We start from the raw sequence: 72,089 nt of genomic DNA, 5'->3' as shown, positions 1-72,089 counted from the left end.
TCCTGAACCCTTCATTTCAAGCCTGTTTCAGAGCTGCCTATGGTAAAAATAAAGCTCTGTAATAGATAGCTTATGAATAACAAGGTCCTCGGCACAAGCCTTTCCAAGGATTTTCACCCACACTGCATCGGGGAGAGTGGCTCCTCTGGAATCAATTAAATTACACCAAACTGCACCAGCTCAAGACCTACTCAGGTTATTCTTGTTCCTTCCTCTCACCACAGCTCTGCAGCAAGAGGAGTTCATACCTCCACAAATGCCCTTCATCTCACTCTCCACAAAGGACATCTCTCTGACTGTTTTGCCCTGCTTTGTCTATACAACACGCTGGCTCTTGTAATATTGAGGTATTTGTATTACCAGGAAAAGTCTTGGGTGTGAAAGGAAATTTTAATTTCCTCTTTAGCTAAGCACTTTACAATATGTGTTTTAATAAAACAGAGAGAGTCAAATTATTTGCTTGTAAATGCCAATGCGCAAGAGAATTAATTAGGGCAACAGCAGCCTGGCTGTAGAGCCTCTCTTGAGGGGTTTCACATGCTCAGGACAGCCGAAGCATGGATTCCCTGAATAAATATCTTCTAAAATTGCAAGCTTATACATTTTATCTCTATGCTAAAATTGCTGCTTTTGAAATCAGACTCATGATACACCAAGGGCCAAGTTTATCTCTGTTCCTACGGTGTCATCCATCAGCCCTGAAGTCAATGAGGATCCTGATATCAAGGAGAGGTGACTGCCAATGTGTCCAGTGTATTCTGTAACCTGGAGGAGATTAAATGTTATTTTTTTATAGCTCCCTGTGGGGATAAATCTTGAGGGGTATTAGGCAAAATGGCATAACAGTCCTGCTAATCTGCTCCTACTGCGTAGGCCAGTAAGTAACGGTTTAGTGAAAAAAAAACCACTAAAAAAGACAATCAGCTGCTATAAGCTTAGACCAAATAAATACCCTCAGTGTTTAATTGTGCATCGTTTTACATGCTGTAATTCCTCCACCAACACCTCTGCGCAGCTCAAAATGCTGTCAGCCACCTTAAGCTTTCACAAATCCTTCAGCCGACTGTAGGAGTGAGACATATTTTCTTTGACTCTCAGAGCTCAGTATAACCTCTGGCACAAACTCCAAAATTAAAAAGTCAGGATACAAACTTAGGAGAGAGTGTGGGACAGTGTGATAAGCAGGATGAGTTTGGCTCCAGAGAAGGGAATGGGAGCAAGCAGGATCTCATGCTCAGAGGTGGCTGGAGTGGGTCAGAGCATGGAGGATGGTACTCCCGGAGTCAGCCTGTGTGCATGAGAAGAACCTATGGGGTTCCTACAGGCTGAGTTTGCTCATAAGAAAAAGCAACACCACTACAAAACCTGCCACATCCATCACACCAGGGCAGCAAAAAACTGAGCAAATGAGGCAGTACCTTCACCCCATGCAAACCCCGTCTGAGATCAGGAAGGCCTGAGTGTTTCTCTTGCAGCAGTCTCCTACACAGTGAGTGCAAGAGTCTTGGCAACATCTTGATTTTTGCCAATATTAATTCCCTGCAAAGTCGTTAGAAGAAATCGCATACTCAGTGTTACTGGTGACTGTGGGGCAGTCTAGTTTCTATAACGGAGAAGACCAGTACAAATTCTCACAAGTGAATGTAATTACCCCACTGAATACCTACCAAATAATACCTCATTTTTCACGGGCTGCAATGTAGGGAGTGCGGTTAAACCAGCAGCACAACTGGATAGATGTTTAAAAGCCTGTTGATGAAAGAACAATATCAGCCCTCAGTAGACTGATGGGAATGCAGAAACAGACACACTGGTTAGAAATATAAAGCGAAAGGAGAAAAAAACTCCTGATTCATGCAAGTGAGAAAACAATTGCTGTCCCTACCTGCCTGCTGGCAATGGATTTTTCCACGAGACTGCTATTCTAGGTTCTGCCAACAACACAAGTCTGTGAAGCTCTTCCAATATGATTCACTCCAGTTTTTTTTCAAAAGACACATATACACAAACACATGTACATGAGGCATGTATACTGCAGTTTGTGTTAGAAGAAGAATTGCCGTTTTTATACAGCTCTGTCAGAAAGAAAGGAATTTTTGTTGAAAGTTGTTCTGTCTGTTACTCTGTGTGTAAACTTTACATATTTATTTGGATTCTACATCCACAGCAACTAATCAGAGTGCATGGAGAAAAAAAGCATTTGCCACATAATAGAGTTTCCATTTCTCTTTTGCTGTTGCACATTATTATTAGCACATTGAACATAACTGCTAGCGCTCACTTAATAAAGACTATGAACAAATCACTTTGATCTCTTTCAAAAATCAAAAGAAAGAAGAGATAAGGTAGGATAAGGATTGTGTTAAATACAATTATGTTTAGAATTTCTTCAGCTCTAATGGTCTTTTTTCAGGGACTGACTTTAAGCTAAAAATTTAAATTATTCCAATTAAAATGTGGTTCCCTAGTACAGCTGTCAAGAATAAATAGAATGTAACTAGGACATTAGCTGTGTGGCCAAAAGTCACCAAAACTTCCAAGAATTTAAAGGACAGTGTCAGAATACAAAATGACCTTGACATCACCTCTGAAATCAATAATGTGAAATCTGATGGAGACAAGTGGAGATTGCCCAGCGATAAAGGGAGCTTATGTGGTTCAGCAGCAGAATGCTAGAAAAGAATTAAGGGATAAGAAAAACTTCAAATTATAAAAAAATCAGTGAAATGCTGTTGCCAAAAATTAAAGTTCTCATTTTGGGCTGTAGGAATGGAGAAAAACAGTAGAATAGTGTAGGCAAGACCTGGAGGATTATTCCTATGCTCTACCTGATCAGCGGTGATGCTGCTCCTGTTTTTCTGGTGCTCCAACCTTTCAACAAGTTGGCTAGGGACAAAGAATCTAGAAGGAGCAGTAAGAAAGCTATAAAAGGTGTTCAGACATGAACTATGAACTGCGTTTTACCTGGGGAAGGAAGGGAGGAAGGAAAAGAGAGAAAAAGAGAGAGAGAGAGAAAGAAAGGGAGAAAGAGAGAGAAAGAAAAGAACAAAGGGGAAGAAGGGGAAGGGGAAGGGGAAGGGGAAGGGGAAGGGGAAGGGGAAAGGGAAGGGGAAGGGGAAGGGGAAGGGGAAGGGGAGGGGGAGGGGGAGGGGAGGGGAGGGAAGGGAAGGGAAGGGAAGGGAAGGGAAGGGAAGGGAAGGGAAGGGAAGGGAAGGGAAGGGAAGGGAAGGGAAGGGAAGGGAAGGGAAGGGAAGGGAAGGGAAGGGAAGGGAAGGGAAGGGAAGGGAAGGGAAGGGAAGGGAAGGGAAGGGAAGGGAAGGGAAGGGAAGGGAAGGGAAGGGAAGGGAAGGGAAGGGAAGGGAAGGGAAGGGAAGGGAAGGGAAGGGAAGGGAAGGGAAGGGAAGGGAAGGGAAGGGAAGGGAAGGGAAGGGAAGGGAAGGGAAGGGAAGGGAAGGGAAGGGAAGGGAAGGGAAGGGAAGGGAAGGGAAGGGAAGGGAAGAAAGAATCACCAAGACAGTGCCATAAAGCATGGACACAGACATGTTTAAGAAAAGTCTTCTGGGGAACATCAACAAGGAGAATTTACTATAGTTTTCAGCTGTGGTGGTTTAAGAAAACGTTTCTGGAACTAGGAAAGTGCAGCCCTGAGAAGGGTTATTGAAGCAATTTCCTTCACAGGAGGATCTAGAGTCAAGGTCAGGCCAACATCTGATGGAATAGTCTACACCTCTGGCATATTCAAGCCCAGGATTAAAGCATACGATCTTTTGAGTCCTGTAACCTTACTTTCCAATGATTACAACTGCTCACAGTAAAAAAGTTTATGTCCAATTCCTCTCTGCAGTCAAAATGATTAATAGATGAAGTCTTGAGCTTCTTAGAACTGATGGAGTTCTGCCATGGACTTGAAAGTAGCCCAGATCTCGAAACTTTGAATGCTAACATCTTCAATATGAAGTTGAAGGACAGCCACCAGTGGAATTCGTAGACTTAAGTTTTCTCTGCTACAGCTTTGCAAAGTACTTAGGTTCTTCACATTGCAGGTCAGTTGTACTTCTCAGATGTGGTTCACCAATATACACGGCTGGTATGAAATATAAGCTGTGACTCTTTTCCACCTATACATGCCTGTGTTTCACCAGTGAAGCCCAGCATATGTTTAACTGGATTCAAATGACAGTTCTTGAAACATAGTATATTTTTTTGGGAAATGCAGTCAGTTATTTTGAAGATTCAATTCATCTTCTGTGTTTGTTCTTGGGTTAAGTTTTTTATAAATCTAAATACACTAGAGACAGTGAATGTTCTTTATCTTCTATACAGTGATACCTTCAAAAGAAACTGGCATGCATTCGCACACACACAGATACATTAGCAGACTAAGTGGTTGACATTAGGATCTGCAGACTGGAGATCTCCATCTTTTCTTTAGTTTACTGTACCTTATGTCATTTCCACTTACAACATCCAAATCAGACAGTTTTATGGCCCTTTAATATACTTTGCAGGAACAATCTTTGCATTAACATCTTTTCTTCCTGAATTCCCTCACTCTTGTTTTTCAAGTCAGTATCCGGATAACTAGAACCTTTCATGGACATCAAACTGGTTTATTCTTTAATTTATTATTAGAATTTGCCATGACAGTTAAGTTGAAACATTTCTCTGACTTTTTTCTTTACATAAGTGATGCCTTTAGTTTGTTCAACATACAGACTTTTTTCCCTACAAAGATGAACCTGAAAACTGATTTTCTCCCTATAAACTTTCAGTTTTTCAAAGGAAAGGGTTCCCAAAGTTTTCTGACTTGAAAAGAATTTGAGAATAAAAAAAGAGCAAAGTTCGCATCATGTTACTCCATGTAGCACCTGAGCTGAGGAAACCCTAGGGAAAAGCAGTCAGTGATTATTTGAGATGGGGTTGTTTCAGAAAGGGAAACAAGCTTTCAGAAGCATCTGGCCACATATGAATTCCTTCTGAACATGGGGAGACCAGTTCTTGCAATCAGAATATTTCAGTTCTTTAAAAAAAAAGGAAACATATTGCTTTGTATTGCAGCTGCACTGGGGACAATCTGTGAATACCAGATATGTAGTTAAGGGAGGATTCCCTGTATTTGTGCACAAGGATGGCTGACAATACAAAATACACAAGGAGTCAAGGTATTTTACTGTAGTGGTAGTGGAGATGATTTAAGACAGATATGTGCAAGCCAAGGTTTGCACCTAAAGGCCTTTGGTCTTTTAAACAAAATGAAAACAGGCTGTGATACCAGTATAAAAGATGGTTATTACTGTAGTTATAATAGACCCGCTATAAATTCGTTTTTTGTCTAGCTTGGTCCTCTGCCATAATGTGTCACAAACCATCACAATGATGCCTCATAGCCTTCCTTGACAGACCATGCAAAAATGTCTTCCTTTGGAAGTATGCCTCCAAATGTCCATGTGTATACTGTTACTTTAATTCTTCAGGTCATCTTGACACCCTACAGTATTTTTCAGATGTCATGTAGCTGCATATAGGTAAGTATACACTATGTTAGGAGAAATCAGACTTGTTCTCAGGAAATAGTTTTTCCAAGATCTAGCTGTCTACAAATATTAGATACAAGGCATGTTAGAAATTGTCCACCAGAGCACCACAGAGCAATAGTACCACTGTTAGCAGATAAGAATAAACACCTTCTGTCTGTGTTTCACTGTCATAAAATCTACTGCTTCCTGCTCTGAGTTCAGTGCAGCGAAAGGGAACATTTGCTAATAATGTCACAACCTTAATTTTAAAAGAAGTTTTGCAATTCAATATAGCAGCGATTTTACTTTGAGAAGCATCTGGATTTTATTAGATGCGAACACAGTTGGTAGAAGTCTGGAAGAGGAGCGAGATAAAAAATGTTCTCTCTGGAATATTTTAAACCAGAAGCATTCATCATGCTTAGCATACCCTTATAATATAACACGGGGCTTTAGGGCGACTGTGCAGTTCACTGCAAAGCTATTGCTACTGCAGTGAGTTATTGTATTTATACTTTCATTGCCTCTGGCAACTCGCAAATGGTGACAGGTGAAAGCTTCCCTTTCTCCATTGCAGGATTCAGCAGTTGCTTGCAGCCTCACTCAGATTCCCCCGCAGCAGGAAAGACTGAAGACTGATTTCTAGTTATTTCCAGGCAGTTATGGGCATTTGCTGAGCCTTTTCCCTACAAAAAAAACTTTACTTTTGGGAAGTTATTGCCCACATGTGACTCTTGAGATGCTGTCCCTATTCTTGCCTCTTCCAGCACCAGTTTAACAAGGTCATGTCTTCTAGTTCCCACCCAATGAACATTATATAATTCATTAATTTATACAGAATTTATACAAAATTAATATCTAGTAAACATATTAATGTAAATTTGAATATTAATCTAAATTTTAAAGTCCCACATCAAAACACCCTGAAGCTACGCTTGGATTTAAAATCAAAGTCAAGACTTCAGTTTGATAAACAAAGTTTCTTCTTTCAATGAGGCAAAACAAATCAGTGACTGATATCTAGTGTGGCATTGGAATGTCAGAAAGTGTTACCTTCCCTGGAGAAGAATCTCCTCTTTAAATGCATAACTCACCGGAATTATATATGCAAACAAGAACATGCTTGTCTAAGAACTACATAGTCACAGCCCAGAGTCGCACATGCCATGACACAATTTGCACTTGGCAATGACATCAGCCACATAGCAGGAGGCTTAGATGCTGATCAGCTGGTATGGCTCTCTGTGTTCACACGCAGGTGCTAAAAAGGATCCTCAGAGATCTAGTGGATAATTTTTATGGGACAGGAGGCACATGAGGCCGCTTTCTCAGCCCTACTCTTTCTGCCTGTGGTCACTAGTCCAGACAGCATGTCAGATCAAATGGGCAAGAAAGCAACATGCAGAAAGTCATGTCCATTACAGCAGCCTACAGCAGGTCTAAATCTCTCCTTCTTATACTTGGAAACTTTTCTTTTCAGGGAGGTATATGGATTGACAGTTTACAAAGCTCCTCCTTGCCTTAAACCCTACAGCAGAAGAAAGGATAAAAGGACACTAATCAACTAGGAGCATCATGGCAACCAGCGTGTTTGAGATGTATAGCAGTTTCTTTTCCACTTTCTAAACCTTGCATGGCAAGCGATGCAAACTTTAGTAACATGTATTGCAGCACCTATGAGGGAAACCCTGAGCACCTCTCTGGTCCTGGGGACCTTATTCTGCCAGCCAGGCTCCCATTTACCTAACACACTCCCACCACTTCCAAGTGTGAGCACACCATTCTGACACCATCCTGTCCCCAGTGCAGATAATTTATCTGGGGAAGGAGGTAAGCATAGTTCACCATTTTATTTATGTTCTGTCTACCATTTAGGAGGGAATTTGATTTAACGGGACTTAAAGATGTAAGCAGTACCCCTTAGCTGGGGCACGTTTGCAGTGTCCCTGTGCATTCATAAAAAGAAATGGTGTGCAGAGTGCTGGACACACTACGGGACATGTTTTTGAAATTAATTGCATCTGCATATGATTTCTGATTTAAAGTGCTATGACTTGGGAACTTTTTCAAGTGTGTGACCCACTAGCAAGACAGTGAATTGTGCCCGGAATGCCGCTGGCATATTCTTCCATCCCTAAAAAAAATGCAGTAATGTACATAGCAGTAATAAATAAGCAGATTTCTGGAAAATCTCAGTAGTAGTGAAACCTGCTGTGTGGCACTCGAGGACAACTGCAAATTAATCATTTTAAGATTGTCTTGAGGATGAATTAAGCTCAGGCCATTTCCCATTCCCTCCAGCATCTTGGATATAAGCAGCAGTGTTGGAAGGCACACTTTGTATATCTGAGGACCAGATCTAAAAAGCCATTTAGGAACACTCATAAAAACCAGCTAAGAGCATAAGCACACAAATATTAACTCATGAGGTCTCACTGATTCATGATATAAGCCTACGCAGACAACAGCAGCTCTCCGGGCAAGGGACTTAGGCCAATATGCTTAAATCATGGAAGTGATTTCTACAGATGCCAAAAGGATTAGCACGCTCTATTTTCATTATTAATCAGGCATCATGCAAGGACCCACAATGTCTTTGAAAACTGCTCTCCACGTGTTCACTTCAATATGAAATCATCTAATGGGTTGCATCCTCCAGTGGGTGCATATCTGTTTCTTTCTTTTAAAAAAATTCACTGCCTCCAGGAATAAACTTATTAATGGTGTAGGACTTAATCAATATATTCAGATCACAACCAATAGAGTGTTATGGGTTTTTTTACTTCCTGTTTTGTGTTGATTTTTAATCAATGTTGACATATATATAAAAAATAGTTGGTTTTCAAAGGTCCAACTAGCAACACTCTTGTAGATTACCTCATCTAAGCACAGATTTTTTTGTGTGCATATTTGTAATTGTTTGAAGTTTTTGCAAACATGTCTTAAACTCACAGTATAGTTTTCAAACACATTTATGAGAATGTTATAAGGTTATTAAACTTCAAAGAAAACAATTAATTTTACACAGTAATGGTGTTTAGCCTTTGTGGTAGACACTAGACATAGAAAGAATATTTAGGCCCGTATCTCATGAAGGCTGACACACAAATTTAAGAATATAGCTGCAGTCCATGGATTTAGAGACAGGCATGCACAGTATATATGCTTTTGTGGGATTGCTCCAGCCTGCTTAAAAGTCGGTTGCACTTTATGGTTTTGATTTTGGCTTTTCTATAAAGAAGGCAGAATTTCTAATGGTCTTAAAGCATCAATCCTTCCCTGAGAGGTTAGACAAAAAGAAAAACATTAAACAGAAATTAGGAGACCAGGCCTGCTCCCAAAGAAACCAAGGTCAGAAATGGTCTCATTTCAATGTAACAGAGTCTAGCAGTAAAATTTCTGCCTTCCTCTTAAATATTAGTCTTCCTTTACTTTTCTGCTCATGTGTCTGCCATAGCTCTCATCTCTCCAGCAGCTATGATCTGCTGCCAAGATTGTTCTACTCTCCATGTAATTTATGACCCTGTCATGCAGCTTATTCATACACACTTTCCCAGTGGTGAGGCTGAGGATACCGATGTATTTAAATGCTGCTCACAGGAGTGCAGGGAGCTGGCTCTGGAGAGACAAAGCACATGCCTAGCTTTATTCAGGTGACAGACAAGGTTTATCAAATAGTGGAATTACTGCAACAGGTAAAGCTAGACGCTTTAATTAATCATTGCAGGGTCAGGATCTGAGCCTTTCAGATACAAAAAGTCCCTCGCAGATCTCTAAGCTGTGAGCCAAGAACAGCAATGAATTCAGTGCACTGGGTTGCCTCTAGCCTAATGCTGCTTTCCCCAGCTGACCAACCTTCCCCTTGGCAATGATTCTACCAGACACTATGTGCCTATGGGACCCAGGGGCCTAATGACATGTCTATAGACTCAGGTACTAAGAAACCTAAATCATACTGACTTTCGGTGAGACTTAGGCTCGCAAGTCTCTCAGATCTGGCCTGTCAAACAATCTTAGGTGTCAAACACATGGGACGTAGACATCTATATGTTGACCTGAGCCCCAGGCATTTCCAAGGTGCTTAAACACCAGTGTTCCAGAGCCCAAAGCTCTATCTACCACACAGTCATCTTACAACAACAATACTACTGATTTTCCTATGATACTTAGAATTTCATTGTCTTAAATATTTCGTCCCCATGCGCAGATGCTCCACCTTCTATGAAAAAATCCTATTAGTGGTATGTTTCTTTCTTCCTCTTTTTGTTTTCTCCTTCAAGGCTTTCCATATAAGAAATGTTTCAGGCTGTTTTATTTGCCAGAGGAAAAAAGAGTGATTTTTAGAAGGTATGTTTCAGAAGAGATTGTGCAAAATATTCTCTAAAGACAAGAGACTTATACAGGCCCTATACAGCCTCCTGTTTCCACATCCCAGCACATCTCTGAAACAGAACCTGAAAACAGTGAGAAGGAAGTGTCAGGCAGGAGATAAATGCCACGTGTAGCACTTATTTTCAATATTACACATGACAGTTCTCATTATAAATTAATTGAAGAGATATATTGTCAAAAAAAATCATTTAATGTGCACAAAATCTGCATTTTATACTAATGCACTCTATGGAAAATATGAATACTGTTCCTGGAAAGTAAGCTATGACCTCTTTCCATATTGTGCATAAATCTGGAGAGTATAATCAAATGCAGAAGCAATGTATATCTCCAGACTCTGAAGCTTCTACCTGCTCCTATAAATCTTTCAACTATGGAATGGACAGCAATTTGGTTTATACTAATCTAGCCAGTTTAATATCTCGATTTAATGTTATGTATTTAAGTAATGTTTGCTTTAATTTCTGTATGACCCAACTATGCAAAAATGTGCCTCTAATAAATATGGCTGGCTTGGGACATATTCAATGAGTACAAACACCAGATGCATCATCAAGAGCTTTGGGATATTTGTTTTTAGCATATGACCACAAGATATGATGCATCTTTGCAAAACTTCCTACTTCACTTAAGAATTATGCTCAGCTTTTTTGGTGTTATCAGAAGCTATCCTGGACAACATAAAGAGAAGCTTTCCTCTCCAGACTGTGTCAAACTATTTAGGGTTTCCTTTCCTTTGAAACCCCCTTTTTTCCTGTTTTCATATCTATGAAAGGGAAATGCTGATAGCTACCCAGTTTGGAAGGTCCTTAGATCAACCTGCTAACAGGCCCAAATCCCGCTCCTTTTATGAAAAACATGAATTTCATTGCTAAGTTCAATAGGCTGGACTGCAATCACCTCATTGTAATCAGGTAAGGGTTTTAGTTTTCCATCTATTACATGGATTACATGCCTAAGTGCCTGCCTGGCAACTGCTCCTATGCCTTTACAGGAGAGGTGTACACAAGAAAATGTAAGTTAAATTACGACGCTATCCCTTCCCCACACATCAGTGAAAGGTGCTTGCTGGTCTTAAGAGGAGAATTCTGCAAGAAAAGAGATGTGTCTGAATCACCAGCTTTCCTGCAAAACACTTTGAAGCTTTAAATAGGTGTGTAAGCCTTTGGAAGTAGTGAAATGGATTCCTGGAACACGGGCACATCTCCTTGTTCTGGACAAATTGACTTGTTTTCACTTGTGACATCCCAGCAGAAAACCTCTTGCAGCGTATCTAGCTAAGCCAATCATACATACATCAATGTCTAAATACTATCAGTGATAAACCTTTCATTTGCACATAGAAACTCCTTTGGTATGACTGTATCAACATAGACGGCGGAAAGAATTATGTAAAACGGTGTATGAAAACTATGTATATTTATTTTTACTGCAATAATTCATAATCTCAAGAATAAGGAACACTGTAAATTCTGTAAATACTGTTAAAAAGGTAAAAGAAGTAAGTGATGACTGTTGGAAAGCATCAGCTCTAAATCTGTATGATTTCACGGATAGGTAGTTTAGTACAGACTGAAAATAAGAACTCCTAGCCAGTCCAAGCTGCAAAGTAACCTCAAAACCAGAACAAGGACTACAATCAAAAAGCATATGCAGACTATTATCAGTTTTGAGTGTCAGCAAAAAAAAAAAAGTCTAGCCCACTATAATCCACATTTGAAAGTAAGGCATTAATTCAAAGGATTAATGACAGAGCAGAAATTTTCTGAGTCAGTATAGAAAGTCCTCTGCCATGAGGTCCAGCTTTCAACCAAAAAATAATCAAAGCACGTCTAGATTTTAACATAAAGCTACACCAGAAACAGTTAAGCAGTGAGACGTAGGACTGAGGCATCTCCATTTCTCGGATGGACTCTACAGTTAGAGGTTTCCAACGTAAGTGACTTGGGAGGAAAAAAAATCTTATCAATACCTATGCCTATATAGGCCCAAAATTCCCCACTAGCAAAGCTCTCTAGGTAAGAATCATACCTGTAAGAGGCCTTGGCTTCAGACTAATTATGAGTTGACTGATTGACACAGATGAAACTCCAGCCTGCTTTGCTAAAATTTCTTGCTAGAAGCTCATCTTCCACAAAGGGTTTGAATAAGTCAGAAAGAGCCTTACGCCTTTCTCTGGGCCTCTCTCTGGGCTGAATTCCCACCCACAGAAGAGAAATAGTTGGGAAAGTCCCACAGGAGAAGTGACACTATTGCTGAGCCACAGAAACAATCAAGTTAAAATAAATACATCAGAAACCAAGGAACTTCTTGCTGGCCAGGAGACCTGGACTACCAGAAGGAGAGGATGGAAGAGTAAGGGAAAGAAAGTGAGAATGAAGGCAGGAGAAGACCCAAGTTCTTCCCCAGAAGCTGGAAAGTATAAAAGGTGGCCAACAAGAACTTCTGGGCAGGGCTGAAAAACAAGTGAAAGTGAGAGCTTCTCTCATCTCCGAGAGCGCAGCCAAAAAATCAGGTTACCAACAGTAAAAGAAAGAGGAAAAAAAAAAACAAACCCTTCAAAATTGGCAGCAAAGAACTATCCACCCTTCTTGGCTCCATGTAAGGCTGGGTGGAAGGGGTAAGAAGGAAACAGGGAACAAACTGCAGCTTGGAGCCAAAACACTTTCCTTCTGGATGCTCCTGGCTCAGTTCAGCCCTTTGTGACTCTCAATTTCAACCCGTTACGCACTCCTCCATAATCATCATAATAAATAGCTGTTTGGTTTCTCCATGTATTCAACTTCCTCGCAGCAAGCCAAGCTCGACCTAGCACTAACATTTATTTCTGGATTTTGACCAGGCCTGCCTAAAACCAAACAAGACTTGGTGTGATTTGCCATATTCACTGGGAGAGAATAAAAGCAATTGCACTCAAACACCAGGGTTTGTGGCCAAGTTCACCTCATGCTGCTGCTGGTGATATCACCGTTATTTAACTTTGCTTTAGTACTTCTAAGACTGCTGTGGAAAAAGGGAGGGTTTCAATTCTGTTTCTGGGCTTTGAGGGAGACACAAGTTATGTTAACAACATGGACATAACTAACTATTGTCCCTCCATCAAAAGAAAAAAACCCTCTATTACTCAAAAATAAAATTATTGTTAGAAACTCGTAATGACTAAATAAAAACAGCCACTGGAATTAGGAGACTTCCCCCATCACCACTGCTGGGTGGGATTTTGGCCAAAACACAAAAATCAAAAAGAAAATAACAGTCATAAGAAACTGCACTTTTCCAGCTGTCATAACTTTTTCCCCTCCTTTGTCTGTATTAATGTGTACAGGTTTGCACACAATTGCAGGCACTGCTAATTGACCCCTGTAATTGTGGAGGGGGGTTCTGGCTCCTCATGGGTGATCTGTCACCCCTGTGCAGCAATGCAAACCCCCAGGCCCCTCGCAGAAGTCCTCTCTCGAGCACATTTTGTCCCTGTAGCCCTGTTTCAGGGCCTTTTGGAGCTCTCTCATCTTTGCTTTGGGGAGAAGCTGCAGGATACCATCTCCTACCATACAAGGAGTACTGAGCCGTGGGCTGGAGGAGAAGTCTCACCTGGTCTCTGCAGTGGTCCTTGGGGGCTGCTTAACCTCTGAAAGCAGGAAAGTAAGTGGCACAAGCAGCCAGGTTAGAGGGGGATTTCCTTTGAGCAGGGAAGATCTCATCAGCTGAGGAGATGGAAGATCCCCTCATTAAGACATGATAGTTCCAACTCTTCTTAAAATAACATCTTGGTGTCCCAAGCCAAGTCCCAAAGGTGCTCACAAGGCATCCCAAAATGCCAATTCAGATTTCCAGAGCTGACAACTTCCCAAAAGTGCTGCACAACATCCCCAGCAGGACGTCAGGCTGGGATTTCCAAAGGATTTAGGCAACGTGAACAGGATTTGGGCATCTGTGAAAATCTCTGCCAAACATGTCAAAATGTGAAGAACAACATGTTTTCAGCTCTTTCAAGCTGGTATTGCCCTTCCAAAAGCTTCTCCTGTGAGTGAGGGTCTGTCACATGCTACTTGCCTGCCAATTCACATTCATGGGTCTCATGAGAGTTCTCATTTTTCTTGAAGTTCTGGCATCAGGAAGCATGTCAGAATCTCAGTTTCCATTCTTAAAACACTGTATGTGATGTAAACTCCTCCTTAAAGAATCAGGAAAACAAACAAACAACCTGAAACCCCCAAAAGAGCCCCTCTACCTGGAAAAAACATGAAAATCTCTCCCCCGCTGTCCTCCAAAGCTGTTCTCCTGATTTTGCAGGGTGTGACTCACGAGTGTTAGACGCCTGGGGCTGACAGAACTGCAGACCCAACTGCAAAACAAGAGCTGTGGCTATGAACTTCTCATCACTGGCAAACTACAACAGTTTGGGTAGACCAAACTAAATAACATAATCCACGGACAGCTAGGGAAAGGAAATGCATTTTTCTGCATTGATGACACTGAACATTTCATTAGAAAAGACTGGGGAGGTGGGAGAAGAGAAGGGAATTTCCATTGAGAGTGCCAAAGATCTAATTAATGCCCTGTTAGGGACCATTTATACATGATGAAATTCATTCCTGCACTGAGAGCCAGCATAAAGTTACGTACCGCTGAAGTTGCAGTTAACCGGCAGAAGGAATGAATTTCATTTAAAGAGCGATGTTCCAGATTCCTGGATGAGACACTCAGGAGTGAATGAAGCACTGTGCAGTAGAGCCTCAGCAGCCTTGAAATGAATTTTGCTGTGACCTAACAAAAACCACAGACTTGAAATTGTGATGATTCAGAAATTTTCAGCTCGCAACAGGAGTCCTTGCAAAATATTTGGGAACTGCAGGAAGCATTTAATGGTCTCCCTATGGCAAGGAGAGGAATCCTGACCTCTCGTCTTTATGGTTCTTGTTCCTATGAGTGATAATTTTAGGAGATGATTAAGTGTGCGTGGCCTTTCTTCTAAGGTTGCTAAAAGAATAACAAGTGACCTGGCTTGGTCCTCTCTGTACTGATTCATCTTCCCTCTTTGCTAGTGGAATTTGCAGGAGAATGGTTACAGGGACAGACTGTGCTCCCAGTCATATATGTAGCACCCCATGAGTGTGTGCAGTAAAGGAAATCAAGTTGACCTAGTGAAGGGGTTTATCCGCAGAGCAATACAATGGAGCAACAAAAGTCAGGAGAACCTTATAAGGGCATGTGCCTTTTCTAACCAAGACTTGAAAAGTTAGAATTTCAGTAGAAAAAAATTTTGAAAAGACCAAGAACATGAATCAGAATACCCATGGCTAAAGCAGATGTTCAGGACATTCTTAATCCTTATTCAGATGCAAAAACCATGGAAGGGTGGTTATAAATTCAGACTGATCTCATCCTAAGAAAGAAAGACTTCAGGTGAATCTTCCATTCATTTCCTGTTAGCTTGAGGGAAAAACTGACAGAAGGACAGACAAAAGAGTTACATCCATTTCCCAAAATAAGTAAGAGACATCTCAGAAAGTCTAATAGCATGCAATATAATGATTACTACATGTTTGTGTCATAATTACTGTCAGACATTTCTTTAGAAGTGAAACCAGGCTGTTCCGAATTGTGTTGAAATATGACTTGTAAGATTATTCCTGGCTGCTAATAAATGATGGCTGTGCAAGAAACTAATTTGAGCATCATTGAAAATTATAATTTTGTTTTGTGTGCTTCCAGTAATGTTTTCTTAAACAAGCATCTTGCATTTGTCCCTGTATTTGTGTAACTAATGCTGTGGAAAGCATTAGACACAGTCACACACTTGCTAACACTGTATTTCTCATTCAATTTTCAGACTGAATTCCATTTTCAGTTTTGTATAAATACTTACGCTGTTCTTGAAGACCTAAGTGCAATGCAAAATTATATGTACTGGACTTAAAGCAGACATAAATGAGGTCAGTGTCAATCATTTAGCCTTCATTGGGAGGCTAAATACATGAACCATATATGCCATTTTAAAATAGTCGCTAAAAGCAGCATGCTGGAAATGGGGGTCACTAAAAGCAGCATCCTGGAAATGCATCTAAAATTCTTCTTTCTTGGGAGCAGAGACTCTCCCCCTCTAATGCCTGCAGAGAGCTGGTAGGTACTATGTACCTCGACCTACAGAGGTTATAAACTCCCTGGAGCACTCTTTGGCTATGTTTGCACAGCATCTAGCACCCACGGGCTCTTGCTCCACAGTGAGGACTGCTGGTTGCTTCCTCATGTTTGCTTATTCCACCATAGCCTGTTCCTTATGGATTACCTGTACTTAGCTTTTACATTTTAAGCAGGTTCCCCCTAGCAATTTTTATTTATCTTAATCCTCCTATACTTGAAGACTCGTCATTACCTTTTCCTTTTCCATGTCAATTGAGCTTAATTAGCAGCTCATAGCAGCAGCAGGACCTGTTCACATACTTCACTGGAAGGGTATGCAGAAGCAAGCCCTATGCAGAAGCAGCAATACACTGCATACTGCGCAAAAGAAATTCAAAATTTGACTAAGACCTATGCACAGTAACTGGAAAAATTACCTAAAATTGCTGCCTCATTGCACAGATGTTTTCCTAGAAGGAAAACTCTTATTTTCCATTGATTTCCACTCAGTAATGCTTCCTTTGGAGCAGGCTAGTTTAAGTATGTCCCAGTTATAAACGGTCATACAGCATCATTTTCTGACAATGTGCTTTTCACCTTGCTTTTATCAAAAAATTCCAGATATGTTGTAAGCTGGAATTTGAGGGTGACACTTCATAGCTAAGGTCCGAGACAAGCAGGAACACTTTCTGAAAGCAGGTTTTCATTTTAAGGAACCAGATATTTGCTAGTTTATGATGACATGTCCTGCTTCAAAAGTCAATGCTCCCCCTCACTATGGCCACCTTAGTTCTGTGATTATTTTGAGGGATAATGTGTGTCTGGTAACTAAAAAAAAAAAAATGCAGCGCAGTAGATCTAAAAATAAAAATTAGGGAAGATGGGAATTAGCTCACCACAGCTCACCTCAATTGCCAGGTCAGGTTTCCATTTCCAGTAAGTTTTCAGCAGGGAAGAATGTCTGAATGTATCCGTGGGCATTCATTACACAGAGGAATAGAAATTTCTTTGAGAACAGATACCTGACATCACAACTGCATGCTTTCCTGGAACAAAGCACGTGCTGGATGGACACCATAGTAGGTGTCACACAGCCTACTGAAAGAGTCTTCATCCCAAGTGAGATGTTACTGCTTGCATTTCAGTGAAGACAATACAGTTGGTTTGCAGTAAGCAGAACAAGAGTTTGATGCTCAACTTGCTACAGAGACCTGTGGATGTTCAGCTTAAGGTGTCTGGAAACACTTAGTAGACTACTTCACACTCACATTTGTCTAAAGAGTTGCTTTAATAGTTCAGGAACCACATCAGACTTTTAGAATAATAATCCCTTTGCCAAGACAGAGTATGCATGTGAGGCACAAAATGGTTAGCAGCATGACCTTCCTATATGATCTGAACTTGAGTGCTGGCCCAGGCGCTGCACTAGAATGGGGGACACTGTGCTTTGCTTACTAGCAGCTTCCAGCTTGAGCGCCACAATTACAGAGCATGCTCTCTGCTTTGCAGTATTCCTTCAAACTAGGGAAAAAGAGACCTCCCACAAAGCAGCAGAGATGGCTATAGGAAGAAGACAGGGGAAAGATGAAAAAATTTGTATACAGCAGGGTTACATTAGATGATCACGCTAAAGATCTCATATACTTAAAAGGGGTTCAAAGCCCAGCATTTCTCTTTTCACGTTCATTTTGTTCTCAGAATGAATTTTGGACAGCAAGAAATAAAGTCAGAGAAAGAGGCTATTAAATTTATTTTGAACGGAATATAACCCCACCGGTTTTTCTAAGAAGTGAGGTGTGAAAGATTTTAACCTTGAGTCACCAGCAGTAGATAAAACATCACTTAGGGTTTCCTATTTTCCAACCTGTACACGTACGTTACGCCTCACCTTCTCCCCTGTGCAGAATATTACTTCTCCTGAATGGAGTGGTATCAACTTACAGGCCGAGCTGCTCAGAGGAGAAAGAAAAGTTTGTCTCTCCCCAAAACAAAGCCATTTTGTTAAGCCAAATGTTCCACAAAATGGCACGACCGCCTTCCTGCCCGCTCTCCCTGCTGAAACGGCCGGGGTCCCCACGCTGCTCGCCGCCCGCAGCCCCCGCCCCGCCCGGCTCGGCCCTTTGTGGCGGCCGGGCCGGGCCGGCGAACGCTCGGCGGGGCTGTGGCGGTCCCCGCCCGGCCCCCGGCGGCGCCGAGGCCAATGGGCGCCGGGGCGGCGGCGACGGCCCCCTCCCCGCGCCGCCCGCCCTATATAGCGCCCGGGCGGCGCCGCTGTCCCGTTCGTCGGGCTGCCTGGGAGCGGTGCCGCTGTCCGTGCCGTGCCGTGCCGTGCCGTGCCGTGCCGTGCCGTGCCGTGCCGTGCCGTGCCGTGCCGTGCCGTGCCGTGCCGTGATGCCGTGCCGCACTGTGTGGCGGCTGGCGCTGCTCGCCCTCTGCCTGGGGGCTGCAGCTGCCTGGGGGGGCGCCGGACAGCGCCGCGCGGGCGGCGGCAAGAGCCGGCGGCAGGCGCAGACCACCTCGGTACCTCAGGGCACCCCCGCGCAAGGCAAGCGTGAGTACCGGAACGGGACGGAGATCGGGGCGGGGCGGGGGGTCGGACAGGAGGCGAGCGTTGCCCCGAGCCCCCGGAGCCCCGGTACCGCTGGCTGACCCCCGGCTGGGGCTTTCTGCCCCTCGGACTCGGCGGGACCCGCGCACCTGCGAGGCTGCGGCACAGTAGCCGGTGCCCGCTGCAGGCGCGACTTGCCGGTGCCTTGCCCCTGCCCTCCGCCTCCGGTAACGCCAAACTTTTCTTTCTCTTTCCCCCCCTCTGCTTCCCTCCTCCTCTTCCCCCCCAGAGACCTGTTTTGACAACGGAAAATACTACCACATAAACCAGCAGTGGGAGCGCATTTACCTGGGAAACACGCTAGTCTGTACCTGCTACGGTGGAAGCAGAGGGTTTAACTGCGAAAGCAAGCCTGAACGTAAGTCGGTGGTCTTTTTTTGTCTGCATCAAGACGCCAGAATGGCTTCTGAGGTCGGGTAAGCTAAGCCTTGTACCTGGTTATAACTGTCAGACTGGGTTTTCAGCTAAAGTTTGGTACTTAGGGTCAGTAACGGACCTACGCTCAATTACATTGGAGATCTGGCTTGGGATTTTAAGAAATGCTTTTCATTAGCGATGGGCCTGCCACCAGAACCCTGAGCCAAACATCACTCATCTCTCTGGAGGATTGGATCTAAACGCTAATTTTGGAGCCAACCTCTTCTTTATAATGAACTGAACTGACTCCTGGACGCACACGGGAAAGTTCAAATCTGGAGTCACTTTGCAGCTCTGGCTCTGTACTGTTTGATTGCTTCACCCCAACTTTTCATAGCTGTGCAGTGTCGTCAGCTTGTTTAAAAATATTTCAACTTACAACTTTCCACAGCATCCCCCCTACCCTAGCTGTGCTGTGAGCTTTCTATAATTGAGTGTAAAATGAGATTGTTTAGTCTTCTGCAGAAAAGTTTAGGTAACAGAAAGAACTTTAAATGCAAGGTCTGCTGGAAGATGCGTCCCTCTGGGATACAATGTAGTTTAGATTTTCAGATGTGATCTATCTGTATTTATTGGTCTGAAGCCACTGGTTTGCTGTAACTCCTTTATGCTGCTCTGGAGATAAAAAAGAGAAAAACTGGTTCCTAGCTGATAGTGTTCATGTAAAGACAGATGGGAGCGTCCCAGCAATCTGTTTTGCAAGGCTTGTGTGCTGCTTGCCTCACGGCTAGAGTATTTTAAGGAGTACTCAGTCCCCTTACTCCTCCATAAAAGGGGGTTTAATCTAGCTTTCCTTCCCCTGCAGGGATTCCCGAGTTTTACAGTTTCGAAGACCAGTAGCAAGTTTCCCTCATGGCACAGTTAACTTCATCTGTCCAGTAGTGAACAAGGTTGTTCTCTGGCAGATCTCAAGTCTGATGGCAGCCCCGACATAACCATTCTGTAATCACTTACTCATGCACGACTGTGAACAATTCACAAGTAGTGCTGTTGACTTCGGTGGGACTGCTGCAAAATTTGGGATTAATATACTCAATATTTCGCCAAGTCAGAACAAGGAGGATTAGCAAGACAAAGCCCACAGCTTCTAGGGGATGTTTGCTCCCTCCTGTCTTCTGTACTGTTGCATTTCAAACAGCTGGGATTGATCCTTTCAGGGCATGCCTGCCCATATTCTGGCTCAGAGCATCCGTGTGAGGAATGTGTGTTTCTGTTGACTGTACATGTTACTGGCATGCTTACATTAAGTTGATTTTTTTTTCTCCCCTCATAGCTGAAGAGACTTGCTTTGACAAATACACTGGATCCACTTACCGAGTAGGGGAGACATACGAGCGCCCCAAGGACTCCATGATCTGGGACTGTACTTGCATTGGAGCTGGTCGAGGGAGAATCAGCTGCACCATTGCCAGTATGTAACTACGAGCCTATTACTACAGCTATTGTTCCTCAGCGTCATATTTTCCAGAGCAATTTACACAATATTCCCAATGCCCATTAGCTAGAGTTGGAGCGGGGGGGGTAATCCAAAGCCCATTAAAATCTTGGAATTGAAAGTCTTTTCCCTGTGTACATACATTTGCACAACCAAATTGCTCTTTTATTTAAGAGGTAAAGTGCTATGTGTAAAAACGTAGGCCAAAAATTACTGTTAGTGTCCAGCCGTACAGGTTAGTACATTTACTATATACAAAAGTGTGTTATATCTTCACAGGTGCATTTATGAAAGTAGTTTTTTTGACTGGAAAAAAAGAGTGAGGGTCTGCTCTGCAGCTAGTGAGTCAGAATAACACCATCAGCATGGGACTACTCTGAATTAATAATAATAACAACAACAACAACTACTGCCTGAGAGCCAGTTCCCCTGTCCTCCAAAAATGTCATGCCAACACTTGTCCTTGAGGCAGCTGGGACTTGGTATCCAGATACCAGCTCTGTGTTTCTGAAATGCCTTTTTTGCCAGGCCGACCTTTCCTCTTGTTCCTCCCTTTCTTCCCTCGGTCCTTTCTCCCCAGCTCTCCCTTTCACGCCTCTGTCTCTGTCTGGAAATCCTTTCCTTATTGAGTCACAGAATTGTTCACAATTTCCCTTCAGTTCATAATTAGACTTTCTGTGAGCACAGATGAAGATCACCGTGACAGGACTTTCAGACTGAGATTTCAAAGTCCCTGAGGCACTTTTTGAGAAAAGTCTTGTTCTTAAAAGTATCCAGTTTCTTGTTTAAGACACACATGCTGATGCTCGTAGCATTGCCACAGAGAACTCGGAAGCCAGCCATCGTTGTAGCATGGAAAAAAAAAAGTATTGAATCTAACAAGTAGAGCTGAAGCCCTTCTGAATTTAATGGCAGGGATTTTATTGGGCAGGGATGATAAGTCTTGTAAGAAAAGAAAGAGTCAGTAAGGAAATTGCAAACATAAGAGCAGTCTCATTTCCTCATCATCAGCCTGGTTTAGAGCTCACTGGAGAGTCTCACTGCCTGCAACTGGCTTCGAATCAATCTTCATAACTCTTAGATTCCCTGCTTTCGTAAATGAGCCAACCAAACAATTTAGTGGCTCCTAATAAATGACTGGATACATGTTTCTCCCCTTTTTCTTTTTCTTGGAAGAAGACCCTGTGTTTGTAAGCTGCCCTTCACCGTGTTTCCCACCCTGGGTCTGGGCCAGGTAGCGGGTCCAGACTGCCTCAGACCTGTGGGGCACTGGTGGACTAGGAATCTGCCTTTCCAGGGCAGGGTTTCCACACCCAAGAGGGCTCATGTCCCATCGGGGTGTCACACCAAGCACCTCCTTATTCTCCACATGCTGGCCTGGCCACCATGTCCCTCACGGTATATAGGGATGGCCACAGAGGCCCAAGCAATATCACCTCAGAACAAGATGGAGGCAAACCCTCCGTCACCAGCCCTCAGGCTGCAAGTGGAGCCTGAGGCAGAAACAGCACCTCTTCAGGCCCTGGCATTCCCTTTTCACCAGCCAGGTCTCAGCTGTGGTTTGAAACCTGGGTGAGGGTTAGCTGAAGAGAGAGGAGAGGGCCTGGGAGGCTCAGAAAATGGCGGGTACCAAGGGAAAATGGCGGGTGCCGTTTTGCAGGCTGGAGGAGGCCATGGCCTGTTTCACTCCTTCTCCTTGCTGCCCCCCACCTCCACCCCAGCTGACCCCCTTTGCCCCTGGCCAGGTGGCCCTTACCTTCTCTCCTGTGGTCTGATGCTGTCCCTGGTGTGGTCCCTCACCTCAGCTCCCGTCTCTCCCGCTGCAGATCGCTGCCATGAGGGTGGCCAGTCCTACAAGATTGGCGATACCTGGCGTCGGCCTCATGAGACTGGCGGCTACATGCTGGAGTGCGTGTGCCTCGGCAACGGGAAGGGCGAGTGGACCTGCAAGCCCGTGGGTAGGTGGCAGCTCCCTTCTTCTCACCCAGCTCAGAGTGTGTATGGCCACTTCCTCCTCGTCTTCTTTGAGGTGTCCCCGTGTGGGATAGCCCTGGGCAGACTCTCATCCCCTTCCCTCTCACAGCTGAGCGATGCTACGACAACACAGCCGGGACGTCCTACGTGGTCGGTGAGACCTGGGAGAAGCCCTACCAGGGCTGGATGATGGTGGACTGCACCTGCCTGGGGGAGGGCAGCGGCCGCATCACCTGCACCTCCAGAAGTAAGTGCTGGCCTGGCACCCGCTGGCTGTTCCATTTTATTTATCTTACTTATTTTTCAAATTTGTCCTGCGTCAAAAAGGTATTCCTTTTTGTGCCCTGTTGCAAGAAACAGTAGTTTCAGAGGGATGGTCGCCGCCTGAGAAGGGGCGGGAAACAGACCCCTCTGAGGTGAGAGGGGAGCGTTTGCGGGTCGCGGTTGCCATTTGTGATCTGGGGACACACAAGAGAGCTGGTGATCTGTGCTGGTGACAGAATGGCTGGATTATTTGGGGTTTTAACTTGCTTTAGAGAGAAAGGTTGAAAGAAATCCACAGGCCAGCCAAGTTGCAGTCGCGCATCCCCCAGGAAGTCAGGGAATTGCTTGGTCCACAAAATGGTGGAGAGTTTGGCCTAATGTCTCTGTTTCTGTTTTTTAAAGTCACCTCCTGAGGGAGAATTAGGTGCTTTTACAGAGAAAGAGTTACCTGCTCCAACAGCAGGATCTGCCAGATTAAAATGTCTTCTTGTTTTTTCTCTTTATTACTCTCCCATATATACGTTAGCTAAAACAGGGTTTGTTTTGTCTGCTCTTCCATCTCGCCTGTTAGTTTCTCCCACCATTTTGTATTCAGTGTAAACATGCTTCACCAGCGCAGGTGACTTTTTTAGTTTCTACATCATTGAAGGACATTACCATAAATATCCCATTTTATTTGTATTTGCAAATCAAACAGGGCTTTTAAAATCTAAAATCTGACTTGTTTATCTACCTTCTGTTCCAATTTTGTTAGGAGCAAGCTCCATTGTGGAGCTATCACGGTTTACACCACTTGCCTCAAGAAAATTTGACTTTGTACCTTACACCTTTGTTATGCAAGGTTTGAGAAACTCTTCTGTAGCCTTTAAATTGCCTCAGTTCAGTTGCTTCGGGGCACACAGATAATGGCTTTCTGCTGATATAAACAGCAGACCTGTAAAGAACTAAAACACTAAGGAGGGCTGCGATTAAAACTCAAGATCTGGAGAGACTTGGTCAAGAAATAAGCTGTAAAAATCAAACCAGCCTTGACAATATTAAGTAAGTTGAAAACACATGGGGAAAAATCATTAACTGTCAAATAGGAATGAATAAAACAGAATGTGTTGTTTGCAAATTTTGGAGGAATTATTATTACTAGTAAAAATTATTTGGCAGCATCTTTCCTCCCATAACTCAGGTCTGCCTTGTTGTATTGTAGGGGAAATTAGAATAAAATGACTTGTTCATTTTTCATTTTGTTTTTCAAATGTAATCAAACAGAGAAATTCAAATTTATGTATGTTGAAAGATAGCTGTAGCCCACTAAGTGGCATTATGCTTCAGTATATGCTGCTGTTATGTATTTTTTATGGCCAGCGTTCTCCAGAATCACAGCTGATTTCTTGAGGGACATTACCACTTTTCATTGTCTAACTTGAGAATCTGAGTGCCCATAAGATAGGAGGGCTTTTTCCACATTTGCCAAATTACATTATGAATACTTCACCAATTTACCACTCTTCTGGCAAATATTCAGTTTTTGGTCATTTTAACCAATGTGAATTAGTAATACTTTTTCCACATTCATATTCTATCCCTTGTGCTCTTTCAGTGGTAATCTGGCATGATGCATATGTCCTTCCACAATTCTTCATAAATCTATGTTCATTGATCCATGATTATATTTGAGCCACTGTATCAAGTTGCCCTTGAATGAGAAGGTAAAATGTTGTAATGGAAGAAGAGCTAGTTAATCCATGTGGATCTGGCATCCAGACAAAAGTAGTTTGTTATGCTGTCCTTTGAACCCATTTACTCAATTCATCAGGGGCTGTGGGTTATTAAAGACAACAGGAATATTTAGAAAGTCTAATATTCCTGGTATGACATGAGCAGCTTCTATTAACTTTACTGGAGATTTGTGCACACTTTTTTTGGAAGAAATGGAATTTAACATATTGCCCTCAAACAGGTTTTAGTTTCTTCCAGCTGAAGTAGAGCCCCGAACTTGAACTGTGCCCTGTGTATACTATGAAATGACCCAGCTACAAAGACTGCCGCTTTATCCAAAAAAAAAAAAAAAAAAAAGACATTAAAACAACTTTCAGCTTTAAAAGTGTATGCTAGACAGAATGCACTTAAAATACCTTTAAAGGTAACTAGCAGGAATGCTTTCAATCCAAAATGTGCTTTTTCACATTGATTTTGAACATAGCTTACCACGTTCATGCTGGGAATGTTGTGATGCTAATTTTGACAATGGCTACAAAGTGAAATCACAGTTCTGGAAATAAATGGGAATTTTCCTTTAGACTAAAGCATTAGGATTTTCAAATGCCCTCAACATTTACAGTTTAATGCAGCCTTATTACAGGACTTGTAATAGTGGGCTGCGGAAAATGAGGTGGGCTCTCAAGAAAGGCTTTAAACTATCAAAAGGTCGTTTGCTAATGTTGGTAGTTCAGTACTATAAATTGCACGATGAAGCCATCCAATGCAGGAGTAGCTAACAGTCATGTTCCTTATACAGATCGGTGCAATGACCATGACACCAAGACTTCCTACAGAATTGGAGACACCTGGAGCAAGAAGGATAACCGTGGAAACTTGCTTCAGTGCATCTGTACTGGTAATGGCAGAGGTGAATGGAAATGCGAAAGACACACATCCCTGCATACGACTAGCACTGGTAAGTGGGGCATCACAGTATGTAAGGTAGGGGAAGGGACAAGAAATGGCACATTTTGAATGTCTAGGACTTGGTGCTGAAGTGTGCCATCCTAATGTAGGCATCTAGGAGTCTTGTCAGGGAAAGATTGTCAACAAAGAGCGTCAGAGTTCAGGAGATGATCCTTTTGTTTGTGCATGTGTAGATAAGATTAATTTATACCTTGTTTCTGAGCAGAAATGAGGCTTGCACATACAGATGTCATTGCCTGCACGATCACAGTGCAGTAAATCACATTTAGGGCCTTGCACCCACAGGAACTATCTACTAGCTTTGTCTTGGAAGCGTGGCACTTCAAGTTACTATTGACCTTTATGTAGTCGCCTTAGGGTAACTTTGTTGAAATGGCCTTAATTTAAACTCCACTGAGACCGTCTGGTTTCTTTGACAAGATAAATACACGTACTAATGGTTAAGCTTTAAAAAACAGAAATGTCAAGGAATGTATACAATGCTACTTAATACATGTAGATTAGATAGTTTGTAATTTTGGTATGAAATATTACCTAGTTTATAGGTAGCATATATTTTTTGCCCAAGGTTTGTTAAAGCCTTCATCTTCTAAATTCTTTTTTGCCATTTCAAGGACCTAGGTTTCCTTTTGGTGAATGCAATGTAAAACTTCTCTGTTCTCCTGCAGTACCTACACTGATTTTTTCTTGGTAAATGACCTTTAACTGTTCGGTACCAGCAGGTTGACTTCAAACTCTCAGAAGGTCTAAACTTCAAAATGCACAAAGCTTCGAGGGTACCTGTATTTTGTTTCCATTAATATTTCCCCTGTTTCAGCAGAGCTGAATTTGTGGAGATTCCTGTGAGAATGATTAGCAAAAAATTCCATAATGTACACAACAAGCCTCTCTGTCTTTCAGTATTATTCCAGATGATAATGGACAAAACCCTTTGATTCAAAGTTTAAAAATCCCAGAGTAAATGAATACATTTGTGGTTTATTTTTCTTTTTCAATGAAAAATTCAAAATTTATCCTTTTTGCCCTATCTTCCTACTTCACTGGTAGTTTTCTATTGTCTTGCTACTGATCTTGATTTTTTTTTTCTAGATTTCCTTCAACTAAAAATGCTTTTTCCAAAAAAATTGTTTCTAAACAATTCCTGTGCAAAGCAGTTGACACTCTTCATCCTTTCTAAAGCCACTCAATAGTGGTAGAAACCAGAGCAGAACTGGGAGTTGTTTTTTTAGTTTTGAAGTTTGCTAAGTGGAATAATTAAAATACGTCGAGGGAAGCTCAGCATTATTATCTCAGCATTTAATTGAAGCATTCTGTTCTTTAGCTTTGCATGTAACCTCTCTCGCTTCTCTCCCATGTTCTGCTGCAGGATCTGGCTCTCCTAGCTTCACGAATGTGCAGACTGCGTTGTACCAGCCCCAGCCTCAACAGCCGCAGCCTCAACCCTATGGCCAGTGCATAACTGATAACGGAGTGGTGTACTCTGTGGGTATGCAGTGGCTCAAGACTCAGGGCAGCCAGCAAATGCTTTGTACCTGCCTGGGTAATGGAGTCAGCTGCCAGGAAATAGGTATGAGTTTGTGTTTAGTGCCTGTTCAGTCCACTGGGATCTTTGGGACTGCCCTGTGGTTTAATTTCGAAGTAGAATCCTTTGTGTGCCTATCAGAAATGTCTTCTGAAGAAGGTGCAAGGGGTGCAGAAACAGTTGTTTTAGTTATTTGAAGCCTGGTTGTGTAGGGCAGAAACATTTCCCAGTGAGTTATATATAACCTGCTGAGGGGAAACAGAGCCCTTGGGGAGCAGCATTAATAACTTTATTCAAATCAAGTTGCAATAGTATATGTTTGTAAAAGAATGTAAAAGAATGACACAGCTGCAGAGCTAAGTCATCTGTTGGTGTGTATTGGCCCAAGTCCATGGCAGTCAATGTGGGTTTGCAGCAGCCCATGACTTTGCTCAGAGGGGCTATTGCTGTTTTAGAGTCCTAAGATTTGAGGAATGTTTTAAGCCAGGGTCTAATGCTGTGATTTGCTTGCTTTAAAGCTGTGACCCAAACGTATGGTGGCAATTCTGATGGAGAAGCCTGTGTTCTGCCTTTCACCTATGATGGAAGGACTTTTTATTCCTGCACCACTGAAGGCCGCACAGATGGGCACCTCTGGTGCAGCACCACTTCCAACTTTGAGCAGGACAGGAGATACTCCTTCTGTACCGAGCAGAATGGTAAGTTCTTCTCAGAGGATCTTCACATGAATGTGACACTCGTGCACAGATGGAGGAAGGAGCAGAGAACATAGGGACAGGCTACCTGAACAATTCTGGCAGTCTGGAGGGACTCTAGGCATTCCTCAACAGCAAGGCAGTCCTGTGAATGAAGGGCTGCCTGGAGTCAGGGCACTTTTGTGATCTTAGCATCCTTGGAGGGTACTCAGGGTGATACAGCTGTACCCTTTGAGTACTGTTCTTTCTCCTCCTCCTTGACCTTAGGAGTACCTCGTCAAGATAGAGCTTTGGCCCAAAGGATACTTAGACTTTGCCTTTGCTTGGCTGAATTGCTAGAGCAATGCCCATATTAGGCTATGAAGAGGAGGATATCCATGGAGTACAGTTTGTGCAGCCCTCTGTCACTCCCTCCATCCTGACTATCTAGCCAGGTTGCCATATATAGCAGTAATCTTAATGTGATTTGTGATCACTGATCAAGAGCTGGTGTATGACTAATGCAGCAGCATTCCCTCTTGTCTGTGGTCAGTGTTCCCTTTACAGCACAGATCTACCTGTGTGGTTGCACTTCCTGGAAAGCCCATCAGACATCCATGGAACAGTGTCCAGGCAGCTTCTCTGGGATCTGACCTTCGAGAGAATTTTTCACATTTCCCACATGAAAATTCTGCTTCTTACACTGCATAGACTTTTTTTTTTACTCTGTTCTACTTCAGTTGCTTTTTCTGATAAAAGTCAAGCCTTTCCCTGTAGTGCATACAATAGTCTTTCTTTTTTTAAAAAAAACAACACCACAAACAAAAAAACCCCCGCCATCCCTGTCCACACACACGTTCTTGTTTTAGTGAGGCTTCTTGTGATATACTGTGGGGAATGAGAAATCTTAATGTAGAAAAACCTCAACAAATGCCTACTTGTTCTCCATTATTTATAAAGCAGGGTTGCTCAAGAGGTGAGTAGTTCAGGTAGATTACAGCCCTCTTTTTCCACTGCTGCTTGCAAAACGTGAAGCTTCCAAGCAGAGAGGTTTTGACTTGTCTTGTTGTACATAACTGAATTGTAACCCTTTCCTGAGGACTAAGGCTTTACTTTAAGCCAAAGGGCGCAACTGGGTAATAGCCTCAGTGAGATAAAACAGATATGCCGAGAACTGTGAGTTTATTTGATTCCCTGGGCCTTGGCAAAAAGGGTCTGCAAAGCCACTTCCCAAACACAGTAAGCTTTGGTTTTCCCTGTTCCTCAGGAATTCCCATGGCTGGCTCCACAGCTCCTTCCAAAGCAGTGCTTGAACTGAATTGACCTTGTGCAAGGCTTATGTTTCCAGATTTAAAATAATTAAAGCCAAGAAAAGAGGCCCATGGATAATATACAGGGTACATGTGGGAAAAAATTGTGCTAGTGGTTTGTTTTTCAAGCTCTTCCTTGCATGCTAAGGGAGAGTGCAGGCTTGATTTGCATCTGTTTTCTTTTCACTTTTGTACAGTTTTGGTCCAGACACGTGGTGGCAATTCCAATGGTGCTCTGTGCCACTTCCCCTTCCTGTACAACAACCGCAACTACACTGATTGTACTTCTGAGGGACGGAGAGACAACATGAAGTGGTGTGGAACCACTGAGAACTATGACGCTGACCAGAAATTTGGTTTCTGCCCTATGGCTGGTAAGGCTGAGAACCATAAAGGGTTTATGGAGTACCTATAAGTGGTTCTTTGAGCTGGAAAGTAAAGAGCTGTCTGTCATTGGTCAGTTATTGATGACTTCCAATGAGCTGCATCCCAGCCCAAAACCTTTTAAAGCATTTCTGAAGTTTTGTTTTGTCCTTTTTTCCCCACTGATCACCTCTAGCAGAGGCTTGGGCTATGCTAGGAGAAGGCAATTTTCATTGCTGCTTTGCTACAAGCAAGTGGTAGGCAAGCTTCTCAACTGGTGCAAACTGGTCTAGGTCCATTAGAGAGCACTGGACTGTAGCGTTTTGTAGCAGTTTTTTATCTTGCATCTACTAAAGCTTCTCCCTCATGGCTCATCACTTTCTGTTGCCTGATCTGTGGTTAGGAATAAGTCTGTACTTGTAATACCAATGTGTTACCCTGAAAATGGCAATAATGTTATAATCAATATTGTGGTCCGTTCCTGCAACCCATGCTCATCTCCATGATATCAGGAGGGGACATGTGGGAGGGAATGTGACTACCAATTCTTAAATCAAAGGCCTTTGGAAACTAATGGCAATGTAGCATCTGAGTCCTTAAACAGCTTGTGGAACACATGGGTCTTCAAATCGCTATGTTCATATAAAGGCATGTATGTAACAAGAACTGATTCTTTCACACAGCCTTGGACATTGTACAGAAGCTATTTCTAGTAGCTTTCAAATGAGAATTAAAATGAATGAAACCCTACAGGGGATCTTCACTTAGAGAATGTCATCACCCAGCAAAAATGCTGTTTGAAATTGAGTGGGTGCCCTAAAGCTGCAGATGCAGAAACCATTGAATGGTTTGCAGTATGAAGGGGCATCGCAAACAGTCTAAGCCCTCAAGATCTTGTTAAGTCTGGCCAGATAAAGTACCCTCTTGCTTTCTTCTCAACCAGCCCATGAAGAAATCTGCACAACCAATGATGGTGTCATGTACCGTGTTGGGGACCAGTGGGATAAACAACATGACATGGGCCATATGATGAGATGTACTTGTGTAGGAAATGGCCGTGGAGAATGGACTTGCATTGCCTATTCCCAGCTCAGAGGTACTGATTTTCATGTTGATATCACCACTTTAGTCTAAGTGTTTTTGGAGGTGGGAGAAATTGGTCTTCCTTTCTATCACTGTGAGTTTGAGCCCAGGCTCAAGAGCTGTGTATTATCAAGCTTTTCTTCGGAGTAGAAAGGGAATCAGAGGGACTATGTGAAGTTCCTGTCTTGTTTACATGCTGGAAGAGTACTATTTCAGCCTTTGCAGGATAGAAAGCAGGGGCAGATCTTGATGAGCTTCATCAGGAGGTATCCCTACCTCCTTTTGTCTACATTTAGGATCAGTGCCACTGTGACTTTACAGTGAGCTCAGCAGAGGCACATCACCCTCTCAAGAACAGACAAAACTCCAGACTAGTCTGAAGTTTGAATGCAGAGCCGTCCTGTTTTATTGTTCTTCAGTGAAATTTTCAATTCCTCTGTGCTGGATTAGCCCTTTGCTGGCTAATCTATATGAAAAATTGGCAGGACAGCACTGAGATTACTCTTATTTATTTACTTATTTATATGAGTAGTCCAAGTGGAGAAGTGCTTAAGCAATACCAAAAAAAGAAGACTTAAAAGCACAGACATTCGATCATCCTACAGCTAGCTCACAGCATTGGCTTCATGTCTGGAAAAGGCAGGGGGGTTGCTGTCAAGCAGCCAAGAAAGGACTCTTAACACCACTGTTGAAATGGGATATAATTTATAGGGAAAGGCTCACTCAAGGGCTTTAGGAGTGGTTTTTTATGCATTTACTTCAGAACAGTGAGAAATGCACTACTAAAAGTTCTGGTCTGTGAAACTTCTTTTTCCACATGCACAGCTAGTTCTCTGCAGTTTCATTCTGGAGTTAAAGTGGTCTTTCTTGGTGAGGGGGAGTAGAGATACTTTGCTTTTTCAAAAGGTTATCTAGAGTAGAGCTGTTTAAACATAGCAGCCAAAGAAGGTCCTCAGTACCCATAGGAGGGTCTGAGCACTGCTTGGTTTATCCTGGTGCCATGCCTGTAGTGTGGGAAAGTATGATGGGGAATGAAGGCCTGGGATTAACTGAGTCACTTCCCCGAGGACAGATGGCCTGTGATTGACTCCGGAACTGAACTTGGGTCTCTTGGGTCCCAGTTAGAAAAGCAACATGCTTCTGGGGTGGTTTTCTTGTTTGTTTTGTCTTTCTGTTCCTCGCTGCGATTAGACTGGCGTTAGGAATTCTGTGCCAGATCAGTTTGACACATCTCCATTAAACTTAATAGACTGATACCATTTTACTTAAGCATGGGGTCTGGTTACTGTGTTTTGAGGGAATAGTAGGTACCAGTAGCATCTTGGATGTGTAATAGATTTGGCCCTGTCTTCAGATTACTACAAAGTGTAGCAGGGAGATACCCAGCAGAACAACATCATGAGGATGTTTGTACCTTTTCGCAGTATCTTTATGAATTTGGATGAGCTCTTTTCTCCTTGTGTGGTTCTAATGATTTCAGGCAGTATTCATCGAGGTATTCCAGTCTAGATCTTCCTAAGAGGAGGTAGTGAGAGAGTTAGTGTGCTATTTTAGATTTTCTTACACATGTGGAATATGTCACAAGGAAAAAACAGGCAGTTCTGTAGTCTGAGCTATGCATAGTACTTTGGACTCCTACAGACCTCTTTTCTGCAAGTGTTGCTTATTTACACACTGCTGATAAATGAACTGGGGAGCCGGGGGTATGTGTGCAACACTAGTCTGTGATGATCACAGGTATCAGGAGGGCTCCCTTTTGCATGAATGGAGCTTGTCATGGTCAGTCTCTGTAAGCTGATCAAGAGGAGGGAACAATGTGCCAAGCAGAAGGATTTTTGTCTTAACACTTAGAGCTATTACCGATGAAAGTGCCTCTGCTCTTTCTCAAACAGACCAGTGCATTGTGGATGGTATCACCTATGATGTGAACCAGACCTTCCACAAGCGTCACGATGAGGGGCACATGCTGAACTGCACATGCTTTGGCCAGGGCCGGGGGAGATGGAAATGCGATCCTGTTGGTAAGTCACCAGCTGTTCCCACTTGCTAAACACAGACTGTGGCTATGTAGGAACTGGTTATGGTATGGTGAAACTGGTGTGTGAATTTGGACCCAGTCTTTGCCCACTTTCTGCCCTGAATTGCACAACTGCAAAAGTAGAAGCTGGAGGATAAGTGAAAGGGGATTCCTAGTTTTAAGGAGATAAGCTTGGGTTATCAGACATGCCACAGAAGAAGTTGATGATGATGATGCAGTAGTAATGGATCGTGGCAACATACCTCTTCAGATGTAGCAGGCTGTGGTAATGGGGCGCATTAGCCCCAGGCTGGGGTAATTTGGCTGAATTCTGGTACCTGCGCTGTCAGCCTAGCAGGCTGGGCTCTCAGACTGAATGCTGATAATATGCAGCTAAGTACTGATGGTAGGATCAGTTTTCTTTCCTTTCTCTATCCTAAAATCTTTAGGTCTCCTCACTGAACAGAGAAGGGAGCACCAGCATATATTAACTTACCTTGGACTAAATTGATTTTTTTGGCTGCCCTTTGTTTTGGCAAAGAGAAAAAGCTCAGGATGAGAACACGTGTTGATAGCACTCTGGAGGTTAGCTAAAACCATCATGGTTCTCTGCAGGAATGAGGAGTTTTCATCTCTTCTGCCTCCCCCCGTTCCCTAGTGAACTTTGATTGGAAGATAAGACCTGGCTGTTTGGTTTGCAATTACTAAATCCAAGAGAACTTCGAACTATTGCCAAGAAAATCTGTTAGAAAGTATTAGTGGTTAAGTTCTGCTTTATTTACAGTAATATCTGTACAGGTTTACTGGAGGAACCTGGATTGTAAAGCTCCTGAAAATTACAACTTTGAAAGGTTGTTGGTTTTTTTTTTTTTTTTAATTTTTAAAAAAGTAAGCAAGCATAATGCTTGTTCTCGCTGAAAATTTCCATTGAGCCAGAAATACACACAGACTAGAAAGTGTACTGAAGCACTGGCACTGTGTTGTATTTACACTAGCTAAGCTGTTTTCAGGATTTGATCTGTCCTTCTTTGGTTTATACAATGGTAAATCTGCAAAGACTCTGCTGAAAATTAATGGATCACTTCAGACTTATAAAGTATAACTGAATTCTGCTGAAGTCAGTCGGAATTTTGCCATTGATTTCCTTGAGAGCAGCATGGTTTAGCTTTGGATGAGAGATGAACTTAGTTGGCTGGAGCAGAATTGGGCTCCACAATAGATAGTTCAATATAAATCCTTTCTTGAAGGAACACCCCATTGACTTTAGTGGGAAGCTTGCCAGATGGACGGCCTGTACTTAACAATATCTTAAGAAATGCATCACAGCTGAATTAGCCCCCTAGTATCTAACTTAACACATGCAGTGATATATCAAGAACCTTGATCTGAGATTCAGTTTCTGTTGCCACTTTTTCTTTATCTAACTATGTTTGCAAATAAACCTTGGTGTTACATTTCTTTGTGTAAAAGTCTCTTGTGACTTACTCTTCTCTGTTTGGCATAGATTTTTCACTATAGTTTCAGTAACATGCAGTGATTAACTGTCTCTTTTGTGCCTTTAGATCAGTGCCAGGATTCAGAAACCCGTACCTTTTACCAAATCGGAGATTCATGGGAGAAATACGTCCATGGTGTCAGATACCAGTGCTATTGCTATGGTCGTGGTATTGGAGAATGGCATTGCCAGCCTCTGCAGACCTATCCTGGTAAGAAACGCAACAGATAACTAACTCATCTGCTGGTAAGGAAAGCAGTCTTTCCAGTCCTCACCTGTTCAGATTTCTGTACCTTATTCCTTTTTGTTTCCTTTTTAAACAGATCCATTCCCCCAACACTGCCTTGGCAGACACAAATAGATGCCATTATTATAAAGAGGGGGCCAGGCTGTTAACAGCTGTTCCTGAGGCCAGGGTTCGTTTAGAGAATGACTATCAGTTCACACAACTTGGGTTTACATTGCCTCTTGGTATTTAGCAATATCACACCTGCAACCTTCAGTTTCTATTGCTTAAAACTCACATGTGTAGTCTTGTCTTTTCTACTCACTACAGAAGCAAAATCCACCACAGAATGAAGCATTTTTCCTGATTGGTGCCCTGAAGAAATTAAATATTTGAACGTCCATTTGCCCAGTCAGTTCCAGGAAATCTTTATAGGGACAGGCAATGCCTGTTTGTTGGCTTGCTCTGTTTCAGTTCCCCGAACAGAACATGATGAGGGGAACCTCTCTACTTCCCCGTTTAAAGTTGCAACTGCCAGTGTCTTAATCTGAATAAGATGAAACAGTAAGGCTGTGTTTTGGCTTCTCTGTTGGGAGGAGAAGACTATGCTCATGTCATTCGTTCCCCAACTCATCTCTGAGCATAAATGTGGAGGAACTGTGTAAGGATTGGATGTAGCAGCTTCAATGCTGAGTTGATTCTCTGCTTTGATATCAAGATAGGTTAAGAAGAGTCTGTCCACTCACTAGCTGCAATGTACCCTAAGGGCCCTGCAAGGCAAGAAAGGGAATGTGAGACTCGTTCAGAAAGAGAGTTTTAATATGAGTGCCCCTGCTGTAGAAGGGAACTAGCCCCTTTGAAGTCTGTTGCAACTTCATGCTTTATGTAAATAAGGTGAGTACCTGTTCTCTGCGACTTGCTTCACACATGTTGTATAGAAGGTTTTTGTGACAGCACTCTGTTGAACCAGACCTATACTCAGCAGTGTTGTCAGTGCATTTCTATCCATGGCCATACAGCTAGTGAGCCAGCGACAAGGCAAAATGACGTGTGGCAGACAGAACTATAGACTTGCCTTTCTCTGGAGCAGTGAACTTGGAGGGCAAGAATAGGAAGCAGGCCTTCTTTGGACTCTTTTTCCTGAGTTTCTTACTGGGGCTTGCTGAGCCTCAGTGACTCCTCTCAGACTGCTTAAACAAACATCTCCCTGAGCTATGTGAAATATGCATGCCTCCAGACTGGATACCAGGGCTTTGGGCTTCTTTAGACACAAGAGTGACTGAAAATGTGTAAATAAACTAAATCTAATGTTTCTGAATGTAGGTTTGGGGTTAGGTAAACTTTGAAATTTTCTGCGGGTGGGCACAGGTTTATTTCCCTGGAAGTTCCGTTAAATATGGATCAGGTATATATGTCAGACAGTTGTCCAAATAAATTATAATCAGAAATGTTGGGAGTAGGGGGAGGGTGAAGGTATTAAACAGCTAAAATGAGACACTTTCCTGCAGATTCCAGGGTGCTCTTTGCTGGGATTTTTGGAGAACTATCATGAGGACAGTTCTGCTGAGAGTTCAGTGAAACCTCCTCAGCAAGGCTGGGAAGGACTGAAAGGAAAACCATGGGATCAGAGAACCTTTCTTTCTCTATTAGAGAGCTTTGTGGAGAAAATATACCTGAGCCTGATCTAGCTAAATGCAATTGGTAGTCTTAAGCATTAGAACACTGCTGGACTTGTATTTTCATGGTTTATGGGCCTGATTTGTGTCAAGACTTCCACCAACCTGTCTGGTGTGGTTTGGGTGCAGAAAACATGCCTCACTGCCTGTGGAGTGCTCCACAGAGTCATGAAAATTCAGTGTTTCAAATCAACTGATGAAGAAATTTAGTATAGTAGTAAAAGATTACAGTTTCTCTTTGCAGGTTGTATTCAATGTCAGATCAGAAATCTGCCCTCACGATGCCACAAGATCAGACCTGGATTGGGCAGACATTTCTCATCTGTTTCCCTGCTCCCAATGCAGAAGATATTAACTGATGAAAGTAGTTAGTTGCTGGAAAGCTCCCTCTCTTTGAACAATATGACTTTGCTTTGCAGACTTTTTCTATACTAGACCACTCTGGTTTTCTATTTCATTGATAACTCACAGGAAATTAACCCAAACAGCACATGTTAACTCCTACCCCCACCCAAATATATCCTAATTCATCACTTTCTAAGGAGTGATGAAGCATTAAGGATAGAAGGACAATATCACTTATTTCCCATGTATAGAAATAGTATGTGAGCATGCAACTTTCTTCCTTTTTGATGACTCCACAACAAAGGCAGAAGAAAAGCATCCCTAGGATGTTAAAAATGTCAATTATTCTTTTTTCAGGGTCAACTGGGCCTGTTCAGGTGATCATCACAGAGAGTACAAATCAGCCAAACTCACACCCCATCCAGTGGAACGCTCCTGAACGATCTCACATCACCAAGTACATCTTGCGCTGGAGACCGGTGAGTGCCACCTTCATCATCATTCATTCATCAAAAATACTTTATTTAGCTTTTTCTGGTGTCTGAAAGAGGTGGCTGACACAATTTCAGCAAACTTTAGTTGCTAATTCAGTGTCCTTGTCCTGTTGAGGTCAACAGTTACTCTGAGGATCAAAGACAACCAGTGCTATATAAACACTTGATGTTTTTCTGTCCTAACTTTACTGGTCACTGTGTTCATGAAGTATTTTATTAACCAAAGCACTAGCACAGTAAGCAGAGAAGTCTCACTTTAAGTAAGGTAAATCCTTGTGGAAGCTTCTTTTTCCTAAGAAACATTGTTTTAATAGCATGTACATACCCAGAGATAATTGGGATAGATTTTATCCTATTAATGAGGAGGTAAAAGTGAGTAGGATATGAAGATATAAACAGCTAGCATAGGATTAAGTAAACAGTCATCTCCCATCTTCTGTAAAGTCTAAACCAAAGCTGGTTAACCGCTGCTTATTGGCTCACTCATATTTGAGGAATGATTCACTTCAACCAATGTAGATGAGTTGTGTTACAGTTCCCCTGAGTACAGCTTCACAAAAGACCACTTAATGATTAAGAACATTAGTACCTCAATGCCTCCTGTTATTAAGAGAACAATAAAGGCCCTGATCCAAAGCCATTAAAGGCACTAAAGTCTTTTTACTGACTTCAGTGTATCTTGGATCAAGGCCTGAATGAAATGGACTTTAAAGCATTGGCATACAAACCTCAGAGGATGGAGCATTATTTTAGAGCTTCCCATAGAGTTCAAATGCAGGGTAGAAGGGAAGAACTTTTCTGTATATCGTTTTCAGATGATGGCTTAGAGTGTTATTGTGAACAGCTTTCAAATATGCATTTTCCAGCCATTCCTTCATGCCTTAATGCATTTTTGGTAAGAGAATGAGTTTAGTGTATATATTGCAAATAATGCTCCTTTTAAAGGAAAAAGTTCAAAGCTAGATTGTTTTTCAATTTATCCCAGTAACACTTAATCACACAAAAAGTCATTAGCCCTGCTTCCTGGCATACCTTTCTCATCTCCTTTGACTTTGTCTGTGCATTAGCCACTCGAGTCACACCTGAGTTTGAACATCACCATGCTTGGTAATCATGCAGCAGGTTAGGTCACTAGATACCTCTGCTTGCAGGCTAGGAAGTCTCTCTCTATTTGAATGTCCTTGTTCTTGCAGAAAAACTCTGGAAGGCAGTGGAAGGAAGCCACCATCCCTGGCTACCAGAACTCTTATACCATCTCAGGCTTGAAGCCTGGTGTGATATATGAAGGACAGCTCATCAGTGTTCAGCGGTATGGCCACAAAGAAGTCACTCGCTTTGATTTTACCACAACAAGCACCACAGCAGTGACAAGTAAGTTGAACAGCAGGGCATCCATAAAAACCTAATCTTCACCGAAGTCTTTGTTTCATACATCCCAGTTAACTCAAAAGTAGCAATGGTTAATTAAACCTCTCTCTCTTCTCTCTTGTAGGCAACACTGTTTCAGGAGAGACAACTCTTCTTCCTCCCGTGGTTGCTACTTCAGAGTCAGTCACTGAAATCACAGCCAACAGCTTTGTTGTTTCCTGGGTTTCTGCTTCTGACACAGTTTCTGGATTCCGCGTTGAGTATGAGCTGAGCGAGGAGGGCGATGAGCCACAGTATCTTGGTAAGACAATATTTGAGTCAACTAGACCAAAGCATTGGAAACAGTATGTCGGTGTTCTCTGTGACAATCAGTATAGCTAGTGTAAATGGTGAGGACCTTGCTATCCTTCAGTATGATTCAATTAGGATATGAGAGTGGTGAGACTCGCTCAGATTAAAAGCTCACTTAGTTCATTGTCCTTTCTCCATCAATGGCCATAAGTTCATGTCCAAAGAAGAGTATGAGAACAAGGCAAGTATATAGCAATACCCCCTCAGAATACTGTCCCAGGATCCTGCAGAGGAAAACTCCCTGAGCTAGGGGTGGTGGATTTGTAATAACTGTGGGTGGATATATTTATTCTTTGCATCTCCATGAATTTGTCCAGTCTTTTTTTCCTTTTGAAATCACGTAAATTTACTAGCTTCCACAGCATCCTGAAGTGAGCAGCAGTGCAGATGAGAAGAGAACCAAATCTATTTTTTGAACCGGCCGCCTGGCTAATTTCCTTTGCTATACCTTTGTCTTTCCATCAGAATGGACAGAGACAAATCTTTTGCAAATGCTCTCTCTTGGCTACTTGTCATCTCATGGATGTCTGTTCCAGTCCACTCTGTCAGTTGTTTTGTTTGGATAGGATCTTATTCATCTTTGATAATGTGACAATTTAGCTAAGCCAGGGAGCTGGTTAAAGGCACTAGACTCAGACCAAGGAATTGAATCCACTTTTCTAACATCTGTTGTAGAGCCTGTGTCACCACACATAATTTCATCTTAACTTCTTTTTCCTAACTTCCTGTCTTAACAATGGGAATAGCGATACCTCACAAGGATTTGAGGTTGTAATAGCTATTAGGACATGACTTGCGATGGAAGAACAATGTGAGAAAAAGAACAGTAATCTGCTGACCTAATAATTCTCCCTGGACTGTTGCTCCCCTGAATTCATGAGCAGAAGTGGCTTACATTGGGACTGCCAGCACTGTCACCACCTTTCTTGTCTGCACAATGGCTGCCCAGACAGCTGAGCTCTGTTGTGAAGCAGCTCCTGAGCTCATCTGTCTACAGACAGAGGTTTACAGGCGAATTGAAAGGCAATTCCCAGTTTCCCTTGAGATGCTTGGCTTCAGTCTGGCCAGTAAGGGGCTGCTTCAACAGGGAATTTCCTACATCTGGCATGTAGGTGGACATCTGGGGGAAGGGAGGGAGGAGAGAAGTTCATCAGCCCTCATGTCATTCTTCTGCACTCATGAGTCAGTCCTTCCACATAACATCTTCATGTGAAAATTTTTCCATAGATTTCTGTATTGAAAATACAACAGTCAGGCTATGAAATGAGTACTCGGTTAGTTGAGATGGCTAAATGCCAGCAGTGTGCAGGGGCTGCAGCTCAAGTTGCCCTGCCATATCCCACATAGGCCTTGCTGTCCCAGGTGTTGCCTCCTTGCTGAGTGTGGAGTTCTGTCCCAACTCTCCACACAACTTTTCTGATGTGCACTAAAGACACAGTGCAGAACAATTGCTGTTTTATTGCAGGAAGCCTGTGATTCAGCCCAGATTAGAACAGAAGTCTCAATTATTTCATTTGGAGAGAAAGCAAGAAGATAGAATTGCTAAGGCAATTTTTTCTTTCCTGCCTTCCTTAGATCTTCCAAGCACAGCCACTTCTGTCAATATCCCTGACTTGCTTCCTGGTCGCAAGTATATTGTTAATGTCTATCAGATCTCTGAAGAAGGAGAGCAGAATCTGATCCTGTCTACTTCACAGACTACAGGTACGTGTGGGTGGGTGTTGCTGCACTTCGAAAACTGTTTGGCTTGTCTGCTCAATAAATTTTTGTTACCTCTTATCCTCAGCTTGCTGTCTTCCTCTGTTTATTCCTTTAAATAGCTCCTGATGCACCTCCTGATCACACCGTGGAAAGTGTAGATGACACATCAATTGTTATTAGCTGGAGCAGACCACAGGCTCCGATCACAGGTTTGTCTAATTGGAGTGCATCTATTTTGCTCTATGGGTAGAATCTGAAATCTAGGTAAAAAAGAAAATTAAGTATAACTCTGGGACAGAAGGCTCGTGCGTAATTGAAACCAGCTGGAAAGCACATGGGCAGTTTAGCATTTGCTTGGTTTCACTGTCTGAACCAAGCAATTCAGGAGGCTGGATGCAAAACAACTCCTTCTGGATTTGTGTTAAATAAAAACAAGCCCCATGACCTTCTCTTTGTATCTGTCATCCAGACCGTCCCGTAACAAGCACAAGAATTGTATAGACCCTAAATCCACATGTCAAAACCCATAAATATTCTAATCCAGATCAGATTATGCTTTGTAAGGCATTATGAGTGTGCGATCTGTAGATGGGATGTGAGCACAAGCAAGCCACAGGTCCCACTGTAGTTCAGGACTATTTTTATGAAGCCTCAGTGGGGAGATCAGTTTAGTTCTCATTTCTAGCATTCCTTGTGCTGGCTTACTGATTGTGGCTATGGACTATATCTCTCTCTCTTGCTTTAGGCTACAGAATTATCTACACACCCTCCGTGGAAGGCAGCAGCACAGAGCTCAACCTGCCTGACACTGCTACCTCTGTAACGCTCAGTGACTTGATGCCAGGTGTTCAGTACAACATCAGCATCTACGCAGTGGAAGAAAATCAGGAGAGTACTCCTGTCTTCATCCAACAGGAAACCACAGGCGTCCCACGCACAGGTAACAGTCAGCATGTTCTGGATATCAGTCACTGAGTTTTCTGTCGGTACATAGAGCCAAACAACAATGCAGGCTTGTATTGCTCTAGCTAAATGAATCTTTAAATGGACTCAATTCTGGTTTTTGTCATTGTTGTGTTTTTTAATTGTAAATGTTGCTGGTATTGAAGTTCTATAGTAAAGTTGTACCCACAAATTGACACAGTCAAGCCACCACTCTGCATTAAGAGGGTTGTATTTCCTAGGGATCAGACTGCAGGCAGGTCAAAAGGTTGGGCTTGCATCTCATTTCTACAGAAAAGAGAGATCAGAGTTTCTGAAGTTGTCTTAAGGGGGTTCTGCTAAGATGTCTTCTTAAGAGCCTGGTAAATCATTTTGCCTCAGTACTTGGCCTGCACATGTTTAAGGTTATGTACTCAGACACCACAACACAAATCCAAAAATCGTTCACCTGACTTCTCCCGCTCCCTTCCAGTCCTAAACATTATTTTCCATTACAGTTCGTGGGGATGGGAGATTGCTCAGCATTGACTGATGTGCCAAAATACCACCACATGATCGAAACTTGAGGCACCCACAATTAAAAAAACTACTGGTTTCAGGGTTCTTTAAGTATCCAATTTGGCTGAATAGCCAAACCAAAAGAAAGGAGAGTGAAAGAGTTGGGATCTGATGTGGTAGCAGTGGAATTTGATGGTCCTGCAAGTTGCAAGCACGTGTTTGCAAATGGGAATTTACCAGGAATAAACTCAGCTCAATGATTTTATGGTTTGGCATCTGTATCTTCCAAAAATGTGCATTGGTTAACCTTAGAGCAGTATCAGTCCTATTCTGAAGAAAGTTAATTTGAACGTAGGAATTCAAGGGTGCAGTACTTTGGACCAACACAGAGGAAACTGGATTTTGTCTTTGACTACAGTAAGGCCAGATCAGCCCCTGTACTTGTTTAATTATAAAAGATAGATTTTAAGGTAATTATAGACATTCAGAACATGCCATGGGTTTTGAAAACCCTCTCTTTTAATTTTAAAAGGAGGATCCTGTTTCCAACCCCTGGAGTATGGGGTTTTTTTTCCCCCCCAAAGCTTTTGGTTATGCATATACTTGAAGTTCTGTGGCATATTAAATCTGGTCTTTCAGTTTTTTTCTGTGACAGCAAGATACCTTCTATGACTGAAGGCATAAAATACTTAAAACTATGTAGTTATGTTTTGAATTGTAGTCTGCTTGAATATTGTCAGGGAATATGTGTATAAGGTAAAGTTACCATGACATTTTTAATTTGGTAAATATTCTTGGGCTATCCACTTTTCAATCAAAATTCACTTTTTTTCTTCCATAACTATAAAAAAAACTATGGCTTCTCCTGCTAAGACTGCTCCCTCTAACACTGTTCTGTCACTCCGCTTTCAGATGAAGTTCCTTCACCTAAAGATCTGCAGTTTGTGGAGGTTTCTGATATCAAGATCACCATCATGTGGACGCCACCGCAGAGCCAAGTGTCTGGCTATCGAGTGGAAGTGATCCCTGTCAATCGCCCTGGCCAACATGGCCAGAGACTGCCCATCACCAGGAGCTCTTTTGCTGAAGTTGTTGACCTGCTCCCAGGAACAACCTATCTCTTTAAGATCTTTGCTGTGAGCCACGGCAGGGAGAGCAAACCTTTGACTGGAGAGCAAACCACTAGTAAGCGTCTTTCCTTCGTGCTTTTTTCAACCTTTTGAAGTGCATATTTCTCTGTCGCCTAGAGAAATATATAAACAGAACACTTAAAGTGCAACAGTTACAGCCCAGGAGGTATCCCATAACTAGGATGACAGGGCTGGGAATTCATTCACTCAAACAATGATCTCTTCAGCAGATTTATCCTCCTCCAGGGCTTTCCAATGGGAGTTTAACTCTCATGGCACTTTAAAACAATTTTGCATGGCTGGAATTCAACTTTTTTATTACTGACTGAGAATTGATGGGCCCTGCAGTTCTTTTACAGCACAGATCACAGCCTGTGATGATTTTTTTTTTTTTTTTTAGGATTCCTTAGGGCAGATTTCAGCATGACTTAGGAGCCTTACTGAGATCATTCTGAAAAATCCCTATCTCCTTTCTGACAGCTGTGTACCTATTTGGCTCCACTGTCAGCAGTAGGAGTTCTGCATGCACATGTAAGGACAGGTCTTGTCATTAAAAGGACTGCATTTCAGCTTTGCCAGGTCAGGCCTGACTTTCCACAGGCTGTCTCATCACCCCAGAAATTTCCGTGTCATCCCAGTGAAACCTGGGAAACTGGTTTGCAGCGACCTCAATGGGCTGTTGACAAGAACCATGGGGAGCATATATTTTTCAGGAAGGGTTGTGCAGGATCTCTCAGAACGCAATTGCTAATGATCAAGTGGCAGTGCAACACATCACCAGTGTAAGGCAAGATGACAAGCGAAGTACACAGTCTGTCAGGCATTGTGTTTTGCTTTGCAGAAGTGCAGAGAAGAGAGGAGCTGGGCAAGATGTAGGCTTTCAGATGGAAGAGGAGGAGTTTAGCATGAGTTTGAGTAGTTATCTCCATTTTTGATCCAAGAGAAGCAGATCAGACAGAACCTGGGATGTGGTTAATATGAACAGAACCCGTTTATTGGACAATAGAAGAGTGACTTCGTGTTTGTGGTGTTCTTTGACTGAGTCACATTATTCAAAGGACCAAAATTCACCTATGCACATCTGCTGCTGTTCTGGTACTTCTCAGTAAATGAAAGCAACTTTTGAGAACCCAGCCCAACTCATAAAGATGAGAGGGAAGAAAAGGAAGTGGGATAATCTGTGAATATAGCCATGCTGTTTGAGAAACACTGTTTACTTGCATCCGTAAGTTAGGAGCCAGGAATAGTGCCTCTCCCTCTTACCATCTCCCTTGACTATGCAGGGAGAATGGGATCCTTCTGTTTGTCCTTTGAGTCCTTCGACATAGGTATCTGATTTGAGTGTAACATAGATGGTGTGAACACCTTCCCTCCTCTTTCAAGTGAGGCTTTCAAAAGCAAGGATGTGACTTAGGAGTCTGATGAACTCTCTTGGAAGCGTTTAGAACAACAAGAGCTCAGTTCCCAGTTAGATCTGTAAGTTTTTGTGGTTGTTTTCTGGAGCCTTGGCTAGGTGTAGAGCTCCTCTGAAAGTCCACACACACAGAGGTGTACATCAGAGCATAGACATTTGATTCAGACAGCACAGAGCCAGTTACAAATGTCTGGAATCATTTTCCATAGGCTATGATCATCCGCTTAACAGCTTTGCCTAAACCACATTTCAGAAAGTATTCACATAAATTGCATCCTGTAATCGAAAGTCCTGGGAAAAAGAAATCATTCAGAGTTCCCAAGGAAAACCCTGCAGCAAAAGTCTCTTCCCACGGTGTAAATGTGATTCTCTTTTTGGCCTTCCGTTAAAAAGCAGTCTACAAATAAACTCTGAGTGTGTGTGTGGCTTTTTAATCTTCCTCTTTTGCCTTTAGTATGGGGAGAGGAAGTGATAAAGGTCTAATAGAGCTGGCAAATTAAATTATGCAGAAAGGAACTGACTGTAGGCTACAAATGGAAGATACAATCCTTGTCTGATGAGACTTAGCACAGCTCTAAGTACCAAGAAAAGATAAAGCTGACTCTCAGCCCGTGGGTAAGAGATGGGCCTAAGAAGGGTCACACTCATACTTTGTCTTTTAGAACTACCCCATATTTGCAAGTGGTGGAAGAAGGAAGTCCTCGCTTCCTTTTCCCTCCCTCCTCAAAAAGGGAGAAAACAACTGGGGAGAAAACAAAAGGGACAAAAACTGCTTCCCACTGAATCACTGGGAGAGTGATGAAAACGTTAATTCTTATCACAAAAATGTTATTTACTCAGGGGGAGGAAAAAGCATTTGCCATCAAAACAGAGCATTGATGGAACCTCTCCTCACTTCTCTTAATGTCAACATATGACTGAGACCTAGAAAAGGGGGGGAAACTTGCCATGTAGATGCTATAAACTCTTCGCTGCAGCCAGTGCTACTCCGCCTACTGTGGGAGCAAATTGCTTAAGTGTCTCCCTTTCTGATCCTCACCTTGTCTCAGCCAAATGTAGTGACATCACCATTCACTGGACTCTGGTGTAGTGCTGAAGAACCTGTGTTGTTCAGCCTCTTCTTTATGTAGTTTTCTGGGTTATCAGTTTCAGCAGCTTCCCAGGGGCAGTGATAAAAAGGGGAGGAAGCCTGATAAGAGCTGTTGCATGAGTCCCATGGGAGAGGTGAGCATGCTTAGAATTGTTGTATAGTCAGTTCCACTGTGTGATTATTTTTAAGTAGATGTAGCAACTGGTTTTCTGCAGTAAGTCACTGACTCTTATTTATTTTTACATTAAAATGACAAAGTGGGGGTGTTTTGTTTTGGGAAGGGATTTTGAGAGGGCAGGAAGTAGGACTGGGCAAAGATTTAAAAGAATAAATCTTTTTAATGAAAAAGGGCTAAAGTTAGGTTTCCGTGCTTATGCTGACAAGTCTAAACTGAGCTGATTTTTAAAAAATGCTCAGCATTCATGAGAAACTATTGAAATTCCTAAGTGCAGTTGGGTTCATCTGTCTCGCCCCAGCCGTTAGCCTGACTTCCCCATGGGATGGGCACGTATGGCAGCAACCCAAATTGGCACAGCCCTGCCTGGCCCAGCATATTACCGGCACTGAGGCATGGATATAGTTATTTCAATTCTACTTCCAGCTCTTTCTTGGTCCCCACCTTCTCTCTTCCCTACTGTTGCACTCAGGCCGTAAGCGAGAAATACAAGCTAAACCACCTCATTGAACACCTATGTTTTTTGCATGGTAATGAACGTGTTTTGGAAGTAGGGGTGAAGTAGAGAATCAGCTCAAACTGATGCATGTTATGCTTTTTCTTCCCCAGAGCTCGATGCCCCCACCAAACTGAGATTTCTCAATACCACGGAGCATTCAGTGTTAGTGTTGTGGACGCGGCCCCGTGCTGTGATCACAGGATACCGGCTGACTGCAGGTCCCACAAGAGGAGGTCAACCAAGGACCTACAATGTGGGACCTTCTGCCACCAAGTACCTTCTCAGGAACTTGCAGCCTGGTACGGAGTATACCGTGTACCTTGTGGCAGTTAAAGATGACTTGCAAAGTGCCAGAGAGACTGGAGTCTTCACAACTTGTAAGTATAATAGGCACATATTCCTTTTCCCTAATGCCCTGGCCTTTCTTCAAAACTTGTGCTGAAAGTGGCTATTGTGAACTGGTTTACAGAAGAAGCCTTTTGAAGTGCCATTCCAGCAGAACTGGTTGGGAAATATTCCTTGTTCTTCTTTCTGAACTATTTGGCAAGAAAAAGAGTTATTTGCATCAAAAAGCTTTTAGTAAAATATATTTCAGCTTTTTGGTGATTAAAAACAAAAGGGAACACTTACAACTGGTACCTCAGTTTTTGTTTAACTGAATGAAAAAAATTTAATTTTACTTGATCTTTCCAGTTGTTTCGTTTTGGCATGACAAATCAACGAAAGCAAACAGCTCCTTTAAAATGGGCAACAAATAATTAGTTTGTCATTTGTATAAAGCTGAAGGCAGTCACTTCTCAAGCCCAACCATACCATCTAAGGCAGCTCAACTGCAGTTGCAGAAACTGACACAAACATTACATTCTATCCTTTTATTTTTTTTTTAAATGTCAGTCATCTGTACTTGTGCTGCTGGCTTGGAAGAAACATTAAGCAAGTTTTGGGAGGAAAGGGAGTTCTGTAAAAACCCACACATACTTCTAGAAAGAACAAATATATTCACTGTTTAAATAATGATGAAGCAGTCGTATAAACTAACAAAACTCAAAGCCATCCAAGCCCAGAACCACATCCTCTTTTCGAAAGAGAATGTGGTTTCTTGTAGAACAATGTGAAATTAAAATAAGGGTTCAAACTTTTAATCAGAGTAACACTGTTGACCTTGGCAAGGTGCTTTTTGCTGACGGACAGCCTTATCTATAAATATTTCTTAGTTAGGCTATGACTGGATATCTTAGATGAATATTGCCTTCAAATTCTGGCTTATCTGAATGAAACCAGTCCAGTTTAAGACTATAGATTAATAAACCAAGTCTCTTCATTAATAACAAGGTCAATTCAGATTAAACTCAGTGGAGTTATTTGGACTGATTCTGGGGCACGCAAAGGCTTTGGCTTCTGTGTGATGCTTCTGACAGATATCAATGAGACCACAGACTCCTCAGATTGACTTTGAGCTTTCTTTAACTCTGCTGACTTCAAAAGAGTTGAAGACGTTGGTGAGGGATGAGATGGTCCTCGCTGGGACAGCTGGATGACAGACAAGGGTGTAGTGTTCCGCTGACTGAATGGCATATGGTGGGTAATGGAAAAAAAGCTGTTTTTTGAGGAACACTTTAGGCATCATGCCAAAAACAATATTCCCCAAATTCTTGGGGCTGGATGCATAGAGAACTTACAAGGCCCAGTTCAGTATTTTCGTTTTCCTCAGAAACAACAAAAACACTGGCTATGATTAGACCACTTGCATACTGTGTCTATCAAACTCAGCAGCAGACAGAAGTCATCTGTCAGATCCCTCTCAAATCACTGGATTTTCAAAAGTGATGTAGTTCAGCACTTATTACATACCTCTAGCTATTTGGACTGCTAAAGGTCAGGTTTTCTAACTGTTTGGTGCCAGCTGTAGCAGCTAGATTTCAACTCTGTCAATTCACTTCACAGATCAGCCTGCTGGCTCTGTTCCTCCTTTTAACACAGAAGTGACTGAGACTTCTATTGTCATCACCTGGACACCTGCCCCAAGGATTGGTTTCAAGGTAGGAGAAACTGAAGTCCTGCGTTTCTTTTTCCTCTTGCTCAGTTGTGATAGGAAGGACAGATTAAAGCTGGTTATATGGACTGCAGTGAAAATAGCACAAAGGAAAGGGATGCAAAAGGCATGCTGCTTACAGGGGACAGGTCTAGGTCACAGAGGTCAGTGCAAGCATGTCCTCTGGGCTCCAGGTCAGGTTCATCAGTGGGACATCTAAAACACAAGTTACAGGTTTAACATTTGACGTGAAGCATACAGGCCCACGATACTCATGTCGGGTGATAGTTACCTGGGATAGGAGTATTTGAAACTGAAAAGCAAACTTTGCTGCTTCTCTACAGCTGGGTGTGCGCCCAAGCCAAGGTGGAGAGGCTCCCCGGGAGGTCATCTCTGATTCTGGCAGCATCGTGATATCTGGCCTAACTCCTGGAGTGGAGTACACCTACAGCCTCACAGTCCTGATGGACGGCCAGGAGAGAGAGACTCCGATCATCAGGAGAGTGACTACACGTACGTTGCTTTTCCACAATTATTCCTTCTACCACTTGCTTCCCCTGTGCTCGCCAGATGAATAGCTGTCTTCTGTGAGCCAGTTCTAGTCTTTTCCCCCTGTTGTGGTCTGGAAGGTGTCTTGTCTTTTTGATGCGTAGCTGACAGTAGCACTAGCTCATGCAATGCAGGGTCACAACTTCAGGAGAATATTTTTTTTAGCTAATTCTGAAGGCTGAGGATACAATCAGAGGAGAAGGGATGCCGAGGGAGCTAGCATAATTCTCAGTGCCATAAATGACCTATTTGTCTGAACGCTTGCAGCATTGTCTCCACCAACCAACCTGCGCCTGGAGCCCAATCCTGATACTGGGATCCTGGTAGTCTCTTGGGATAGAAGCACAACTCCAGGTAACTATGTGAACTCACACTATGCTCGAACCTCCTGTTGTATCAGAATGCTAATGTTTGTTCTGTGGTGCCTTGCAGTTTATTAAGGAGACTTTGATAGGAAGCTTTGCTGTTGATTCCTTTAAGGAAAAATGTACTTATTTCTGGATATATTCAAGGATATAATTCATAGTTAAGTATAGGTTGCCATAGGGCTCTTCATGATTTACATTCCATGTAAAATGCTATTTTGGAGCATGAATGTGTTTAAATATTTCAGCTGCTTTAGGGATTTGAAGGATTTCTTCAAATATCCCCAGTGGTTTAAAAAAAAAATAATCCAAGGGAAGGAAAGCAAAGTGGACCAAAAAGATTTCTATCAATGAAGAGTGAGTTCATGTCATTGAGTGAGCATGGAAGTTCTGAAAGTATTCAAGATGAACTCTTCTCCAACAACAGCTGATGGGAGCTGTACAATTGTCTTCCATAAAACAAGGATTGAAAGCTATTAAAAACCCCATTCTCAGTCAGTAGATTTATCTTGATGTGTCATGAGATTTTCAGTTTGGTAAGGTCTCAAAGAGAACTGAAATTGTGCTGTGAGAGGGGCATTGCTACCTCCTGGGAAGCTCATTTTAGGGTGCTGAAAAAGCAACCTCTCTCCTGCTGGGCTCAGGGTGGCAAAATCACTTTTAAAATGTAACATGTTTGCATCAGTTTGTAGTGAGACCTGATGTAAATCAACACAGCATGAGATTACTGCATACTGGTATATCTGTATTTCAGGCATCAGTGGGTACCGAGTGACCACTGCTCCTACCAGTGGGCAGCAGGGCTCTACCTTGGAGGAAGTAGTAAGTGCAGATCAGACCACCTGCACCTTTGAAAACCTGAACCCTGGTGTGGAGTACAATGTCAGCGTTTACTCAGTCAAGGACGACCAGGAGAGTATCCCCATCTCTGAAACCATCACACAAGGTAATGAAAGGATGAGCAGCAGTTTTAGCTACTCAAAGTCAAATTGCTGAGCCCGAGAGCTCTACATTGCAGAACTCCTATTAGTCTGATGGCAGAGGGCTTAGACTTTATATTTGGTCTCAAGAAGCAGAATAGCCATATAGCAACGTGTGACAGAAAAGTTTTTATGCCCATGTACTTCTCTGCATGGGCAGCCTACGTTGTCTGTCAACAGGGTGGTGTTAAAGGGATGGATCTGTTCTATCAGTACGCTGACCTGGAGAGCAACAGAGATTTAACTTGGCCCTGCAGTGCCCCAGCATCGAGCACAGCTAGTGGGAATGGGAAGTTAGGTGAAGAGAGGTATAATGGGAAGTGAGCACAGGAGAAGTTTTAGCAGCAACAGTGGCAGAAGATGACTTCAGCACAATGGAGAGGAAAGCCAAGATTGAAAGGTCTGTCACTGTAGCACTTCTGGGACACAGAGTGGTGTGTGCCACCTCACATTACATGCTGCAATGACTGCAGAAACTACCTTTGTAGCCACAGTAGCAAAATGAATACGCATCTCCCAAAATGGTTTCATTTCATTTTCCTTTGTGAGGGCTTTGTTTGTTTGTTTTTGTTTCTGCTCAGCCCTGAAATGATGCCAGCTACTGTGTTTGCTTGCTCTTATAACACTGCTTTAAAATTTCCACGCTTCACTGAAGTGCTGTATGCTCCCTGGGGATGAACTAATACTGTGATACTGCATAATTAAAGCAGTAATAGCTTTAGCCCTTTACCATCTTCTGGTGGGGGAAAGCTAAGAATGTATGTCTCTGGCTTTCAGCACTCTTTAAAGGTGATATGGTACATGCATTTCATGTGGATAAACAATGATTTTACAGAAAATGCATTTTTTTGCATCTATTCTGTAAAATAAGACTTCTCCTAGAAAGAACATTAAAATAGAACATAACCACTATTATTTAAGCCAGTCTTTTGCAATATTACTGTCCCATAATTCCTTTTCAAGCTAACTTGTAATGATCCAACAGAATGGATATCGAGTCCTGCATCTTTGACTCACCAACTGGTGTCTGATCCTGAGTGAGGAAGAGCATCCATTAGCTCCCACTGATTTCAGGATCACGCTGCTAAAGTTACACAGCCAAATCTTGTGGCTTAAATCAATACCAATCTATTGACTTGAGCAACTGAGGGTTTGGCCACTGTCGATTAAAGATGCATCTAACATTCCCCACTCCCTGCCCAATTCTGTTGGTCCTAACATGCAGGAAAAGAACATATTTGCTCATAGGAGTAATATCGATGTGGAAAACAGTCACAGCTGTGCTTGTTTGCCATACAGAAATTTAGGCAATATCTAGACGGTCATTAAAGAGGATCCTTATTCAGTGGCTCAGTTCTGAGATTCGAACAATTTAGCCAACAAATCAAGTCAGCCTCTTGGCCACATCATGTGCTGGGCATAACCTCTGAATATGGGGATGTTGTCACTCTTACAGAATTCTTATCATCTAAAGGTCACTTTAAACCATTTGCCATCTTTCCAAGAAAGTGTTTTATTACTCACTGTTCCGATTTATCTGTTTTTAGCACATATATTGCAGCAGTTAGTGGTAAGTAGAACTTGAGAAATTCTGGTCCACATCCTCAAGCCATTACAGAGATTTGAGACCTTTCTTCCAAGTCCAGTGTAAATAGTTCAGATAGTGGATGATTGACCCTGAAGCTTTGTGATGGTTCTCACCAGCTGAGGGTGTAGGCCAATTTAGCCCCTTTAAATGACTTGATATTTTTGTGACCCCAATGATAAAAGTTAGACTTACCATTTGAACAAGACAAAAATTCTAGAGGGTCAACCAACTATTATTTCAGAGGAGTTGTTTTATTTATACATTAATAGACTTTGATATCTTCTTTTCTACCTGAAAAAAAAAAAAAAAAAAAAACCTGGGTATGTTTTTTCATCAGAAAATGATGTGTCTTTATGGCTCATCATTGCTCGAAGTAAATTTGTTGCAAGTTAGGTGTCTCTTGTAAGTCTTTTTGAAAATTGTCTAAATATGTCTAAAGTGGAAGTGCATTGTCTCAGGGGATTGGGGTTTCAGCTTCTGACTGCCCCGGGAGGCAACTGGAGACTGCTTTGAAGGGTACGATATAAAAAGAAAAAAAACAAACCACCACGACCAAAAAAAAACCCCAAAACAAAAAACCAAACCACCAAAACCCCTCCTTTTTGCCCAAACCCCAAGAGAAATTCTGCATATCACCGCAATTGCTTCTAAAGTTCTGTCAATGTTAATAGTGATGAACACTGCTTTTTTCTCCCTTGTCTTTCTTTTGCCTCTGTGTGTCTTTTGCCTTTCCTGTTTGCTCTTTAACTCATTAGAGGTGCCCCAACTCACTGACCTAAGCTTTGTTGACATAACTGATTCAAGCATCGGCCTGAGGTGGACCCCGTTAAATGCCTCCACCATTATTGGCTACCGCATCACAGTAGTTGCGGCAGGAGAAAGTGTCCCTATTTTTGAAGATTTTGTGGACTCCTCAGTAGGATACTACACAGTCACAGGCTTGGAGCCGGGCATTGATTACGACATCAGTGTAATCACACTCATTAATGGCGGAGAGAGCGCCCCTACCACTCTGACACAGCAAACGGGTGAATTTTGAAAACTTCTGTGTTTTGTGACATGGACGGTGTTTCATGCTGTTACTGGCTGTCGGGATGATGGGGCCTTGTCCAAAGAGGAACCGAGCCGCTCACTGGGGGGAAAGCCAACAAACCCAGCTTGCTCCTTTTTCTAAATGGTCGGTGGGGATGGATATGCGCTGCTCAGTTTTCTAATTTGAGGCATTTTAATACTATGTATGACTGCAGACTTGCCAGGCACATTCACCTTCTGCTATTCAGATTTCCGGGATCCAGTTTGAATTAAGAGCCTTGAAATACGAGCTATATATTCACCAGACTTCTAAAATGTGATTCACCAAAATAAGAGTGCCAAAGGGTAGAGCGGTTCAGCAGACACCCTCCAGCCTTGATTGATAGCTATTTGAGCTTCCAGCAGTCTGTTTTGGTGGTGGCCCCACTCTTTCCACAATGCCCCGAAGGATGCAGGTGAAACACCACTCCCTGAGTACATGCCATTGACAGCCATGCCACACCGTCAAGGGTCTCTAGTGCATGAGCAGAAGGCGAGCTGAAAACTGGTTCTTGCATGAAATCCTGTCATGTTTGAAAATCCTGAGGCTGTAAATCCTTCAACACAAGTAGAAGTAGAGTCATAGGAAATTAGTGATATACCCTCTCTTCTCCTGTGTGTGCATGTATGAATTCTAGATGAGATTACTTTTCCACCTGTAAGCTGCTGTATGGCAACTTTAAACCTCTCTTGGCTCTGCATGTGTAATATGAAATCCAGCTGCAAGAAGCACGTTACTGAAACTTGCTACCTTGTTTTCAAATTAGCCCCACAGGGTATATTTAAAATACCAGGAATTGCCAAGAGGTTAAAGGAGCCTGACAGCAGTACAGACATATTTTTCTCTTAACTGTAGTAGAACCGAACGTAGTTTAGAAGTCTGTTTGCATGGGTCTGACACAGTAGTCTGTTATGCATGAGAAACTTTCTCTGGTCATTTCCTGAACATAGATCTTGATCAACTTTTATGAATCGGAGAACTAAGATATATTTGTTTTTTGCTGTGTAGCTGTGCCTCCTCCCACTGATCTCCGTTTTACTAATGTGGGGCCTGATACTATGAGAGTGACTTGGACCGCACCAACTTCCATTGTGCTGAGCAGTTTCTTGGTGCGCTACTCACCTGTGAAGAAGGAGGAAGATGTTGCAGAGCTGACAATTTCACCCTCAGACAACATGGTGATCTTAACAAGTAAGTGGGTTACCTACATAAGTCAAACAAATAAGAAAGGCCCCTCTTATGACATAAGATGAGGCAAAAGAAAAATTGCTTACTGTGAGTGTAACTGGCCAAATTCTCAGCTGATCTAAGCTGATGTTGAAGTAACCTCATACAAACTCACACTAAATGGGGTTTGGCCACTTGCTTTACCCAAGTTAAAGCCAAACCACAGGAAAGTTTTTCCCATCAATCCAAGGACAGTGATGAATCAGGCTATGGGGCAATTGCATTGATTTGCAGTCTGGTTAGGTATTAAGAGTAAATACATATTACTCACCTGGTTTGCCAAAAATGTCAAGGACTTGCAGTGCAGAGGTTCAGGGAGAGGATCAAAATGTGCAAAAGGTCATTGTTCCTTTGGCTTTGTACACTTGGGACCAGAAAATAAATACTGTTTGGAACCTTACAGGACATGGCAACAAAACATGGGCATTTTCAAAAAGCTGACATTAATTTTTGCAGTGCAAAAGCTGGGTGGTTGAGTGAGAGAGAATACCCACTTTCAGAATAAGGCACCAGATCTGGAGCTTATCAGAGTTAGGACAGCTGTGTTGGAAATCCTTGGCCCTATTCAGTTTGTGTCAGCTAAAGCTTTGGCCTAGTTCATAACTAAACTACTAGATAACTGGAAGGGGCCTTGTAGAAAACTAATTGCTTCTAGCCAGCCTCCACAAACTAATGAAGCAATGATACAGAATGCCATGCTCCTTCAGGCTAAAACATTGCAAGCAATCATAATGCCACAAAATGAACTGATTTACATTTTTGACTGTCCTGGAGGCTCAGATCTTCCATCAAGCAAAACCTGATTACCTCCGTTAAGAAACACAGTTAAAATTGTGTAGGCTGAGTGACTTCTAGGTATTAGTAAAGAAATATATCTAAATTCCTGTACTTAAACTCCACAGATCTGCTCCCTGGTACTGAATATCTGGTGAGAGTCTACAGTGTTTCTGAGCAACATGAAAGTGCACCTTTGTCTGGAATCCAGAAAACAGGTACTTGAACGCAGCCTGAGACAGATGTGTGTGATTAATGCCATCTATTAAGCATTCATTAATGGGACTTTGTTGCTCTTTCTTGTGTATTGTCACCTCATTGATGGGTCACCAGCTAGTTATCAAAGAGCAATGCAGATGCACATCTTGGGAAACGCTAGGAAATCTCACATCTGATCAAGTCTGAGAGACAGAACTCCTGTTGGTTTTTAACAGAGTATTGTGGACCCCAGGTGTGAATGTACCAACAGTATCTGCCTGAGAATGAGCCTAGGCAGAGCGTATCATATCTATCACCGAGTCTTTCTTGCTTCATAACCGTGTAATGTTTGCTGGTCATGTGTGTTTGTTTACGCTGTTATCTGTGTGTGCCATACACTCTTTTCCTGTAATCACGTTCCAGTGCTCATTTATCTCACTTTGATCTTGAATGCATATGTGTTTAGTTCCATGGCTGAATAGCATTTGGCTTAGGATCTGGCAGTGTCATGGTACTGAGCTTAATGAAACATGACCAGTACTTCAGCTAAGCTCAGTCTCTTGTCTCTTTGAAATACCCAGGTCTTGATTCCCCCACTGGTCTTGACTTCTCGGATATAACTGCTAACTCTTTCACCGTCCACTGGATTGCTCCTCGTGCCACCATTACGGGCTACAAAATCAGGCATCACCCAGAGCATGGTGCTGGCAGGCCCAAGGAGGACCGCGTGCCCCCCTCACGCAACTCCATCACCCTTACCAACCTGCTTCCAGGGACCGAGTACGTGGTCAGCATCATTGCCATCAATGGCAGGGAGGAGAGCGTGCCCTTGGTTGGCCAACAAACAACGGGTAAGCCTTGAGAGAAAGCTGGCTAAAAGTTACCTCGAGGATTTTGGGTGTCCTTTAGAGAAATAGTTGCTGTTAAACTAGATCTTCCCTGCCTGCTGGTGAAACTGCTCATGAGGAAAGTGCCTGTGATACTGAGGTAGGGCCTGGTTTAGAAAAAGGTGGGAGAACTCATGCTGCTTTTGGATCGAATCAGATGTCTTTAGGGCCAGCAGAACTTTTTTTCATTGAATCTAGTCCAATGCCTGATGGTTTTTAACCAGATACATCACTTGTAGAGGTGTGTGCACTAGGCTAGAACTAAGGCAGATGAGTAGCAGAGGAGCATGGTATGATAGGTGGAATATGTAGCTGATGTACATTAACTGTGTTTAAACTCTCTCTCCATTCTCTGTTTTTCTAGTGTCTGATGTTCCAAGGGACCTGGAAGTCACCCCCACCAGCCCAACCAGCCTTGTGATTTCCTGGGATGCTCCTGCAGTGACAGTCAGATACTACCGGATCACTTATGGTGAAACAGGTGAGGGCAGGCTGCTATGGCCAGTCACAGACCAGAAGCTCTATTCTGAGGCCATTAGAAAGGCACAGAAAATAGGCAAGGCACGTTTGACTGCAGCAGACAAACTCTTGTATCTCTGAGATTCTTGCAGCATATTTAGAGAAGATTGTCAAATATAGGTGCCTTTTATTTTAAAGGAGAGCAAATCATTTTTTGTCTACCAAAAAGAAAGAGCATCTGGAGCACTCCAGTCATTTTAGAGCTGGTTCTGTGTACATATTTCATTCTTTTCCTTGGGTTGGTCTGAAAAAGACTTTGACCCAAGATCCACTGAAATCAACAGGGTCTTCTCTTCAACTTGATGCATGTAGGATTGTTCTGGGTTTCGTAATGATTTAAAATGTATAATTTAGAGATGGATTACATTTCTTTTTTCACTCCACCCTCCTTAGGTGGAAGCAGCCCTGTGCAGGAGTTTACAGTGCCTGGCACCATGTCCACTGCTACCATCACTGGCCTCAAACCTGGCGTAGACTACACCATCACTGTGTATGCTGTAACCGGGCGTGGAGACAGCCCTGCCAGTAGCAAGCCAGTCACTGTCACCTACAAAACAGGTGAGACCTATTTAAATAAACCAAAGAACCCTACAGCTTTGTGTTGGCTTACCCCCATAAATTTGTATCACTGATCCCTGGTTTCTTTTAGAAGTTATGGGCTATGTTGTAAGCCTGTCATTTTCAGTGGAGCTGCAAATCGTGGTGGCCCAGCATGATAATGACATGACAGAGAAAGGGATTGTGGAGTTGGACTTTTGGAGGAGGGAGACCCTGTGGAGTCCAGATGGGGATACAAGCAATATTTGACTGCTTATTGCAGAGTGGAAATCCTGTGGGCTCTCATATTATGGGGTCACTGTTGGCTTAACTCTGGCACTTCTGATGCACGGTCATATTATGTGATCCTGATGAGACCTGACTTTCTAACTCCAGGACTGTCATCTCACTGCTGATCTGAATATAACTTAATCCTACTCCTCCTGTAGCTGCAGATAAAGGCATTTAGTAGCCTTTAAAACAACAAAAATCTGCAACTAATGTTGATATGAGGTCAGTCACGCACACATTATGGTTAAGGCTTTTTTGCTTTGGGCTAGCATGAGGGACAAATAAATAGCAATATGTGTTTTCTGTTCTAAGCAGCACAGCCTAGAAAAGGAAGAGCAGAATAAAATTCAGCTAGGAGGCAATAGTGGAGGGATGGTTTTCTGTACTCAGAAAAACCTGGTTTTGTTGTCCAGAAATAGACACACCATCCCAGATGCAAGTTACCGATGTCCAGGACAACAGTATCAGCATCAGATGGCTCCCTTCAACATCGCCAGTCACAGGGTATCGAGTGACAGCTGTCCCCAAGAAAGGACATGGGCCCACAAAAACTAAAAACGTCCCTGCAGGTAAGAGGACATGACATCCTTCACCAGACATGTAAAGAATGCAAGATGTGACCACTAGAATCAACACTATTGGGCACTAGGCATATGCTCAAAGCCAAACTTTCTCCTGCTTGTACCATTTTTTGCCATCCTGCTGACTTCAGTTGGGTCTCATCCAGGAGAAGCTAGGGCAAATTTTTGCCCTGAAAGGTTCACATTTCTTTGATACCACTGTGCTGCAAAGGTTTGTTCTTGGCAATCCCAGTGTCTCTGAAAGGCACCTGGATTTCAAAGAAATGCCATTGGATTTTCTAGCATCCAGCAAAACCTCCTCTGAAATCCTTCTGAAGGTCACATAATGTGACCCTTGGTCATAGCATGGACTCGGTCACATATGCTACAGGCTTGACCTTGTTACCTCAGAGTCTGCCAAGTCAGCTCTCAGGAACACAGTGGGTTTTGTGGGATCTGCAGAGATAAGCATTCAAGGGATGCTTGTGATGCATTTGGGTTAATGGTCAATCCTATCCCAGAAAATGGTGAAAGCTGGTCTGCTCTTGCTTTATTTTTTTTTTACTGTGCTAACTGTAAAATGCCCTTTTAGCTGTGGGGCCTTTGAGCAGCTACAAATAGCAGAAGCCTTGTCCTGCACTGCCAGAGAGGCATAGTGCAAGCAGAAGGTAAACCTGATGTGTCAATCCTCTCTCGTTTCAATGAAGTATGACTAATACAGGCTCTTCATTCAAGGGTGCTTTGTGCAGCTGCAGGTGGACTAATGTTGTTCTTTCCTGCCAGATCAAACGCAAGTCACTATTGAAGGTCTGCAGCCCACAGTTGAGTATATGGTCAGTGTCTACGCTCAGAATCAGAACGGAGAAAGCCTCCCTTTGGTTGAGACAGCTGTCACCAGTACGTATGTCACTTCATGGTAACAAAACAAATGTTACCTATTGATGTCTGAATCTACCATGCAGTATTACATCCCCAGTGAAAGCAAGTGGCAGGTGCCTAGCCTCCAGGAGAATGCAAGGTGATCTGCCCTCTGATAGGTACCGTGCACCTAAATTGCAGATGCTGGTAAAAATGCAGCCCCTCTCCCGCAAACTGCAAAATGCAGTTCCCCACCCCATCAAAATGCTGTGCTTCTGATTTTCTTTCACTAAAGCCACAAAACCTTTTGGGGTTTTGTTTACCTTCAGCAAATCAGTGGAAAAATGTGCAAAGATCTCCTTTCTGGAGCTAGGTGGCAAAGGTGATTACTGTTAAGGGACTGGACTTGGCTTGGAAGCACTTGCCCTGTGCAAGGGAGTAAAGGAAACCACATGAGTTATGAAGAACTCGGGATGAGGCATGGCAAAAGAAAGGACCTCGAATTGCTATATCTGCCTGTAGAAAAGACTGCTCTGGACACACAGAGGAGGGAAGAGGGGACATGTAACTCAGAGGGATATCTCTGATGTGAAGTGCCTTTTTCAGGGGCACCTCTGGGGTAGGGATTTGCATGCATGTTTTTCCTTTGCTCAGGCTTGTATTCAAAACCACAGCTCAGCCCCAAATACTTACAGAAGTGTCCTAAAAACAGGAGCTTCTCTGAAGTTTTGCAGAGATGGAATAGTCCACATCAATTTCAAACCAACACATTTGTGGATGAAAGTCACCTTTGCCAACTAGAAAATGTAGAAAATTCAGGACTAATTCAACGTGTAATTCAAGTAAAAAAGTTGCAATTGTTTAGAAAAGCATAATTTGTATCTAATATAAAAATGATATGCCAGGTCCTCCCATTTTGTGTAACAACTGAGTATAGCTCCATGGTAGCCACACTCGACTTCTGTGGAACAAGGCTTACTTACCTTGCTGTCTAGCACTGATCTCCCACCTTGCTAGGAAAATCCGATGAATTGGGCTAATTAGGAAGTGTGCGTATCACCCAATTGCACCTGTGGACGTTCCCTGTGCACTCAATACAAAGCTGAAAAGTTTGTTTCCAACTGATTTTAAAATATAATATATTGAGTCATTTTGCTTTCTTGGTAAGTGTGTTAATTGGATATTAATTTATGAAAGAAAATAGCGGGACTGATTCTCCTTGGACTGTCGCTTTGCACAGCAGCTTACAATTGTGAAAAGCAAAGGGAGCATGAATCTGAACTTACTGAGTCAGGTGGGTTGTCTGGCTGCCTTTAGCACTAGGAACCAGTTACTGGCTCTTACGGTAGAAATGGGTCTTAAAATTCCCATTTCTTTTTTTTGCTCTTGACCACTTTAAGGTAGCTTAACGCTGCTAGAGTCATGTAAAAGGGGTTTCAGTGCCAAGGGGACTCAAAGATAGGTAAGGGTTGCTGTTCTGGCTGCTTTGAAGGTGGTAATGTAAGTCCTTTTGGTTTCAACAAGGCCAAGATTGCCTTCCTGCAATCTGGCACCCGCAAACTCTCAGCCTTACTCTGCACGGGTGTAAGCATGCGTGCAAGGTGCAGCACAGAGGAGAATCAAGTACCCTCTCTTCCGCGCAAAACCGAAAACTGCTTTGCATGTAATAGAAATGCTTTTTATTTTCCTCACCCACAACCTGCTTTTAATCACATAACCTCTTACCGTTAATTTGCCTAACAGACATTGACCGCCCTAAAGGACTAACATTCACTGAGGTGGATGTTGATTCCATCAAAATTGCTTGGGAAAGCCCGCAGGGGCAAGTCACCAGGTACAGGGTGACCTACTCAAGCCCTGAGGATGGAATCCATGAGCTATTGCCGGCCCCAGGTGGCGAAGAAGACACTGCTGAGCTGCATGGCCTCAGGCCAGGTTCTGAGTACACTATCAATATCGTTGCCATATACGATGACATGGAGAGCCTGCCCCTCACTGGGACCCAGTCCACAGGTACACCTTTAACTACACCACCCAGCAGGCCATGGCAGCAGTGGCTTCTGCCCTGTTGGGTAAAGTGTGCTTCCGTGCACAACTGATGCTCTGCGCTGGGGAGTCCCCAGGGGCAGCCAAGGGATTGTGATTGCTCTTGAGAGATGGCTTAGCTGGCACTGGAGAGCTGGCTGCCAGCGGAGTCAGCCTACTTATCCATTAGGGAAGGCAGGGAATGCAGGAAAGATCAGCGGTATCGAGGCAGCCGATCCTAGAGAAAGGAGGGGTGTTACCTTGTAGCCTCTTCTCAGTCCTCAAGTGGATCAGTAATGTCTGGTACCTAATCACGGAGCCCAATTCATGGGGAAGAACCCTCTAACACCACCCTCATCTTGTCTTTAGGATATGGGGCACCTGCAAGCAGAGGCAGTTAACAACAGAGAGAGAGAGAGAGAGAGAGATTAGGGCAGTTTTCATCCCCCAAGGTCCTTGAAGTTGGATGGAGCAAAAGATCAGTGTGAAGGGCTAGGAGACTGCTTAACCCTCGGGTCTCACAAAGCCTCTAGATCCTTCACTGGCACTGCCCTAAGGACTACAGCCCACGTGCATGCCCACACCCTGCACTCAAATCACCTCCACAAGAAGAGGACATGGTGCATTCAGGAGAGTCCCTTCCCTTATGTGCCAGTCTGATCCAACTCCGTGGAGAACACATTTAAAATTCCTTTGTGAAGAAGGAAAAGGAAGCTATTGCTTGAGATAAAATTACTTCCAGCAATATGGAATCCATTGCAAAGCTTCCAGCATTGCCAGATGTGTCTTTTATTATAAAGGTGCTACCTTTGTAATAAAGGTCTCCCATTCATTTGTGGATGAAAAGTTGGCACTGTAATTCCCGGGGTGTGATGAAGACAGTGTACAGATCGCTATACAAAACTGAAGCAAAGTGCTGTTATGATTGAAACAGGTGGCTGCCTACCTGCCAGAAATGCAAACAGAGTAATTTTTAAAACCCACCCTCTGTGGTTTACCCTTTGTGGGCTGTTCAAAAGCATATCCAAAGTCATTCAAGACTTTCTATTGACTCTCAAGGCCTTTAGATTGAGCTCTGAGCAAAGCAACAAGGTAGAATTATCTTGTATTTCTACTCTATAAAATTAGAAAACTTCACAGCAACATGCTAATAGCAGGCACTACGGCAAGGTATATTTTTCCCCTGTTTACAGCCCAAGGATTACCAACAGTAAGGCAAGAAAATATTTCAATGGATGGTCCTTTTTTTATGCAAACATTTTTTTTAAAGATACTGGATGTGTTAGCTCATAAACAGACTCTTGCGTGATGAGCCTTATTGGCCACCACAGCTCTGCTTTTCCATTGCCTTGCTCTCTGTGTAGTAATTTACACTTGTGTAAGTGGCTGTAAAATGCTTCCCCTCTGCATTTGCAGTATTTTTATATCCTCTTTGCAATTCCTGAGCCTGCTTCCTACTTACTTTTGTAAATCATCAATTGTATTATAGAAATGAAAAGAAATAGGCAAGTGAAGCAGGACTAAACTATTAGCTGTGTGATGAAAAGCAGAGACAGGCAGAAGAATTAAAACAGACTGGCCTACTACAGATTTAAGCACCTCCCAAAGCCTTCACTTTATATCACAGCAAGTATTGTTACTCACCTAATTTCAGGGTTGAAGCATCGAGATCTCCTTATTTCTCCCGAAAAGCATTACCACAGATCTGAGAATCTCCTCCTGAATACCTTGTCCACAGTGCTTTATGCCTGTGTTTGCAGAAGGCACACCGCTTTCCGACCCATGTATTTCAGGCCTAAAACTATCTCATGTTCAAGAGAGAATATTGTTTAATCCAAGACTCTCTTCTTCAAACTAACCATGTGCCAATCTGGATTTTTGCAGCAATTCCACCTCCAACAAACCTGAAGTTTACTCAGGTAACTCCCACCAGTCTTACAGTCAACTGGAACGCACCAAACGTTCGCCTCACTGGCTACAGAGTCAGAGTGAACCCCAAAGAAAAGACTGGTCCTATGAAAGAAATCAACCTGTCTCCAGACAGTACATCTGCTGTCGTGTCTGGATTAATGGTAACTCTTTTCTTTGTGTTGTGGGAAAAAAACGTTAGGAGAACTTGAAGCAATTTCAAATTCCTGGGTCAGGAACCTCAGCTGGAGTAGATCATTACAGCTCCTAAGGGTCTGACTCTGTTTGAAGTCTGAGTAGCCATCAGCTGTAACTACTTGTTACCATAGTTTTTAAAAGGCAAGGAATTGGCCTGCTGAATCTGCATTCTTTCCCCTTCCTCATTTAGCACAGACAGACTGGATGCCTTAATCAAATGAAAATTATCGGGTTCACAATCAACAGTAAGCCAGTAAAATGCTTTTACTCATCCTTCACAACAGAGGTCAGATAAAGTGACCTAATGCAGAGGTTTTCCAGCTGTGATATAGGAGCTCTGGCAGTCTATTGCTTATTTTTAAGACATTTGCAAAATGTAAGTAAAAAAAACAAGTCTTTTGTGAGTAGGCTTAAACTTGCTATATAGCTATCTTCTCCACTGGCAACATTTCAGGAGCTTCTGAACTGGAAAAGGCTGAAAATCATTGCTTTTATGGTTCCTGCTATCTTAAAAAGCTACTGATCTGTTTTTAAGGAGTTTTATGAATAGTTTTCAAAAATGAGCCTTAAAAAACTTTCTAATCTAAGTGGACTACTGATCTGATGCAGAAAGGGCAAAAGACCATGCTGTAACTTCCACCATTCTCTTTTCTTCATAGCAAGAGCACCTTATCATAGCAAATGGCATCCATTAACCCCAGGAAAAACAGGATGTAAATTAGGTTCTTCTGAAGAATCATCTTTGAAGCACAGATTCCAAAGTGAGGGATGACAAATAAGCTGCTTCTAGGATTTCCTCTGTTTCTGGGTCTGCACATGTGCACTACTAGTATTATCAACAGCACTGTTTATCAGGGTCCATGTCTACTCTTTTATTACAGCTGGAAATAAATAGAATCATCCCATCAGTCCTTTGCTGATTTTAGTTATTTTAAGGTTTCTTACTTCAGTAACTTGGGACCAAGAAATACAGCTCCACCAGACACTGAATGAGGGCAGGAGAATTTCCCACTGTGCCAAGTCCTTCTCATAACATGATGTAACTCTGTCCATTCTAGGTAGCAACCAAGTATGAAGTGAGCGTGTATGCCCTGAAGGACTCTCTGACCAGCCGACCAGCCCAGGGGGTGGTCACCACTCTTGAAAGTAAGTAGTGATCCTCCCCAAATGACCAATTAGTATTGTGCTGGGTACAGAGGCCTAGAGGCAGAGATCTTACCCTGTCTCAAAAGTATGGATCTATACAGAGCTCCAGCAAAGGCCTTCACACTTAGCTGGTAAGAGTCACAATCCCCACAGTACTAACAGGAGACACCTTTTCCTTCTGGTGCAGATGTTAGTCCCCCTCGCAGGGCCCGTGTGACAGATGCCACTGAGACAACCATCACCATCACCTGGAGAACCAAGACTGAGACCATCACTGGATTCCAAGTTGATGCTGTCCCAGCAAGTGGCCAGAACCCCATTCAAAGGACCATCAGCCCTGATGTTAGGACTTACACTATCACTGGTAAGTGAGGTGCTTCTGCAGGTGCAGGAGCTTCCAGGGTCATATCACAAGGTACACTGGGTTCTTGTTTTGTAGTTGAATTTCCTTGATGACAAATACTACAGGAACAAAAAGTGGGAAAAAATATCCAAGTCTTAAAGACTAGTCTCCGAGAAGCAGCTGGTGAAAGACATTCTGGTGCCCATTTTAGGTGGCTTCCTTGAATAGCTAACATTTATGTTTCAACTTCATTTCAGGCTTGCAACCTGGCAATGATTACAAGATCTACCTTTACACTCTGAATGAGAATGCACGCAGTTCCCCGGTAGTGATTGATGCCTCCACTGGTAATGACCTTCTCTGACTTTTCTGCTCATGCTAACACATAGTAATGACAGGCAGAAGTTGTCTATTTCTGATCACATAAAATACTTACTATGACTTACAGCAATATGTTTGACTCCTGAGTTTGAGAAGGGTGTCAGAAGATGCAGTTCAGGTGAAGAATTGCTTGCCTTTATTGCATTTGACTTGTTTCCTTTTGTTTTCACCTAGCTATCGATGCTCCTTCTAACCTGCGCTTCCTTACAACCACAAGCAACTCCCTCCTGGCTACCTGGCAGCCTCCACGAGCCAAGATCACAGGGTACATCATCAGATATGAGAAACCTGGCTCACCAGCCAAGGAGGTTCTGCCTCGCCCTCGACCCAGCACCACCGAGGCTACTATTACTGGTACTTGTCTCTGTTTTGCTTGGGAGCTCTTCACCTGAAACTCTTCAATTTGAAGGGAGAGGGAGAAGGCCTAATTATAAAATGTATTGATGGTCAGCTAAGAGAAAGACAAAGTTGTGTTCCTCTGTTGTGGTTTCTAATGATAGACAGCAGTTTTATAAGCACACCTGTCCTACAAACACAATACACTTCTCTGATCATATCGACCATCAGAACTGAACAATCTACAGATGTTTATTTCCACTGCCACCACAACTGTCATCCATTCAAGGAAAAAAGCCCATGACTCTGGCACTCCATCAGTCTCATGTTCTGAAGATTCATTATGTTTTGTGATCCCAGCCGACACAGTCAGATTTCAAACTCGCCCTGAGGAGCAGGAGGCTGGACTCTTTGTACTGTCCTGAAAACCTCAGATCCCAAATGCATATACCCATACTATAGCCATACGCACCTCTCATTCTGCCTTAGATCCCACCCATAATCATAAAAGAAAAGCAATTCTTAAGTTTAAGATAGCTTTATATCCTTCCTCCCTCCCTAGGTCTGGAACCAGGAACTGAATACATCATCTATATCATTGCTGTGAAGAACAATCAAAAGAGTGAACCACTGGTTGGCAGAAAAAGGACAGGTAAAGCAAAGCTCTGGACCGTGGTGTGCCAGTAGGAGATGATGTCTCTTCCATTTGGGGAATACAATCTCAGGACTGGAATAATAATGTTATTTAAAATATGCTGTTCACACCATTCAGCCACACCTTTTTTTATAAGTCAAATAGGCTTTGTAAGGAGGTTTTCCTTTCTAGGATGCGGGAGGTAAGATTCTGAAGTTACATTAATCACATTTAGCTGCGTTTGAACACTAAGAACAATATGCTTGGTGCTTGATTCTTGCCTGGGTACCTAATTGATAATTAAATTAGGGTTAATACATGTCACGATGGCATGAAAGGCAGAATGCATTCATTTGTTGCCCATTGCATTTCTCTTACTTTACCCCCTCCACAGTGCAAGACTGAGACACCTGTAGCAAGCAAAATACCAGCTGTATATCTGAATGTGATCAAGGAACTAGTTTCTTACTGCACACTAGTGATTTTTCTTAAATTGATAAGCTGTGAATATCTCTTGTAATCATTTTTTCTTCTCAATTTGAGCAGTGGTGGCTTCTTTGGGTTGCAGTGTTCAAAACTGTTGCTCAGCTGTATGAAAATTTCATACCAACACACTTCTTATGCCTGCATATGGGAGATATACATACATTTATGTAGTATATAAATATGCTTATATACTATATAAATATATATATAGAGAGAGAGAAATTACCTTCACAATCACGATGAGGTCATAAAAAGTGTGTTGCATCTTGGAATGATTGCTAATCTTTGATGCATGGGGCGGTGTACAGCATCCACTCTAGCTGTTTAATATACCATTGTTAATTTGCCACGCTTTGCTTTATGGCTTCTAACCTTTCTTTGGCTAGATGAGCTTCCCACGTTGATTACCAGACCTCACCCCAACCAACCCGACATTCTCGACGTACCTTCCATTGACGAGGGGACCCCTTACCTCACAAACAATAGGTATGACAATGGAAATGGTATCCAACTTCCAGGCACCTCTGGGCACCCGCAGACAATAGGACACCAGGGTCAACAAGTCTTTTTTGAGGAGCATGGCTACAGACGGCCTGTACCCACTACAGCAACTCCCCTTAGGCCGGGGTCAAGACGTCAACCACCAAACGTAGATGAAGCGATTGAAATCCCTGGGTACCAAGTGCCTATCATAGTTGAACCTTCATACCCTCACTCCCGTGGGCCCAGGCGCAACGACACCACAGGTCAAGAAGCTCTTTCTCAAACAACCATCTCTTGGAGGCCATTGCTGGAGAGCTCTGAATACATCATCTCATGTCAGCCAGTCAGCCAGGATGAAGATACTCTGCAGGTAACGGAACTGCCTGAGCACAGGAATGGTGTTAGACTCCTCTGTAGCAGCAGATGTCTCTTGGGAGCCCAGTCCCTTTGCTGTGCTAAGGGGCTGGCAGTCAGAGGTGGCTTAAAGAGCCTTTATAACATGTAGCTGAGAGCAGGATAAATGCCTCCCTCCTCTCCTTCATGGAGAAGGCTACAGGATAAAACTGCTCAAACAGAAAGCCCTTGAAATGCTGTCAGTGTCAACATTTCACCAGGGAGGGGGGCAGGCAGGGGGATGATTGGGAGTTTCAAAGACTGAGGTGCTGCTTCTCCAAGCCAAAGACTCCCTTAGCCCTTCTCCTTTGTTTCCCTTGGTTTCTGTCTCCCTGAAATGGTGAACCATAGTCCAGAGTAGTCAAGTTTAACTTGGTATTGTTTGAAGTTCTCAGAATGTCGAAGGGGAATGGGCTGGCTCCATCATGGTATAGAGCATAGGAGTCAACGTAAACACCCTGTCTTTCCTATGAGCGGGGTGACACCTAAGGAGTAATCACTCTTCCCTTTCCGGTGACTTGGCATTGCCTCTTGTTGCAGTTCAGGGTTCCTGGAACTTCCTCCAGTGCTACGCTCACTGGCCTTACAAGAGGGGCTACCTACAACATCATAGTGGAAGCCCTGAAAGATCACCGGAGACAAAAGGTGCTGGAGGAGGTGGTCACAGTTGGCAATACTGGTAAGTAAAAGCTTTACAGAGTCGAGGTGAACCTGCGCTGTTCCTGCCTCATTCCCCTTACTCAAGACAACCTACCAGGTGCTCAGGCTTGAGAACAGTTCAGAAAGGAAATGTCTTCAGATATGAAGAGTTCATAGCAGGGCATTGGGACAAGTGATTTGTGAAGTCCACTGGTTTTGGATAACTGACACACTGACGCTGTGACTAGAGCTATTCTGATCTGTTGTCTAATCATGAAGAACGTGCTCTGAGGCTCCACACATTCTTGTAGGGCCAGTGCCCAAGAGAGAGCAAAAAGATGCAGTATTTGCTGCTCTCAAAAGAAGTTGGATATCACGCTGGTGTCACAGATTCCTGCCCAGCAGCAAAGATCTGCTGTTACAATAACACATCATGCTTATGGGAAGGAGCCAGTGGCCAGCTTAACTGCTCTGTTGGTCATTTGCCACTGCTGCTGTGTTGGTTGTCCAGCAGCACCGCTAGACCATCCTGAAGGTCCCAGCAGCAGGGCAGGCTGCCTGCAGAGATGCTGATTAAGCACAAACAGGGAGCACTTGGAAGCCATGTGACCAACCACAAGTACTTGTGGTCAGAGACAGCACTTGCCACAGCTGGAAAGCCCAGAGCCAACACACACCCTTTGGGACCTGGGCTTTGCTTTTACCAGCACAGAGGTCTGGTCAACAACTCTTTCTCTCCTGTGCATATTTTGAGGTCAAAAACAAGAAGGCGGCAGGATGGGAGAAGAGGAAATGAAGAGTTAAGGATTTATGTTGTCCACCCAGCAAGTCTCTCCACGCAGCCCCTATTGCCCCCATCTCCCCAGGAAACACGGCTGTTTCTCCCCTTCCAGCACTCAGTTGCCTTATTTCTGGCTCAGACTGCACCGAGAGCATTAACTTGTGACCCTGATCATCATACACTGAACTGGTGGTTGTAAAACACCCACCTTCCAATCAAGGCACACACCTAAGGTGGAAATCAATCTGTCCAACAGCATGGGCTGGTCTCCTTCTCCCATCCCCCTGCCATGAGCTAGAATCTGAAGTGCCCCCAAAAAATGCAACATGCAGCTACCAACCTCCTGCTGTTCCCCAGCATCACACAGCACGTTTCTCTTAAAAACAGGCTAAGTCAGGTTGTTGCTCTCCAGCAGCAAATGCAAAACCTCACACTTGCTTGAAATGTGGCAAATCAAAATGAAAATAGCTTTCACGTCAGGTTTTTTTTATCATTCAACTGCTCTGACACATGCAAATGGAAAATAAATCACAGGGAGTCTGGACTGCTGATGGAGCCATCAAGTATATGCCCGTGGGGTAGCTCCATTACTGCCAGGATATTGTAAGGAGAAAAAAAAAAAGCACATATTCAATGAAAATCATTCTGTCTTTCACTAGTTCCTATCGCTGTGTGTGATGCCTGTTTCTTTTTTTTGTTCCAGTGTCTGAAGGACTGAACCAGCCAGCTGACGATACCTGCTTTGATACTTACACTGGCTCCTTCTATTCCATTGGCGAGGAATGGGAGCGGTTATCTGAAACTGGCTTTAAACTCTGGTGCCAGTGTTTAGGCTTTGGCAGCGGTCATTTCAGATGCGATTCTTCTAGTGAGTAGCTTGCTTTTGACCACCCCCATCTCTAAACTCCCTGAGCACTAATAGCATGTTTGACAGAACCAACCTGATCCAAACATCACGCAAATGAATGCAGGCTCTTAAGTTTTTTTTTTAACCAAATCAGTGTTTTGCATCATAAGAAGTGATGGAAAACTTTGGTTACTTCTGAGCTGTGCGGCTTATTTAGTATTGCCATTCACTGCCTCAGCAACAGTCAATATTGTATGGATACGTAATGACTTTTTCACCAACAAGTTAAATGTTTTTTTTATTTTCCCTACCCTTGCCAGGTGTAAAAGTGAGATAGGCAAGACACTTAAGTGCCAGTATCTGAATAGCCATTTAAGAAGACAGCTTTGAGTATTAAATTACGGTTGAATTTTCATCTCCTAATTACATACATCGTTGCATTGGGCCAGACAGAACTTGTGTGGATTTCAGTGGGTATTACAGCAAGTACAGACTTTGTTTTGCATTTGGCGTTTGCAAAGCATCTTGCAGAACCAGTTTTCTAATTTTGTCAGCTGCTTTCTGAAGCTCTGTCCAAGCAGGCATCACCTCTGCCACGGCACTAAGTTTTATTCTTTGCAGGACTGAAGAATATCAGACTTCATGGAAGGAGATGGAACTAAAGTCTGTGACTGAGTGGTTTAACACAACACCTATCCACCTAATTTCAATTGTGCTTTTAAATTGTGAAGTAAACTGAGCAAAGAGGGTATTTCTGCAACTTGCGTAGACTCAGAGGAGTGACTGCAGAGAAGACATTTATTTTACAGGATTAATATTTGTATTTCATCATTTGATACACATGGCTTACCCATTGTGTTTTGCAGTCTCTGTGATACAGTTTTACTGGTTATTTGCTCAAAAAAAGAGCATATTTAAAATATTTTTCTCTCCCTTCCTGCCCCATGTCTGTTAAATTCCCTTTCATTTCTCTTCCTCTCCTATTAGCCAACCCTCCTCTCCCCCTCCCCACTCTTGTCACATCCTACTTACTCTTTTCCTAAGAGCCTCTAGCTGTTTCCTAGAGCTGTAACACTCCCCATCAGTTAAAAGCTGCAGGAGCTGAACCCATTTCCTCCTTGGGCCTTACATGAGCTGAAAAGAGTCTTTCTCCTGCCCCTCTGGTTGGTTCCTCAGACACCACCAAGCTGTTCTCCTCCTGCCACATCACTGCAGCATGGGGGATAACTCCTGCTTCTCTTGCTCCTCTGCTTTCTCCAGAGTGGTGCCATGATAACGGTGTAAACTACAAGATCGGGGAGAAGTGGGACCGGCAGGGAGAGAATGGCCAGATGATGAGCTGCACCTGCCTTGGAAACGGAAAAGGAGAATTCAAGTGTGAACCTCGTAAGTCTCCTTCTGCTGTTAGTTTAATTGAGCTTCCATTCGGGAAGTTTCAGCATCTTGGGGCTCTTCCTATTAAGGTCCTGCCACGGGGGCAGGCAGAGTATCAGTATGTCTGATTCAGTGACAGATTGAATCTCTTCTCACAAGAGCTGAAGGCGTAAAACTCACATTCCCAAGCTTAAAAAGAAGAAGAACCCTCTTTTTTTAGCTAAGGTCGCAGCACACTCAGCATCTCTCTGCCTTTGGCCCTGGAGCCATAAAAGAGGGACATGTCACTGCACCAAGTGGTGTAGATGACCCTAATCAGTAACACAGGACTTTTCTGCAGGGCCTGTGCCCTGAAGAGCCTCTAGACTTCACACTGTGAATTAAACTGCACTGCTCTTGTCCCACAAATATCCTCACATTCTAGTTTAAAAGTGTCTGGAGAGTTATAAAAATGACTCATGTTCCCCCCGCCAGTCAGTGAGGCTCTGGTCAAAGAGGGCGAGCGTGCTGGCCAGAGGCTACTCTTCTGATCACCAAGCTGCTCTGAGAAAGCTTACAGTCAGGCACAGGCCGTGCAGCTGAGTTCTGCCTGTCCCTCCACAGATGAGACCACGTGCTACGACGATGGGAAAATGTACCAAGTCGGAGAGCAGTGGCAGAAGGAGTACTTTGGGGCCATCTGCTCCTGCACTTGTTACGGAGGGCAGCAGGTAAGCAGGAGGGACTTGGCATGCTGAACATGGGGAACGAAGAGAGGAGGCTGTGCTGGACTGCAGCCCTAAGGCTGCTGGGTTTCAGGTCAGATGGTATCTAATGCCTGGCCAAAACAGGCCCTTATTATAAGAAGAAAAATAATTAGTAGGGGAGCTTAAGTACTTGCAGGGACTTGGAGACAGGGCCTGCATGGTATAAAATGGGAGCAATCCCACTGGTGTGGGCTCCTCAGCCATCCGCGTTGGTGCGGTCTGACCAGCGTTCTGTTTCTCTAGGGATGGCGTTGTGACAACTGCCGCAGACCCAGCGTGGAGGTGGCCCCCGAAGGCTCTGCTGGCCATACCTACACACAGTTTACACAGAGATACCACCAGGCCACAAACACCGTGAGTACGCTTTCCTTCTCTGCCCTCCCTTACTGTAAGTCTGGTCTATGGCACAGATACGTGGGGTCTGTATAGGGCTTGAGGGTTAAGAGCAGCGTGTAGCTTTTTGCTCTGTCAGAAATGCATGATAGCCACCGATCCAGCAAACCATCTCTCTGCACAGCACGCACGCTTGAGCTCACACTTCCACACACAGCGTTCAATGCCACACTCGCATCAGCGGGACTTCTCATGTACGAGTGCCGGGCCGCGCCTGCATGCTCTGGCTGATGCGATTAGTGCATGGAGTGATTTCCTACTCTTCACTTGCTGCTGTCAACCAGTTGTGTGCTTTGTGCTGAGAAAGCTAAAACCTACCCAGGCTGGCAACAATTCTCAGCCCAAACCACACCACCGAAGTGTCCACCCATGCAGGACAGAGCGCTAACTGATTTCCTTCCCTCCTGACAGAACGTCAACTGCCCCATTGAGTGTTTCATGCCCCTAGATGTACAGGCAGACACACAACATCCGCGGGGCAAGTAACATCCAGCAAGACTTCTTGCGGCAATGGCAACAGACAAACCAAAGTATAAATACCTATCTGCCACGATTACCATCCAAACTGGAGTGATGCTAGCAAAACTGCAACTTTTGAGAATGGCCCTCTGCTCTGGAGCCATTTTCCCAGCTTAAGCTCAACTCACGGCTTCTCCAAGCGCCACTCTTGGAGTGTTTCAGACTTTTCTCATGATTGATAGCAATTCTCTTGGTTTTGCTCAAAGTGTTGAATACCAGTCAGTATTTTCAAATTT

General features: G+C 43.2%; 1 protein-coding gene across 2 annotated transcripts; it reads left to right on the top strand.

Moving 5' to 3' along the window:
* Positions 1-18,055: 18,055 nt before the first annotated feature.
* Positions 18,056-71,820, top strand: FN1 (fibronectin 1; the record flags this gene model as incomplete). 2 transcript variants are annotated; one of them, XM_082001521.1, is made up of 46 exons in its annotated part: positions 18,056-18,582; positions 18,869-18,997; positions 20,330-20,467; positions 22,318-22,449; positions 22,575-22,712; positions 25,242-25,400; positions 26,778-26,978; positions 27,452-27,631; positions 29,115-29,291; positions 30,224-30,376; positions 32,256-32,384; positions 33,943-34,086; positions 36,480-36,601; positions 37,810-37,987; positions 38,109-38,285; positions 39,911-40,039; positions 40,156-40,245; positions 40,782-40,976; positions 42,389-42,661; positions 45,895-46,161; positions 47,729-47,823; positions 48,161-48,329; positions 48,633-48,719; positions 49,485-49,676; positions 52,054-52,326; positions 53,379-53,561; positions 54,500-54,589; positions 55,151-55,420; positions 55,821-55,937; positions 56,369-56,533; positions 57,217-57,372; positions 58,147-58,260; positions 59,965-60,234; positions 62,131-62,318; positions 63,411-63,498; positions 63,686-63,862; positions 64,099-64,188; positions 64,397-64,576; positions 65,121-65,210; positions 66,065-66,531; positions 67,095-67,233; positions 68,678-68,842; positions 70,082-70,207; positions 70,799-70,905; positions 71,185-71,295; positions 71,746-71,820. In XM_082001521.1, the coding sequence occupies exons 1-46, from the start codon at positions 18,423-18,425 to the stop codon at positions 71,818-71,820; spliced, it is 7,455 nt and encodes a 2,484-aa protein (XP_081857647.1). In that variant the 5' UTR covers positions 18,056-18,422. The 2 variants fall into 2 exon arrangements, with proteins under 2 accessions (XP_081857647.1, XP_081857648.1); XM_082001522.1 differs by lacking the exon at positions 52,054-52,326 and having other exon boundaries at positions 18,288-18,582.
* Between the last annotated feature and the right edge of the window lie 269 nt (positions 71,821-72,089).

The sequence above is a fragment of the Phaethon aethereus genome, assembly GCF_964289735.1.
Source record: "Phaethon aethereus genome assembly, chromosome: 6".
NCBI classification, from domain to species: domain Eukaryota; kingdom Metazoa; phylum Chordata; class Aves; order Phaethontiformes; family Phaethontidae; genus Phaethon; species Phaethon aethereus.
The sequence above is the reverse complement of the archived record's forward strand: the minus strand, read 5'-3'. Positions and strand labels throughout refer to the sequence as shown.